Source organism: Pinus tabuliformis, chromosome 3_2 (genome assembly GCF_031772625.1).
Source record: "Pinus tabuliformis cultivar Carrire ecotype Pingquan chromosome 3_2, CPIR1, whole genome shotgun sequence".
NCBI classification, from domain to species: Eukaryota; Viridiplantae; Streptophyta; class Pinopsida; order Pinales; family Pinaceae; genus Pinus; species Pinus tabuliformis.
This window is the reverse complement of record NC_142302.1, coordinates 676,416,522-676,488,610: the sequence shown is the minus strand read 5'-3', so window position 1 is coordinate 676,488,610 and position 72,089 is coordinate 676,416,522.

Here is a 72,089-nt window from a genome sequence, read left to right as displayed (position 1 = left end):
CTTTCTGCATTTCTAGCACACCACCTTTACAGGTTTTCCTGGAGATTTAGATCTCCCTCTAGGTTTAGATCTCCCACTTGATGACTTATTTTTGTTTCTGTTCTAGGACCGTCCTTGTACAGACAAGGCATCACCATTCTGGCTCTCCATATTTTTCCGTCTCATCTCCTCCGTCAACAAGGATGAGACTATTTCATCAAACTGCAAGGCAGTTGCATTGCTAGCTATTGCAATAACCAGACTATCCCACGAATCTGGTAGTGAACACAAAAAACTGATGCACTTATCTTCATCTGAAATTTTAATATCAACATATTCTAACTGACTTACCACAGTATTAAATGCGTTCAGATGCTCTGTCACCGAGTCTCCATCTTTCATCCTCGGGTTATACAGCTTTTTTCACAGGAATAGTTTATTCACCAGAGACTTAGATTGGTACAAAGTCCCTAACTTGTCCCACAAAGCCTTCGCCGTAGATTCCCCTGATACATTCAGCAATACTAAATTTGAGACACACAATTGTATTATGCTCTTTGCCTTCTGATCCAACTTCTTCCATTCTTCATTGGACACTCCCGTTGGTTTAGTACTTAGATCTACCACGATCCATTGATCTTTATCCACCAACAGATCCTCCATCTTGAGTTTCCACAACTCAAAACTCTGACCATTAAATTTCTCGATCTCTATATTTCCATTGCTCGCCATCTTCTTTCACCACCAAAATTGATCTCGCAGATCTCCCACTGAATAGGGTCTACCACAGGCCCGAGTGAAACCCCTCAGCAACAAAGGTGTCGCCTTGAAGCCAAAACTCCTTTAATACCAAATGTAGGTTTTAACCCCGTACATAAATTAACTGCATACGAATTCTAAAACACAGAAAATAAACAAGGCAAGAGCATAACACATAAAACACATATACATAGATATTTTCACTGGATCCCAAAACCGGGACTACCATCTTGATTTTTCATTATGTTCCTTTCAATGTTATAATACATACTTATACATGCCGAAGCATCCAATACCATGGACCGAAAACCATCGCGTCCAAAAAACATGTGCGAAAATCATGCATAAAACCATAGGTGGGTCTGCCCAACCTAACATAGGGTCCAAAACCAAAATTTTCCGTAAAGCGGGGTTACGAGTATACCTCAAACCCCCTATGACCCCCCCCACTACACAATTGGTGCAATGAAGGGGGGGCTCCGCCCCCCCTCTAACCCCCCAGTTAACTACGTGGGCTAGTCGTGGAAAGAATATAACACAACCCAACATTAATGATGATTCCATTTGGTTACATCCTTTCCAATATACACTTATAGAAACCGCAACTAAATGGTGTATTGAATTACGTAGATATCCATTCCACGATTTCAGTTCCTTAGCCACTACATTCCTTATGCATTTCCTGTTACCCACCCAATATGAGACTAGAATGAAACTTTTGACCAATTTCAAACAATCAGATTCCACTCATATCTCAGATCATATTCATTAGTGGCAGCATCTTTGCCAATTGGTTAAAAAATATGTTCCCAATCAATTGTTAGTGGAATGGTTCACTAAGTATTTGTTTGCACCTATAATAGAAGATGTGGCTAAAGGTGGAGTCATGACTGAAGAGCAAGTGATTTCTCGTGCATATTATTTGGATCACATTTATACCCAATAAGGCACACTTTATGATAAGATAATGAATGCTCTGAGACCTTCAAACATTGTTCCTCAACCTCCTGGTAAAGAATCTCATGTTGTTGATGGCATGATTGGTTCTTCCAGTTCACAGTCGATGAGTAAACCATCTGGTGCTTCTCTCACCATATCTTCCCAAAACCCTCCATCCAATCCTCCTATGGCTTCTACTTTCGAGATAAATTTCATTCATTCTGATAAAGGTAAATCTCAACAACAACCAGGAAGTAAGAAGAAAGGTAAAGGCAAAAAGAAGAAAGATTCTTCACCATATGATAAACAAAAAAGTCAGTCCTCTAAACAGAAATGAAAGCCTCATTTTCCATCTTTGATTTGTAAATAGGAGAACTTTACTCGTGACTATCCTCACCACATGGAAGTTTGACACCATCTCCATCGGATTACATTTTTCCTTATATTACTACGAAATTAACCATTAAGCCTGTGAAGGGCGTTATTCATAAATCTTCTTACAGCCCTTGTGTGAGAGCTACTCTAAATTATAACGTAGTTGAAGACCTGGCTCAGTATCCATAAGCTATGTCAACTCTTGAGGTGTTGCGAAACTGTCTTGCCCAGAAGAATGCTTTGCTTTCTACTATCGGATGTGTTGATCCTTCAGATTCTAACCTTGTCATTTTCAATCATGATAACTATTCCCCTCAACTCCCATGCTCAATTATATTTTATGATCCAGGTTGTGCTTCTTGGTAAGAACATTCATCGTTCTATTGTGGACGAGGGAGTTTCCACTCGTATCATGCCTTTGTGTTATAGACATTTTTGGGCACTGCAACCCCAATCAAACATGTTCATAAACCAAGGGCTCCTAAGTCCCTAAAAGTGTTGTTCTATCCCCTAAAATAACAAGGTCAGCTGATTACATCATCTCCCAGAAGTTCTCCATTAAAAATTACTCAGAACTAATCAAAACTGGACCATCTCACCTGCTCCATGGTCAAAGTGCGATGCATCCCACCTAAATTCACATGGGAGGTGTGATGCCTACTAAAAAGCCCTTCTATGGGGTGTGATGGGCGAGAGTGGACAAATGGCAGAGATAGTTTGCAAGGTTGATGATCATGGAATCTTCCAGAAACTTCTCCTGTGACACTTGCCTCTCTGAATTCGCCCAGGGATCAGTAAGAGATCATCAATCTCCAAGTGGAATCAAGGACTATCAAAGAGAGGACGCTAATCAAATCCCAGAAGCTGACTCACCCCCCTACAATCATCTATATATGGATCCCTCATCCTAGAGATCCAGAGGCCAGAATTTTGTATCTTGTAAGGAAGTGCTGTTGGTTTCTTGTTGTAATATCATAGTGTTGGGTGATCTAAGCTTTTCATGAGGTGAAAGAAGGGCTTTCATGCTGGAGGATGAAGCTGGGTCAGAACAATTAGTTGTAATCCTCTTTGCTTATTCTTGATATTAATAAATCTATTCAAGTTTTCCTCCACATTCTTGTGTGTTTGATGATATATGCATTTGTGTGGTCAATATATATCTGGTCCTATATTGTTTATGACTGTAGATCTCTGTTCTTCAATAGTATTATGTTACTTTGATTCCACAGGTGCTCTTTGAAGCTGGGTAGCTGAGGGAGAAGCGGCAAGGATCTGGCAGAAGGGAGAGGAACCGAGCAAGGAACCAAGCGCAAGACTGAGGTTGGTATCCTTCATTCCACTCTCATCTACTTCTCATAAAGGAAAACGAAAGTAGTTTTAGTTTGTTTTTTTTCTAAGATAGCTATGAGTCTTAGTGGGACTAGCAGCTCCGAGTGGACACTAGATTTCCCGATAACAAAATGGCGACTCCACTGGGGAGCAAATAGATTGTTTGTTTGTCTATAATTGTTTTTTTTATAAACTTACAGACAAAGCCTGGAGTCAAGCCAGCTAGCCTTCGAACTGCATTTGCTATGCAAGTGCAAAGTATATCAATGTTGCTTCAGTCTATCTCTGTGTTTTGTTTAAAAACTGAACAATCGATTTGCAAACTTTCTAATTTCCCTAGTGGTGGCTCTAGTAACCTCATTAGATCAGCCCTTGTATTTTTATTTACTGTACATCATTTGCTCAGCCTAAATCCATGAACTGAGTTGCAAACTGTGACCAAGAGCCAAGTAAAGTCTCGTCCTGGTACCATCGCACCCTCTCTTCAAGGAAATCTGGATGCATCGCACTTCCCATGTGCAGTAGGTGGGATGCATCCCTGTTTCCCTGTGTTACAGGCGCGATGATAAGAAAAGAATAAGTTTGCCTCCAGGTCTTGGTTTTTTCTTCACTCTTTTTAGCTCTATTCTGGAGTTTTGCTGTCTGTGATCAGTATACCACTGTGGAAACCCATTTCATTTCCATTATTTTGCCTCCATTTTGCAAAGAACTGTGAATGTTTTTATGTATTTTCTGCCATTTTCAGTTCTCTTTTACAAAGTAGTAGCATAGTCGAATTGTCGTCTTTTGATTTGAAAGTGTCGCAAGTGTCATTTTCAGTCAAAGAAAAGAATCCTATTGTTCTTGATGGTCGATTATACAGTTACTCTTGTATTTGATTTGAATTAGTAGTTTTTAAAGTGTCGAAAGCAGTTTTCAATTCAAAATAGTAAAGTGTCGTCATTATCTTCCTTTCGTTTTTGAAGAGAAAATTGTTAGTACTGTCGCTTTGAAAAGATAATTCAGATTTGTACTTAGCATTATTCTTGTTATTCACACATTAAGAAAGCTAAAAACAAATATATGCATGTGCATTTGCATTTAGACTGCTTGTTGGTTTGATTTAGGACAGTGCATCTAGTGTGTGCTCTCTGCTCTATGTTGAAATAATACCGTCTCTCTTTCTTTAGTAGCTAGGATTTTCATTACAAAAAGAATATTAAACGATTGTTTATCATCTTAGATTGCATTTTAGGAATTGTACATCTACATCACGCGGTGAACCTGAAAGGAAAATTTCTTAAGAAAGATCAACTGTAAAATAAATTTAATGAACCTAAAAATGCTTTGGAACCTAACGCACAACATCTAGAAGTCTAGGCTAGAGACGTATTCCGGCGTCGTAAAGCCTGGTAACTGTCGCTTTCACTGTTGGTTGGGTGATTCCTCCTCTTTGAGACGACAAGTGCCAGTACGGACTTGTGCTCCCACGTACCGTCGAGTATATATTGGGAGACCACAATAGGCTATATCCTTTATCCATAGGAAGTCATATCTGCCGCCCTATCGATCGAAATTCACTGAACACAGCATTCGAGAAGATTGACTGCCGTACCGTAAAAAGTATTCTGCAGTTTTGCGATTGGTTTGGTAATCCCTCTGTCTAGATTTCCAAAGCAGTCTCTTTCGTTCCTTTTCAGACTCCTTAAAGGAAAAGGTCCATCTGAGCACTTGTCACTTCAGGCTCATTAAAAATCAAAGGTGACTAGAGTCATCTTTTGTTTTTTCTTGACTCTTAAAAATTGAAAAAACAAGTTATGTCAAAGCGTTTAAAATTTATTTTAATCGGAATAATATCACCATTCCCGCATTGGTCTTAGGTTGAGGAAAATGGAGTCCACCAACCAAGGAATTCCCCTTGGAGGAAATCCTAGTCCTTTCTCCTCTTGGGGAGACGTTGGTGCACCCCATATGGCCACATTGCCACTTCCAGGATTGACAATCGGCTTGCCCGTATGGCTCTTCTTGACCTCTGTCATTTAGAACACCGTGATTCTTGAGCAATCAAGTCAGCAACTAGATGATACTAAAGTTACCCCCCAACCTTCTACTTCATCTGATTCTCCCTCTCCTCCTTCCTCTTCGCTTGATAAAGCCGGTAAGGCCCGAAACCAAGTAACTGAGAAGAAGAAGGAGAATAAGGAGAAGAAGAAGAAGAAAAAGAAGAAGGAGCCAAAGGCGAAAGGGGGCAACCATGCATCGTCTAGCGAAAATACACACACTGCACTGTCCAGGTCTAAATCGCCATGTGTCATTTGCAAAGGAGACCACTACCACCGAGATTGTCCCTGCATCCCTCGGATCTTAAGGGACTGGTCTCCTCGTTTGCACAACCCGGTGTCATCAACCTCTGAAGATCATGTTGAGAGTACACCATCAACCAGTGAAAATGAAGTCCCTGGACAAAAAGGAAAATGTAAATTTCCTTGTAAACTATGTGAAGGCAATCATGCCCTCCACGGTTGTCCCTTCCTAGACGAAGCTAAAAGAGTTTTGGATGACCGTCCGATTTCACCGTTACAGCTTCTTCCTCGATATAAGAAACTCTTTCCAAGTCCATCACTGGTTGAAAATCCAACCGACACGCCATTGTGGTTAGTCGAAGTGTCTGTCATTGAAGATAAACCCGCGGAATCCATACCAGATGAAAGTCAAAAGGTTGAGGCGGAAGTCGACCCGGTCTTGCCTTTGGAAGGTCCGTCTTCAGATGACATAGCCACCGAAGAGAAGGAGAACGACACCGTTCAAATTCTTTTCGTAAACACCAACTCCGATGAACATGGGGGCAGTCTACCCGTTCCTTTACCGCAGGAAGGAAGTTCGTCAGAGTCATATCTGGCCGTCTATTCGGTCCCACCTCCAAGCAACCTAGTTGTTTCCTTCGATTGGAACCTACTAGGCAGACCCCGTTTACTGGCTAGTGTACCATTCTGAATCATTGCACAAATATACAGAATGGTCATGGCCGGTACCATCATAGATGAAGGGGCTTCTGTGAGTATCCTTTCCTCAACTGCTTGGAAAGCGCTTGGTTCGCCATCGCTTCTGCCTGAGATGAGAAATCTGACAGGCTTTGACAAAGGAACCAGTCGAACATTAGGGATCCTTCCCAATGTGCCCATAACATTGAGAAGGAAAATCATTCACATGAACGTAATGGTTGTCCAAGGACCTTTGGATTATAATCTACTCCTTGGGCGTGAATATATTTATTGCATGGGAGCCATTGTCTCCTCACCCTTTAGAGTAATGTGTTTTCCGCGCGAAGGAAGAGTGGTCAAACTCGTAGACCAACTGTCGTTTCCCGGATCACACATAGCAAATAGTCAAATACCATCCCTAAATGGTCTTTTCACGCAAGGAATGTCTCATCAATCTCCAGTCCGTCCACCTGATGAGCGCGAGTGATTCAGGAGGACGTGACTGAAACCCAGGGGGCATGCACCCTGGTCTGTTTCGGCAGGAAAACCTTGGGTATAGGGTAGGTTTCCGCGGAGGATATATGACTAGTCTGACACACCCGTCCATTTAGGAAAATGGGATTAGACTGGAATAAGATTCCCTCGTCAAAGTTATGTGAGTGGAGGCGACTGCGCCACTCACCTTTGTCTATTTCGGTAGACATCGCCAAGGAAGCATTTTGTTTGTGACGCGGATGGAGGGCTTTCATATGGCATGCAAGCGAAGAGCGACCATTTTTTTTTATAGTTTGGAGTTTCTCAACCCTTTAAACTCGTAGGATTGGTCGTTCCTAACTTGCATAAAGAAAGGATCCGGGGCAAAGCTTTGTAAGGTACAAGCTCCATAAAAAATGCCATCTTAGATGAGACATCCCTATTATACGACTGGAACGAGCAGTTTTAATGCGGAATTCAAGCTCGTTAAAAAATAAACATAAGCAATGAGCAAACGTTCCCCCCAAAGTTTAAGCTCATTAAAAAATGAACCAATTTCCGGTAAATAACCATTGTGAATGCATTATCATCAACTTTTGAGCCTTGGTCGTGTTCTCATCATCACCTCCACTTTGTTTTAGCCGATCGTTCACCTACATTTGATTGTTTACCCCTTTTGAGGAACAACTGCGAAGAGTGATCCTGTTAGCCATCCTTGTGACACTGCCGTGACTGGAAAATTCCAAAACTTACCTGGAATCAGCTGCTACCCAATATTATCACTCGTTCCTCAAAAAACGAGTCTCCTTTAAGCTCTTTTTCAACTGACTCATAAAATATGAAAAGATTGTCGAGCGATTGGCCTCTCCATCTCGTTAAAGCAACCAGAATTGCTAGCCTTCCTCTAGATTTTAATCTTTTTGGACCTGAGGGATTATTACACAAAAAGATCGAGCGCTTGTCTTGTTCGGCTCGTTAAAATTACCAAAAATTCATCCCTTTTGTATTATTTTATACTTTTTCGGGCTTAAGGGATTACATGACAAAAAAGGATGATTGGAGTTTCCTTTACATCCCTTTTCAGACTCTCTAAAATTGAAAAGGACCGAGTTATCTTTGTCGTTAAAATCGTTAAAACCAAATAGCGACAAACTTGTCCATACAGACAAGAACGAGTTTCACTGTCACTAGGCTCGCTAAAATATAGCGACAGTTTTTCCTGAAGGGCAAATTATAGAACAAGCATATGTTATCCTCCTCAAGCTTGACAAAAATAAAGAGGTACTGGTCAGCAATGACTGGGGAAAAATTGGGAAGAAAACTTGAAGAAACTTTATTGGTAGCAATTCCTCTCGTGCCTGTTAACAGCTTACATCATTGGCTGGTAATCAGGTGATGTCTTTCCATGTTCGACTCCAGAACATCTTTCACATGGATCGACTTGTACTCCGAGTGAAGATTGAGCGAGTTTGAAGACCCCGGATCTAGTTTCATCCATCCAGGCTGCGAAATATTCAGGAAAATAAAGACATCAAATGTACATTGTTGCTGCACAGATGATCATCCGAATCAAAGGATGATGACACTACCAGAATCATCAGTCTCCCGCACAGACGGTTGTCTGTCTTATGTACATGGAAATGAATTTATAAAGTTGAGCATGGGAATGCCCGCCTCAGCTAGATCATGAAAGATATTATGAAGATAATGTATTGTATTGTATCTTATTACAAGTCGCCTTCCAGCTCAAAAAAACTTCAGATCCTCATGATAAAGCATTTCACCCGACATCAAAAGATTAATGACCTCATGCTTTAGGGGGCAACTGTTATAGAAATTTTTGGGCACTGCAACCCCAATCAAACATGTCCATAAACCAAGGGCTCCTAAGTCCCTAAAAGTGTTGTTCCATCCCCTAAAAAACAAGGTCAGCTGATTACATCATCTCCTAGAAGTTCTCCATGAAAAATTACTCAGAACTGGTCAAAACTGGACCATCTCACCTGCTCAATGGTCAAAGTGTGATGCATCCCACCTAAATGTACACAGGAGGTGCGATGCATACTAAAAATCCCTTCTATGGGGTGCGATGGGTGACAGTGGACAAATGGCAGAGACAGTTTGCGAGGTGGATGATCATGGAATCTTCCAGAAACTTCTCCTGTGACACTTGCCTTTCTAAATTCGACTAGGGATGAGTAAGTGATCATCAATATCCAAGTGGAATCAAGGACTATCAGAGAGAGGACACTAATCAAATCCTAGAAGCTGACTCACCCCCCTGCAATCATCTATATATGGATCCCTCATCCCAGAGATCCAAAGGCTGGAATTTTGTATCTTGTAAGGAAGTGTTGTTGGTTTCTTGTTGGAATATCATAGTGTTTGGTGATCTAAGCTTTTCATGAGGTGAAAGAAGGGCTTTCATGCTGGAGGATGACGCTGGGTCAGAACAATTAGTTTTAATCCTCTTTGCTTATTCTTGATATTAGTAAAGCTATTCAAGTTTTCCTCCACATTCTTGTGTGTTTGACGATATATGCATTTGTGTGGTAAATATATATCTGGTCCTATATTGTTTATGACTGTAGATCTCTGTTCTTCGATAGTATTATGTTGCTTTGATTCCACAGGTGCTCTTTGAAGCTGGGTAGCCGAGGGAGAAGCGGCAAGGATCTATCAGAAGGGAGAGGAACCGAGCAAGGAACCAAGCGCAAGACTGAGGTTGGTGTCCTTCATTCCACTCTCATCTACTTCTCATAAAGGAAAACGAAAGTAGTTTTAGTTTGTTTGTTTCTAAGATAGCTACTAGTCATAGTGGGACTAGCAGCTCTGAGTGGACACTAGATTTCCCGATAACACTTTGTCTTGCTAGAAGGTGAGTGGTTCTTCTTAACGAAGTCAATCACCAACCACATTAAAAGATTTTGATGAATGAATGTATAAACCTTGTGGTATTTTGAACTCCTTGCACGTAGAATTAGGGGGAAAAATTGTATCCATAGAAGTTGAAGTTATTGATGGACCCCTTGATTATAATCTTGTATTAGGTCGCACATGGGTTTACACCATGGATGCTGTCGTTTCGACTTATTTTCATATGATTTCCTTTCCCCATAAAGGTGGGATTTTGGCCATCAACAAACTCACCTTCTTTGCCTTTGATTCTCATGTTACGAGAAGTTTCCCTCTTGTAAGGGAAACTCTACACCCTTATCACCATGTCGGGGTTGGACTGCTTAATGATTCCCCACTTATGGGAACCTTTTCACTTCCTCCTCCTTTGTTTCCTGGCATCTCACCTTTGGTTGCTTATATCAATATGATATCATCTTCTTCTATTCCAGTTGATCCATAGATTGTACTAGATGAAAATGACATCAATAGTTTTTGCGTCCGAATGTTGCTTATCCCATTGAGCTTGAATACGAAGCCATCTATTTGGCTTATGCGACTTGTTTTGATTCCTTCTCTTTAATAAATTGGGTCGATCATTTACTGGATTATGGCACATCTTCTGATATTTTCTCTCACACATTTCCTATTGATCAGAGCATCATAGAGATCATGATGCCACATGATTCATTGTGGGATGATCATCACCATCATTCCTCCCTAGCAGATTTCATTACGGGAAATATCAATGACCTATATCTACCCAATATCATCGAGTCTTCTATGAGTTTTGTTTCTATTCACGAAATCAATTCTAAAAAGAGTCTTTCCAATATCGAAGAGATGATACCTCTTGATATCTTCGTTAAACCAGGTATTTTTGAAAATATGCACATTGGTGCTTCTTGTTCTCCAAATGAGATGAAGACCTATAAAGCCCTATTTCAGGAATTTCAAGATGTCTTTTCCTAAACTTATGAAGAAATGCCAGGTATCAACCAAAATATAATGGTGCATGAAATTAAAATGTATCCTCATGCTAAACTAGTCCAACAGCGCCTTCATCTATTCCATCCTAAGAAGGTTGTCATGATCAAAGTTGAGGTTGAAAAAATTCTTCAAGATGGTTTCATCTACCCCATTCCTTTGACTGATTAGGTGTCAAATGTCGTTCCAGTCATGAAGAAATAGGGGATATTTTGCGTATGCATCAATTATCGAGATGTAAATCGCGCTTGTCCAAAGGACAATTACCTGACATCGTTCATCGATCAGATTGTTGATGGATGTGTTGGCTGTGAGATATATTCATTCATGGATAATTTCTACAACTATAATCAAATCAACATTATCGCAACGGATCAACCTAAAACTACATTTATTTGTTCTTGGGGTAGTTTTTCTTACTACATGCTCCCTTTTGGTTTAAATAATGTTGGGTCTATGTTTCAACAAGCCATGGATTATGCTTTCCACGATATTAAACATATCATGCAACCTTATTTGGACGATCTCCCTACTCATTCTAAACATCGGTATGATCACCCGATGCATCTTAGGGCCATTTTCCTACGGTGTAGAAATTATAATATTTGACTTAATCCTCACAAATGTATGTTTTGTGTTAGTTCCAGTTAACTTCTTGGTTTTGTGATTTGAAAACATGCAATGCGTATCGATCCTTTGAAATTTTAGGCAACCATTGATCTGCCTACACCTTCTTCCCTCATTTAGCTTCAATGACTCCAAGGGAAGGCTAACTTTCTGCAGAGGTTTGTCCCTAATTATGTTGAGTTGACCAAAGGATTCACTCGCCTACTTAAGAAAGTCGTTCACTTCTATTGGGATAACGCTTCTTAAAAGGCGTTTGATGCCATGAAAGATATAATGGTCCGAGTGTCTCTATTATACCCCTGATTACCAGCGTGACTATTTCCTGTGTCTTACTACTACCATTACTACTATAGCAATGGTATTGGTCCAGGAAGATGGTCTAGGTACTGAACATCCCATCTATTATTTGAGTCAAAATCTCAATGATACCGAAATCAAGTATACCCATGTAGAAAGTTTGCTTTAGCGGTCGTTCAAGTTGTCCAAAGGTTTTGTCATTATATATTGTCCCAGAAATTTACGGCATTTCATATTGCAACCATATGACACATATTTTGTCACATCAATTGTTGGCGGAAAATACTCTAAATGGATTATTATCCTGCAAGATTTTGATTTGGAATTCATCAAATCCAAATCAAATAAATCCTTAATTTTTGTTGAGCTAATATGTGACCTTCCCTCTACTGATTTTGAATCGATGTCTGAGGATTTCATCCCAAACGAGTCATTGTTTCTGATATTGTCATCTAATCCATGGTATGGAGACATTCTTATATATATCCAGACCCAAGAATTAAATCATCGTCAGCAACACCCTTTATCGTCGTGGTATTGATATAGTTTTCTAATGGTGCCTAACACATGACGAGAATGAGAAAGTTCTCAATGAATGCCACTTGGGGGCATGTGGTGGTTATTTATTTGGTTATGCTACCACCCAAAAATTCTATGTGTTGTTTACTTTTGGCCCACCATATTTCGCGATTGTATTCTTGCCATCCAAAAGTGTCATGCATGTCATATTTATGATGGTAAGACCTGTGCTCCAACTACTCCATTGCATTTTGTTACCATTGTTGGTCATTTTTTGAAATGGGGTATCAACTTCATGACATGCAACCCTCACTTGACTAGGGGGCATGGCTATATCATAGCAGTAGTAGATTATTTTACTAAATGGGCCGGTTCGATGCCTAAATTTAACAATACTTGCGAAACGACTGCATATTTTTTCTTCAATCATGTCGTTGGCAATTTGGTGTTCTGCAAGCCATAGTCAAAGATCATGGGAATCACTTTCGCAATCACATGATGATCGAACTCAATGCTAAGTTTGGACTCTCTCATGAAATTTCCACTCCCTACCACCCTCAGGTTAATGGGAAAGTTGAGGCCATTAACAAAGTTCTAAAAATGATGCTTCAACGTATGATAGGGGTCCATCGATCGAATTTTCATTTGATTCTTTATGCTACCTTGTGGGCATATCAAACCGTTGTGAGGATTGCTACTGGATTCATGCCTTTTTAAATTGAATTTGATATTCCATCACATTAATAAAATTGTAGTCCCCAACACCCTAATTGACTTGGGGGACACAATCAATGTCATTATTGTTGGGTAATTTAATTGTTGGTTAAATTACCTCATTAAACTATCAAACCCCGGTTTCATTTCCTTGCGAAGTGTATGTGCACTACATATGCTAGGAGGACTATTTTTGATTAAGGATTTAAATCAAAGTGAAAATTTCAACTATTCAAGACTAGCTCTTATCAAGTTATGAACATGTTCTTTTTGTAAGATCAATCTTCAAAATCAACTAAACTAGAATGCAAGAAATCAATGCATATTAATCTAAGAATTGAAATGCCTATTCTATCAAACTAAATTTGAAATTCTATTCTAATTGAGCATAATTGAAAGACTATACTAATGAGAAAAATTGAAAGTCTATGATATTTTGCAGAATTGAAAGTCTATACCATTGAACAGTTAAAGGAACTTTATTCTAAAAAACTTGAAAGGGATCATATCTATTCTACCTCTACTCTAATCAAATTGAAGTAACTGCTGCTCTACAAGCGCATATAAAATTAAATCAAGAACAAGTTCGAATTGGAAAGTACTAAAGGAAAATCCTTACAAATTACTGATGTTTACAGTCTTAATGAGAGCCAATCTAGACATGAACCACAAATGTGGGACTAAGAGAGAATTTCAAGTATGAAAACTAATAAAAGAAAATGTGTTTGATACTTTGTTCTTAATGTTGAGCACTCAAACTATTGCAAGCAAAGACAATAATGAATAAAATGTTGAAAATAGAGCGTCAAATAAAGTATGAAAAATATAAAAATTAAAATTAAAATGCCTTTTGAGCAAAGAAGTAAATGAAACAAACTATGCTATCTTAGAACTCTTCTGGGGGCCCTCCTGTTGAGCGCGAGGCATGAAAGCTTAGATAAAGAAGTTAAATCACCAACACATACATACAAGAATAGAGTATTGTTTTCAAGGGAAATTAAGTTTCAAGGAGTCACAATAATTACTGACCTAAAAAACTCCTCTATTTTCTTTGGATCAAAGAATTTTTATATTGTCTCTAACCAACAACTTCATAAGAAAATACCTTTGAGAGGAAAGTTCCTAAATCGACACTTAGGTTTCCTAATTAAAACATAAATCTATCTTTTATGATTTAAAGATTCTATTCTTCATGATTTTCTACGAGAAGAGAAAATAATGATTTTTCGCGATCAACACATCATTGTCCTCGCGTCTCGAATCTTGCTTTCTTGATTCAACGCTTGCCTAGTGATGAAATTATTTTCCTTGAAACCTTGCATGAGACTATCCAAAGTTGATTTTCACTTTGACCAACCATATTTTTTAGCTCTATAATCTTTTAGGTAAGCATGATAGGTTGATATCCTTTTACTTGACATTTGTCATTTATCCATGTCTTCTTTTCATCTTCAAAGTCTCAGGAACCTACCTAACCATGGACTTGACTACATAAATTCTAATCAACTATGGAAAAAGTACAATTCAGTGGCCATAGCAATATTTTAACCAATTTGATTAAGAAATAACAAATTATGAGTTATGAATGAATGATAACTTATATTATATTTGAGCATGACCTATATGACCTTATAGGTTGTAAATATAGCAAAAACACATATGAAATAGGTAAAAAGAAATGGAAAAAGGGTGTCAAAATGAATACAATTCGAGGATTAAACAATTACCAAGGAGACTATGCTCAAGCTTAATCTCCAAGGAGCCCTAAGGAATAACACCACAATGACACAACTTGTTGATAGATCCATAGTAGCACCAAAGGGCATCATTGAGGATGTCATGGTTTCCATTGATTCTTAGAAGTACCCTATTGATTTCCTTGTTCTCAAGTCCAAAACCAACTTCAATAGTTATCCTTTTATCCTAAGAAGACCTTGGTTGGATACTGTTGATGCCTACATCAATTTTAGAGCTAGAAATATGAAAATAAAAAATGGGCAACTAAAAAAAATAGCTTGTACTATATCCCCCTATTCAACCCTTTTTTAGCATGATTTCTTACGTGAGTAGACGAAGAAGAAGAAGAACTTGATCATTCATCACCCTACCCCATCTATACATTATAAAACACTATTGGTAGAAGGAAATTTGATGATGAAAATCTGGTTGAAAACTCTCTACAAAACAAGTATCTTGCTACCATGAATATTGTTAGTCTAAAAGATAAATCTTTAAGACTTCTTGCCTGCTCTTAAGCAAACTCATGGGAAAAATTAATCACTGCTAGTTATGATCAAAGTAATATAAAAATTATATAAATCAACCCTTTTTATTTCAACTAATTAAGAAGAAAATTTTCTTACTCTTTTGAGGAAGAGTCTTGATGCTTTTGCATGGGATTACGAGGAGATAAAGGGAGTTCACACCTACATATGTACTCATAAAATATACATTAAGGAATACCATAAACCTATTCTCCATCCTCAAAGAATAATTAATCTTGCACTAAAGGACATTTTAGAAGAGGAGTTGTAGAAATTATTAGATGTGGGTTTTATCTATCCAATTTCAAATAGTATGTGGGTGTCACCTTTAATAATTATGCCTAAGAAGAATGGGAAATGGAGATTTTTCATTGATTATAGAGAACTTAATAAGGCCACCAATAAATATCACTTTCCTTTTCTTTTTGTTGATTAAGTTTTGGATTTATTGCAGGAAAGAAGTTCTTTTCATTTCTGGATGGGTTCAATGGGTACAATTAGATCCAAGTCAGTCCTGAAGACCATGATAAGCCTACTTTCACCTACCAATGGGAGACCTTTTCCTATAGGTTCCTTCCATTTGGATTGTGCAATGCCCCTGCCATCTTCTAGAGGGAAGTATTGAGTATTTTTTCTAACCTTGTACGTGACTTAGTAGAGATGTACATGGATGACTTCACACCTTAGGGAGATTATTTTCAAGAAGTCCTCTCCAACCTCTGCAATATTTTGAAAAGATGCGGAGAGAAGAATCTCTCCTTAAGCCATGAAAAGTTATCATTTTTAATGAATGAAGGAATTTTTTTAGTGCACTTCTTCTCTAAATAAGGAATTTAGGTTGATCACAATAAATTAGCCATAATTAGTAATGTTCCTATCCTGTAATGGTAGAAAGATGTTAGGATATTCTTAAGACTCAGTGGGTACTATAGTAGATTTATTAGGGATTTCAAAAATATTTCTTCACCTTTGTTTTTTCTACTAATAAAAGATTCATATTTTTGTTGGAAAAACCTATGTCAAAAGAAATTGAAGAAATAAAGGACAAATTCACAATTGCACCAGTCCTTAGGGTCCAAAATTGGGCCTTTCCCCTCAACATTCACACAGATGCATTAGACAACGCAATGGGGGAAACATTAGGGAAATTTGAAGGAAAAATTCCTTATGCCATCTATTTCAGTAGTAAAAACTTGTCCAAGGTTGAGCTCAATTACTTAGTTACGGCAAAATAACTTTTGTTTGTTGTGCATTCTCTGAATAAATTTAGGAACTACATTACTAGATGTCATGCTTTTTTGCATATTTATCATGCAACTATTAAGTACTTGATGAATAGAACCGATGTTAATGCTCAAATATTTATATGGTTTTTGTTACTACAACAATTTGATATAACCATTGTTGATAAAAATGGGAAAGAAAATGTTGTTGTATATTTCTTGTCTAGACTAACCTTGTTTGTAGAAAATGAAGAGATGGTGGATGCCCAACTTCCTAATGAGTACCTCTTTTCCATATCGTTATTATCTCCTTGTTTTGCTGATATAGGATAATTTTTGGTTACTTGCACTTCCACCAATGGCAGCATGCCTCCGTTATATATATATATGGAGGGTCAGTGGATGGCGAGGTTTGAAAACCCACCATTCCATTACTTTTTTTTTATTTTGAAATAACCAAGTCAAAAATTGTCGACAGATTTTTGGGGTTACTTGACAAATTAAGTAGGTGACAATTTTTATAATTTCCAGTCATCATGAAATGCAAAAATGTCACTTAGCTAGCTACCGAAAATTGTAGTAGATTCCGCCAAATTTAGTGAGCCCTCCAAATTTAATTGGTGACAAAAGTACTAATCCCTTTGACTTGAACTTTGACTCACATTAACTTTCACATACGAAGTTGGATTTGAGTGTCATCTGTGCCATTGGAATCAGGATGACGAGCTCTACATTCTGGTCTTGGTTTCAACAAAATCTGAGGACTTTGATTTTTGAGCCTTTCCAAAGCCTCCTGGATCACAAGATGAGCACACTAGAACTGAAGGAGTTATAAATGTAGTTGGAATAAATCTTAAGGAAAGGATACATGTACCCAAGTGTATCACTATAGGATGCCTTAGTCTTATTTGTTAAAATAAGGATTGTGTACTGAAGTTGTACATTGAATTTCATCAGTTGAACAAGGTCATAGTGAAGAATAAGTAACCATTGCCTAAAATAGATTATTTACTTGACGAGATCAGGGGAGAAAATTTATTTTACAAGATTGATTTTAATATCATGGTGTTATAAAGTAAGGATTAAGGAAGAGGACATCTATAAAAAACCATTCCGTGGTCCATATGGGCATTATGAGTTTGTAGTAGTGCAATTCAGGTTATCTAATGTACCAGGTGCTTTTATGTGCCCCATGAATGGTATATTCCATAATTATTTGGATAGGTTTTTTATTTTGTTTTTGGATGATATCCTCATATAATCCAAATTTTACAAAGAGCATGAACAACATTTAATAATAGTGGTATAGGTACTTGGAAACCATAATTTATATGCCAAGCTGAGTTAGTTCTCATTTTCTCAAATAAAGATTCATCATTTGGGTCATGTTATTTTAGAATAAGGGATAGTAGTAAAACAAAAAAGGATTAAAGAAATTTAAGAGTGGCCAACACCTAAAAATGTGATAGATGTAAGGTATTTTATGGGTTTAGCAGATAATTACAAAAGATTTATTGAAGTGTTCCTAAGGATATCCCATCTTATTATTTCCTTGCAAAAGAAAGGTACACAATTTGAGTTGTATAATAAATGGGAATAAGCCTTGCATCATTTGAAGAGGTTGATAAAAAGTTTGCCTATATTCAAGATCACTAACTTAGATGAAGACTTTATTGTATGCATAGATGCATGTAAAGAAGTAGTTGGAGGAGTTCTCATGCAAAAAAAATAGGGTTACCTTATGAATATAAGAAGCTCAAATAGCATGAAAAGAACTATGCTACTGATGATTTGGAACTAATAACCATTATTCATGCCTTGGAAATGTGGTGGCATTATGTCATGGGAAAGAAGTTTGAATTAAGAACTGACCACAATGGATTAAAGCATTTGTTTGGATAACCACATTTAAATGCCAGACAAATTAGATGGTAGTAATTTTTTGTTGATTGTGACTCTTAAATTTAGCACATAAAAGGGAAATTAAATAGAAGGGTTGATGCACTCAGCACGATGGTGCATGTAATGCATGCTACAACCATAAACACTTGTAAATATGATGTAAGAATCAAAATTTTAGAGGATGGGAATTCATATCAGTAATACTTGGAAATAAAAAGAAACCTACAATAAGCCAAAGTGTAGCCAAAATATAGGGATTATGAAATGAAAGAAGATGGGGTTATTTTATATAAAGGCGGGATTTATGTGTTGAATTCTGAGGGGATAAAAAATTTAGTGTTGAGTGAGATGCATAAAGTGCCTTATACTAGGAACTGCAATATCAAAAGACTATATCAACAGTCAGAAAACAATACTTTTGTCTAGGTATGAAGAAATAAGTGACTAATTATAGGGTCTATGCATGGAGTTGGGTTACACTTTTTGGCAAGCGAGGGCATGTTGTGGGTGAAAAAAAGTAGCTCAATCGAGCCTTTTTAAGTGCTCGATCGAGCAATATTTAAGGCATCAATCGAGCTATTTGAGGGCTTAAAGTTTTTTGGATCAAGCATTAACACAAACATTCGATCAAACTCCTTTATAACCCAAGGTTAGGGGCTCGATCGAGAAATGGGATCGATCAAGCAATTTTTTTGAAATTTCCCGCTAATGCATCTTGGGAATGAAAATAAAAATATGGCTCGCTCAAGCCTTAAAGATCGATTGAACCATTTTTTAACCACGTTAAGTGTAACCCCTCCTCCCACATTTACACATTTTTATAATCTCTCTAAGGTAAACATGAGCTAAGTGTTATTATGATATGACCCGAACTCCAAGTTCCAGTTCATCTTAGTTATAATAATGCTAAACACTCAATACTTGAGTAAGCTCTTTACCATAACATGCCTAATACATGTTATAAATTTCATCAAACATATGATAAACGTACAAGTTACAGGTCATGAATGCATATCTGATCATAAACTCCTAAATTTCATCAAAGAATCCTCAAGAAGGCTCAATACCCTCTCAAGCTAGCTACAACAACAATTTTTAGCCCATGGATTCATCAACCATTCAATAACTTAATAATTCATGAACAAGAGCCATAGTAAGAGCAAATGAGATAAGCAAACATATAAGCAACATATAAGCAAAATAAAAACCATGGCGAATCAACCATAAGATAAACATAATAAAGAATACATGTGTTCATTAATCACAATAAGAAAATATATCATATTAAAATATGAAAAAACCAACCAAGTCAGGGACTTCCACATACCACCCAACTTTTAGATTGGATTGAACCAAATATCTCTTTCAGCCAATCACCCCCATGCTATATCCCAAGCATGAATGTGGGATCTCATGGGATAAACCAAAACATAACCAAATGGGGACTCCATAGGTTAAGCCACATCCAACCCCAATCTATTATGATCCAACCTAAACTGGTACTAATATCACAAGGCAAAAACAATCTTGGATGCCTCAGAATTCCTTCACCATACCCAAAGGAATTTTCCTGTCTCCACTCACTTGTCAAGGGCTTCCTAGAGAAAACCATCTCCAACCCTTAGGAATTTTCCTAGTACCACCTCACCTGGATCTAAAATCTTCCAACAATCCAAAGCTCAACCAAGAATGAATCTCATCACACCATGGCTACTGTGGAAATGGAAAGGCAAGGATGAAACCATTGTCAAACCAAGAAACACCCATGCCAATGACAACAATTTAACAAAATAATAAAACGCATGTGACACACATTCACACCTCAACAAGGAAATTACACATGCAACCTATTACCTGCAAAATCCTCTTTCCAAAATGATTGATCTAATCTTCTCCTTGTGCTTCATTTCTGTCCTTTGCTTTTCCTTTCTCCAAATCCAAGAGAATTCTAGAGTGCTCCAAAATCCTCTAAATGTGTAAGAGTGTGAGAGGAGAGATCCAAAACTGAACTGACAAAAGTGGTACCATCAAAAGTTGTCAATTCTCTAATGCCTTTTCATCGTTGATGTCTCCTTTTTCTTCATTTTCCTTCATTTTTTCTCTAATTTCCCTTGCATGCATATTTGTGTCTCTTCACCTTTATTTTCTCCTATTTTCCTTATTTCTCATAATTAAATTCTAATTATTACCTCTTTTCCTTTTCTAATGCCTTTTCCAATTTACATAGCGATTAATAAACCACAAGTGATGCCCACTATAATGTTTGCCTAAAATTTAACTTGGAATACGTGTCCCATGAACTTGGTCTTCTTATTTTTCCTTTAATATCCTTTAATACATGAAACTTTAGCCTGAGACTGTTACATTAAGGGCTTGGTTAAGGGTTTATTAAAACCTTGATCAAGTTATTTGATTTTTTTCCTTAAACAATCAATCGAGAATTTTAAGCACTCAATTGAGTTGCTGAGATCCTAAAAAAAAAGATTTTTAGCTCACCTTTTGTAGATTTCTTTGCAACACCATTTTGTAGCCTAGCAGACTTAGGGAAGAATTTGTCTGTAAGTGGCAGTGTTGATCATTTTGGATTCATGAAAGAATCCTCTATCCAATGGAATATGAGTTTGACACTTTTGAATTCACATGATATTTTTCATCTAATTTCTTTTAAACATAATGCTTCAAATTTTTTTGAACTATTTCAAAGGGTTGAATAAAAAATTAATAACATAAAATATACACAACGAACAAATGTCAAAAAATACCACTATCTTTGTTTACGAGTCCTCTTCAAAAGGGTACTCTTGGTTTTTCACTTTATTTAAACAATTGAAAAAAATATTATGTGAACACATGTTTTCGCAAAATGCAATTGAAATTTTACTTCACCAACTCAGAAAAATAATAAAAAATATAGCTTTGCATAAAAAAATAAATTTTTATTATGAAAAACTTAGTTTTCTCCATTTAGATCATGCTTATATATATATATATATATATATATATATATATATATATATATATATATATATATATATATATATATATATATATATATATATATATATATATATATATATATATATATATATATATATATATATATATATATATATATATATATATATATATATATATATATATATATATATATATATATATATATATATAATTACACATTTTAGACTAAGTTATGCTACACGAACACACACATACCTCTTAATATGTGCTAAAATTTGCAAAGAAAAGAATTTCATTTAATAAAAAAATGACAAATTATAAGAAACTAATTTTTTTTGCAAAAAATATCATTAGGACAACAACATAATTTTCCACAAATTCTCTTTTTACTTTGAATCAAAATTCATAATTATTTTCCCCAATTAGGGTGAGAGCTAGTGAAGTGGTCTTGGTGGGATCTGAGCCAAGGGCGGTGCAATTATGAGGTGTATAGTAAGGTGGCCAAACGATGGACCTCATTTAATTCCCCGCATATGTAAGGTGGAAATGAACATTGCAAGGTGTAATGTGAGGTGCGGGCTCTAATTATAAATCCTAGTTCATAAGTCTAGATCAGGAATTCCATTTCGGCCGATTGCTGTGGTAGAATGACTCCTCTGAGTTCCGAGGGTGGTTGTGGAAGGGTGGTTCCTACACATCTCTGTCTCCCAGTTTACAAGCATTTATTGTGGGTATGTCCTTTTTGTCAGTCCTAAATTCATACTCCCTTCTCTGGTTAACTGTCACTGCCTGAATGTTAAGATGGTTATTTCTAAGTTGAGTCGACTTGAAAGTTTCTAGGGTCCCAGGGTGTTATGTGAAACAAGAATTGTCAATTTTGATTTCTGAACCACGCACCTTGATAGTATTTTTGCATACTATGGTATTTTGTTTCTCTGATGGCTCTGCACTCTACAAATAATGTTGGGTATTTATCTAGTGTTCCGAGTTGATGGGATTTTTTCCAAATCGTTTCCTTAATCATGAATCAATTAGTTGAAGTGATATGGGGAATTCATAACCAAAATTACCATTTCTGGAAGTAACCTCGATCTCAAAATGTTACTAGGCATCGAAGGCAAATAAAGGTGGCCCGATGTGTCTAGGATGGTTCAAATCCATGAAGTATACTTGGTTTTGTGAGTCTTTAGCTTACTATTATTCTATATTATATCTCTTTATATTTTCAAGGATACACCATTCCTGGTCTTGTAAATATTTCATTTCAGGTCGTCTCTCTGTAAGTTGGTTGTCAATTCAGACGGGCTCCTGGATGATAGGTGCAGGGGCTCTCAGGTTTTGGTTTAGTGTGCTCTCGTGCGGTCTATAAGTCAACCCTATGGCATGACCCTCCTCTCGTTGTGGGAAGGGGGGCCAGACTTAGATTCGAAGCAAAGGTCGTGGGTGAGGTGTTGGGCCTTCTTAGCCTTCACAACCCAAGGCTCGAGGGTGATGTAGTAATTTTGGGAAGATTTGAGAAGTCACTCAAGTTTACCATCTTAATACGCCTCCCCCTATCGTCAACTGATCTAAGGTTAGGAAAAAAAATTTAAAACAACAAGCAGAGAACATTGACCTGGATTTGGAGGATTAGAAGTCTTTGGTCTAGGATCCAGGTCATCGTAAGTCATCATCAAGGCAGATATTCCAGTTTCAAAAGAAGATTTATTTATAATAGATTATGAAGAATATTGTGGTAAAACAAAGGGCATCCATATCTGTTGGTTCCTCCAAACTAGATACAAACTTGCAAGAAATTCATAGGGAATTTCAACTAATCCAACATAAAATTTAACTCCAAAATGTTCATCTCAACCGGATCAAGAAGCACATCCCCTCCCTCCCTCAAACAAAGTTGTCGGTCCTAGTGCAAAATATCTGGTGCCCATCGACTCCTCCGACGACTAATTGGAAGACTATCATAGCCATTTTTTGTTAAAATTTTGAGAAATTTTACATGATGGCTTTAGAGTCTTTTAGTTTCTATTCTAGTTACATATATATTAGGAAAATTAAGTATATTCATACTTATATTGCACTACTAGGCAGTCTAAGACTCTTTACATTTTGGATGGCTTACAATGCAGTTAGATGGTCAAAAAACCTGTTTTCATAGTGGGCGGGTTGAGGCCATCTAACCTTGTTGGATGTGTATGTATACCTTGCCTACTTTTTGCAATGGAATAGAAAGGAGATGCCAAGCTTACAAAAAGAAAATTGTAATGCTTTTATGAATTTTGAGGGCTTCAATTCAATAAAAGAGAAAAAAATTAAAATTTCACTGCTACATTTTTGCCAAAAGTGTAAACCATCTTCATGCATTCACCCTATATAGCTAGGTGAAAGGAATTCCAAAAGTTTAAAGCTAAGCATAAACACCTAGTGGGTTTAGTACAACCAATACCCATTCCTGAGTGGAAATAGAAATTTGCTTCCATGGATTTCATTACAAACCTACCCAGAATAGTGAAGCAACATGATTCCTTCATGGTTATAGTAGATAAACTCACTAAGGTTGTCCACTTCATTCCAGTGAAGTCAACACACAATGCAGCCAATGTTATTGATATCTACATGAAGGAAATTTCCAGGCTTCATGGTGTGCCCAATGTAATTATTTCAAGCAGAGATCCCATGTTTATGTCCAATTTTTGGGCAGGCTTGTTTGAAGGATTTCGGACTAATTTAAATTGTAGAACAACATACCATCCAGAATTAGATGGCCAAACTAAAAGAGTTAATTGGATCATTGAACACATGTTGAGGATGTATATAATGGATAAACCATCGAAATGGGAAGAATATTTGCACCTAGTGGAGTTTGCTTATGATAATGGGTATCAAACATCTTTGAATATGAGCTTGTTTGAAGCCTTATATGGAAGGAAATTCCACACACTAGTGAGCTAGGAAAGCTCAGTTGACAGGTCCATTGTGGACCTATATTTTCTTAGAGAAATGAAAGAGAAAGTGTTAAAAATTAAATAGAATTTGAAGGCTTCCTAAGATAGACAGAAAATTTATACAGACAATAACAAGTCAAATGGGGAATTCAAAATTAGCGACCATGTATGCTTGAGGGTGAATTCAGAGAAAATTTCCCTAGGATTGGGAAATTGTGCAAAGTTAACAACGAGATATTCAAAATTAGCGATTATGCATGCTTGAGGCTGAATGCAAGGAAAATTTCCCTAGGATTGGGAGATTGTGAAAAGTTAACAATGAGATATTGTGGACCATTTGAAATCCTAAAGGGGATTGGTTTGATTGCATATAGGATTTCATTACTAGCATCCATGCACATTCATAATGTTTTCCATGTTTCATTCCTTAACAAGTATGTTCTTAATGCTAACCATGTGATTTATTGGAGCATGATTTAGGTGGAGCTGGAGTGAAACTTTCAAGTCCAACCAGTGAAAATTTTACGTGAGAAAGTCAAGGTGGTCCAAAATCAATTCGTCACCTTGATAAATGTGTAGTCGACCCAATTTTGTCCTGAAGATGCTACATGGGAGCATGAGGGTCAGATTTTTTAATAAGTTGTGTTGTTGTTGTTGTTGTGTGTTCACACACACACACATTGCACTGAGGATAATGCTCAAATAAGGGTATGGGAATGTAACACCCCTATTTGACCCTTGGAATGTAAATAACATGTATATGTGGAACAGGTTGGCGAGTCTGGACACACTAAATAGGTTGTTGATCTAAGGGAAACTTTTGAGGCATGTTGTGGCCAGGTGCATGTGTGTAAATGTGTTATGGGGGTCATTGTGCCCATGTGCATGTGTTTATTATGTGTTTTTGGCTAGTATGCTCATGTACACATGTTTTATATTTTGAGGCTAGAAGACCTTGTAATATAATTTACGTAACACATGCATATTAATAAAATACAATGGTAACAAACTAAAATGCAAAACTAGAATGGGGGGCTAAGACTTTATGGATGAGTAAAATAGGATCATATGAATTAAATAATCATTAAAAGGAACCCGTGCATATAACCAAGTACCATGAGGTGGCTTGGGTGAATTCCAAGTGGCAAAAAAGAGGCATGCATAAATAAATAAGCATGTTTGGAATTGTAAGGGGATTGTGCAAAGGATATTTATGTTGCGACAAGATTATAGAATGGCTCCTATTCACTATTATGGATAGAAAGGCATGGTAACATGGTGACAATGATGAAATGAATTACTAAAATGATACCTAGAAGACTATGTGAGAAGTGGTCTCTTGGAAGCCACAAGACTACTGGTTGGAGGTTGTCAGGTTTGGTACCTAGTTGTATTAAGCTTGGAAGGGTATGTGGAAGGCTTGTGATGGTAGTTGAACTCTTGGAAGCCACAAGACTACTAGGTGAGGTTGTTGGGTTTGGTGCCTTGGTTGTGTGAGGCTTGGAAGGGTACCTAGAAGGCCTATGAGGGCAGTGGAATGTTGGGTTGTGTTATATTCTTTCCACAACTAGCCCACGTAGTAAACTGGGGGGTTATAGGGGGGCCAAAGCCCCCCCTTCATTCCGCCGATTGCGCAGCGAGGGGGTCATAGGGGGTTTGAGGGGGGCGGGTAGCCCCCCTCTACAGGGTCCGGGGCAGCGCCTCGAGGAAAATTGTTTTGGACCCTATATTAGGTTGGGCAGACCTACCTATGGTTTTATGCATTTTTTTCACACATGGTTTTGGACACGATGGTTTTCAATCCATGGTTTTGAACGCAATGGTTTTCGGTCCATGGTATTGGATTCTTCGACGTGTATAAATATGTATTGTAACATTGGAAGGAATATAGTGAAAAATCAAGCTAGTAGTCCCGATTTTGGGATCTAGGGGAAAATCTTTGTGTATATGTGATTTATGTGTTATGCTCTCGCATTGTTTATTTTTTGTGTTTTAGAATTCGTATGCAGGTAATTTTTGTACGGGGTTAAAACCTACATGGAACTCCTAGAAGCCACAACATTGTTGGTCAGAAGTTGTCAGGATTGATGCCTTGGTTGTGTGAGTCCTAGAAGGGTACCTAGAAATCATATGAGTGTAGTGGAACTCATATAAGCCACATGACTACTGGTTGGAGTCTGTCGAGCTTGGTAACTTAGTAGGTTGTTTTTGGTACTGATCTTGTACTAAGATTTGGGTGAGTTCATGCCCATGGAGTCAAAGCCCCAACTTGGGGGTGACCCACTGTTGAAATAAAATGAATAACATGGTCTATTGTTGGGTGGACCATTGAAAGTTTGTATCCAACTGTACAAATTAAAAGATAAATATTTATCTTCCATATTAATTTATAATATAACCTGTGTGTGTGAATTATATCTAAATTTCAATTGAAGGAAGATAATCATGCTAAAATATGCATGTGCCTATGTTTTGGATTTTACCATATGTTTTGATATGCATTAATCAGGCATAATTTCCTAGAGAAAATGGGAAAATTTGTAGGTTACAAGTTACCAGGGTTAAGTGATACAAATTTGGGCCTCAGGTTTGGCCATAATAAGCTGCAAAAAGGTTGGGGTATGTTACATAGACAATCCTAGTTACAACTTGAGAAACTTCTAAAGTAGCTCCCTATTGCAACTACTACATCCAATGCATGATTGTTTTTTTCATGTTTTTCCTTAGCCAATTTTTTTCCAAGAAAGAGGTTTTCTTTGGAGCTAGAGCTACACGGGAAGCATGGTCTTTATGCTTAAGTTTTTTAAATCCCCATTTTCACTTTTCATTTGGAGATTTCAAGTTTGATTTCTTTAAAATTTGAAGAGAATGATTTCTTCATAAAACAAAATCGATTCTCCTTCTTTCTCATTCCCATTGCATCACTCTCTACAAAGAATATCTATTATTTTTTGTTTAGGTTCACACAATAATTTGATGATTTATTCCTTTTCAATCATGAAAATGCAGTCCATTATCGTCTACAATGCATCACTTCTTCTTAATATGGAAGATTCAAAGTTAGTATCTATTTTATTTTTAGTTCAATCTTCCATACTTTGAGTATCAATTCTCAGGTATTCCATAGTTAAAAGATGAGTTAAAATCTAGTTTTCTTGTAAAAGCTTTGAGGTTGAAAAAAAAAATCTAATGTAAGTCCCATGGAGTATTTTGTACCAATTTTGACAATAAGTTAGATTTGATTTAAACATGTATGTTTTCTATAGAAGCCAACACCCTTCATTTCCTTTAGCGGTTTAGAAAACAGCTTGAATTGATAAAGTATTGGAGTTATTAAATACTTTGATATTCTCTACTATTGATGATACTATCAAAATCAACAAATATACCCTCACCAATATTATAACTTATTTACAATATTTGATGAGAAAATATCAATTTTCTCAAGTCAAATCACATATCCAATGAGGTGAGATATAAGAAAGGAATCAACATTCTAAATTATTTTTTATTTAAAAAAAAAATTCTATTTCAGTTTGATCTCTTTCAGTAGTCATCACATGATCAGATCACTGAAGACACTTTACGAGAAGTTTCAAATAAATATGAAGAGGTTCCACTTGCACTTCCCAAGTCCATCATTAGACCTTTTGAATCATTCATCAACAACAAACTTAGGACTAGTCTTGGCTATGAAAAGGGAGTGATGTTTCACATTCTAAATTGTTGCAAACTATACCAATTTCAAAGTGTTGGGTTCCTTCAAGAAATTTCATCTTCACCTACTCCACTTCCACATCATATTCTCAAATGTCAACATTGTCAACAAGTTGGCGACACGAAATATCAATGTTTTGGTATTCACCCTTGTGAGCATTATGGAAAGTAGATTAATCATTCAAACAGATGTTCCAGTTACAAGAACCATGTAAGAGAAAATATTCACCTTGGATGGATCACTTATTAGCAATGGCCTTCGAAAACTAAGAAGATATGCCTATCATACCATATAACTAATTCTCGAATATTGATGCATGTTGCAGTGGATAATTTTTTGACTTATCATCTTGTATTTGATAAGGTGGGAATTAATATTTAGCTACTAATTTCAACTTCATATCCACCAAGCATGAGCCATATCCACAAACAAAGCTAATGGATAGATCCTAGAGCTAGAGCCAAAGTTGTACCTAGAAATAGACTCATGGTCCATTAGGACATTTGGTTTGTGGTCATTCTTAAACTACCACTTAATAGAAGACTTGCTTCTTGTGTTAAAAACAATTTTTGGTCATCTTTAGACCGTCATTTCAATATTTTGTGATCATTTTTAAACCATCATTAGAGATCACTTCCATTTTACAGAAGATGTCAACTTCTAGCCATATTCATAATCTTTTTAGAAACTTCTTTGAGTCAAGTTCCATATTTGGTGGTTAACCTTAAACCACCACTATAAAAAGACTTTGGCTTCTACTACCCATTTGGTTTATGGTCTTACTTAACCACCATATTTAGAGAGCATATACAACCATTGGCTATTATACACTGCCATATATCAACTCTCTTCTTGGACACACATATACCCCTTCAAATAAGGGGAAATGCTAGAAATGTAATCCTTATGGATGGTGCAATATGCCATATTCACTTGATAAGCAATATGAAATGTCTCAAGAGAAGATGAATAAGCATTGAGGGTCCAAGAGACCTCTTGGAAGATGAACCCAAGGGTCATAAATACATGTATTTATATGTATACCATTCACATAATATGCATCTCATGCTTATCATTAATTGGTCTTCCATTTACAGAAGTTTAACAAATATTTTTATGAAGATTTGATATAAATTACTTTAAATATGTTTTAATTTTGAGTTGATCCATTTTACTTTCGGATTTATAAATTGCCAATAAGGGTAGATATAAAAAATCTTGAACTCTATAGAGGATTTGATCTCACATTTAATAGATCTATGATTAAGATCGAGATATGGATCAAGTTTTTGGAAGTTTAAATGGAAAGTTTTACAAAATATTTGATCACATACTTGATACATCAATGGTTAATATGGGGGTAAGGACCAAATCTCTAGAAGTGCAATTGATATATCTATGTTTAAGATGGGATAAAAATCAAATTTTTGGATATACAAACATAAAAATGTATTTTTACAATGATATTGTTTAGGTAAATAAGTAAATTAATTAATTCATTATTACATGACATTACTCTATATAAATGAGAGAAAATAAATTTCAAATATATGAATTTCTAAAATAACTTTAGGTTATAATGAAAAGGCTTTTATAACTTGGGAGAAATCGCAGAAGTTGGAACAGGTTCTCCGTTCTGTCGGTGAGGGTGCTCCCCTAGGTCGGGTCGTTGTCACCAGCGCTGCGGCAAATTGTGTCGAGGACAACATCGACACTGAGCGTGCAGAATCCATCGTTCGAAGTGCCAAGTCTGAGGCCGGGAATGTCGGCGTCGAGGCCCAACATGAAGAGTCCAGCTCCACGATGTCCGAACCCGTCTCCACGACGTCCAATTTGTCAACTTGTCGGTGTGCAAGGAGAAGCTTGTGAAAAGTTTCAATTTGGTCGCCCTGTTTCTACAAACCGAGGGGTAGGTCCATTGGTTCATTCCGACATCATTGAGCTTTATATCAGCACTCTTGGAATTCTGTACCAGATTGAGGGTATGGTTTTACATCAAAATAAATGAGTTTTCTATAATAAAATGCATTTCATGTGTGACCCACTCCCTCTTTCAAGGAGGCGACAAGTATACTCCTTAGGAGAATGGGTATAGAATTTTGCACCTTGCAATGACATACTAGTAAAGGTGGTGAGGGGCAATATGTGCGTAATTATCACGGAAGGTGCAAAAGTAGATAAAGAAGGCGACAAGTATACTCCTTAGGAGAATGGGTATAGAATTATGCACCTTGCAATGACATATTAGTAAAGGTGGTTAGGGGTAATATGTGTGCAATTATCACTGAAGGTGCAAAAGTAGATAAAGAAGGGAGTAGTCTATAATGTGACTTTGTGACTTTTTGGAAAATCTGGCCGACGAATTTTCCGAAATTCTGGCTGAGGTGACAAGTCGCTGGCCCCCGACGATCTTGTTTGTCCGTCGACCGGAAAAATGCCTCGGATGGTTCCCAACCTATGACAAGGAACAAGAACCGACCCCACCATCCTGGCTTGACAACACCATCAAAGCACTGAGTGGAAACCATACCTTCCAAACGCATGATGCCATTAAAGCACCGAGTGAGACGCAACCCCTCCGATTTGAAATTTGAATTTGAATTTTGTCCCCTCTCATAATTTGTTCTCTAGCCACATTCCATGGGTTCCACTGATTCACGATCTCTGTTAGATGCAAGAACATCGGCGATACAGGTGGTGGTGCTGCCATTTCCAACCCAGGTAGACCTCAATCAATTGTTGCATAATGAATTTAAAGGAAATAAGAGCGTTACAGAGAGGTCAAGTGTTCGAATCCTTTGTTGAAAGACCATAAAATTATTTATCGTCGATGAATATATGAATGAATAGAGGATAACAACAGGGCGTGGAAGTCTAGAAAATATTGCAAAGTGTGTTTTCTGGACAAAATATCTTCTTCACAAATATTCCCATCTGGTTTTGGATTTTTGGAGCAAAAAACCGCCAAAATTCTCCTCCTACCATCTTGGGCGTTTTGTAGCGAGCAGCGACAAGGACATCTCCGAGTATATCCACAAAAATTGCACGGCGTAAAGACCTCAAGGAATGGCGTTGTGCTTGCAGCAGGAGATGCCCCTATCCACAGGCGCTGAGATCTTCCCTTAGGCGGTTTTACCCTCCCCAGCTAGTAGTTTTGGCAGCGTGCTTTCACATCTAGCAGGCTGACCTTGATTCAGATGACATGGAAACCAGAGGGGCTATCCAAAATTGAGGTAAGGTTTAGGGTCGCTGGGCATTGAAGATTTAGTATGTATTATGAGTGATAGGAGCGTAAGATTCAACTATGATTTGGGCCAACAGTAAAATTTAGTGAAGGCCTGCCAAGGTTTGAAGTTGGAATCCTGCAAGATTTTATGCGTTGAAGCATTATAGTTTATGATGTCTGCCATTTATAGCAGATGTCAGTTAGTTAAATAAAATTTTATTTTCCAAAGTTAAAAGAGGGATGATGTACCAAAAAATGCATTAAAACGTTGTTGAAGGGTAAACGAAGTGTCACCAAAGAAAGGGACAACCCTCATCCATTTGATCTTTAGGCTATTTTCGGTCCTGCCAATTGGAGTCCAAGTATGGTCATGAGTTCGAGTCTTGCTAGGGCTAAGCTCATTCCATGTTTGGATTGTTTTTTTCTACACCCAGAAAAAGGGATTCCAGATGGATGCTAATGCAAAGAATGGCTATGTGATGGGGTACAACGTCATCTTGTAATTATTATAAATTTGATAAACTTGGGACTTTTCAGAATGCCCTATATCGTGTATGCAATATTGATTACTATGTTGTGCTTTGCATTTTAATTTAGATATATCGTGTATGCAATATTGACTACTATGTTGTGCTTTGCATCTTAACTTAGATTTCGTTTCACTTTAAAGAAAACTTTATATATTTATATTTATGTTCATGTTCATGTTCATGGGTTTGCCTCTTTGATATTTTCAATTAGACAGCATTGTGGTTTTGATATTGGTATAATAACTTAATGGTAATGATTTTTGGAACACAAAGAGGGAATGTGGAATAATCCGGGCAAGTCAATTGATGAGATGTCTTTAATCTTGTAATGGTTAAATAGATTTCTTTATTCTTGTATTTGTTAAAATTTTTATTTTTTTTAAAGAAAGGAAAAATGTTGTCCTTAATTTTTTTGGGTTTTTTTGTTATTGGTTAAAATTTTAATTTTTTTTAATGAAGGAAAAATGTTGTTCGTAATTTTTTTTTTTGGGTTTCTTTTTTTCTTAAAGCACTTTAGTTTCATTCGGATGACACATATATGAACTAAAAGCAAGATATGTTTTAAGTTGGTATAGAATAAGAGATTAAATATATGTTGGGTTTGAAAAATTAATATTTCTGTAAATTTTTGGTAAATTTAAATGACAAATGTAATAAGTGTAATTACTAATTTGATTAAGTAAAATAAGTTTTTAATTTAAATAAAAATATTATAAATTTAATGTTTTTATGAGAAAATAATACTATTTTAAGAATTCAATAATCAAAGAAATAAAAATTTATAATATTTTATAAGTAATATTAGAGATGTTAAATATTTTATAGCTTTATTTTATTTTGCAATATTAAAATGTCATAAATTGAAAATTTTAATTTTAATTTTAAATTATGAAAATTTATTTTTTAATTTAAAATGTATTTAGCTTTTTCTATATCTAAATGTAATAAAATTTTATAATGTTAATTATTTATTTATCCAAAATAATTCTTTATATATAATGATGATTCATATTTGTAACTATAATATTTTTGAATTTTATGTTTAAATTTATTTAATAAACATATAAAGACTTAATGCTTACCATAAGGGATTGAAATAGATATAGATTTATTTTATTTTTTTTCGAAGAAAATTATCTAACTTTTATTATTAATGTAAAAAGGTACATATGTTATATGCATAAGTGCATTCAATCTGTATCCCAAAGACCAAAGAGACAAAAATTGGCTCAATACATTTAGCCCTCATACAATATCAAAAACATAAATTATATACATGAAAAACATTGAATTTGGTCAATGACATTGATGGGTATCCAATGGAGGGGTTGGTTGAACCTTCCTCAAAAAAATATTTTGCATGGAGGGTGATCCTAAAGAAGGGTTATTCAACCCTTTCTCTATCCTATTAGCTTGAAGGAGGGGGAGTATGGAAAAGATTCAATTAATCCTTCCTCAATGATGGTATTCACATTGTGAGGTATGTAGTGGAAGGATAAACATATCCTTTGTCAAGAATAGATTTTACATATAGACAAATCCTAACAAAGGGTTTGTATTTCTCCAAAATAACAATATTATCTAGGGGATATAAATGAAGGATTATTCAACCTCTCCACTAGCATAGTATTTCCATTCAAGTAGGTGGGGTGTTGAAAATGTAACTATGTTTGGTCTTCATAATTTTCATTGTACTCATGTCATTATATATATCTTATGTATCTATCAAAAGAAGAAAGAAAATTATTACTTTTCAAGCATGGGTTTCATGCTCCATTTAAGTGGTCATTGAGGTCAAGCATGCATTTCATGCTCCTAATGTTTTTCAAGTCAATAAGAGATGTGTAATGAGTCAAGGGAGTCTTTGTCCTATGTATAAGACCCTATTGGGTAATTTTTAACAAGAAAGAAGAATTATTTTTGAGTCAAAATTATCAATATTGACCTCTAAGACCAAGTCGGCCCTACCAGTCTAAGTCAACCTAGAAGAGGCTACTTGAGCCCTTGAAAAGGGTAAAAATACAAGTGATTTCGACCTCATTAGCAACCCTTATCACAACAAGTTCGATCTACAATAGAAGAGTGTGAAATTCAAGGAAGAAGACAAGAAAGTCAAAGGAGAGAGAAGTTGAAGCAAGGAGGAAGGAAAATCAAAGTTTTGACCTAGTTTCTAGACTATTTTCACTCACACGTGTGAAATTTTGAGATGCTACAGGGGGCTGATGTTGAGACCTACTACAGGTCCAAAATTTAGATGTAGGGGGCTGAAATTTTGAGTTTTTAGTAGTTATAGAAGGGTTTGACCCTTATTGATTTGGTTTGACTTTGACTAGTTAGGAGGGCTTTTGTTGAAGGGATGACTTGGTGCTTGGAGGAGGTCTTGGTCTAGGGATTTTAGTCTTGTTCTAGGGATTTTGGTCTTGTATTTCTCATTTGAAGCTATTTCTATAAAAAATACAAGACCAAAAGCCCTAGAACAAGACTAAAATCCCTAGACCAAGATCTCAATAATCCATCTCAATCAAATTCAAACCTTTTAATTATTTTTTTTCTAAAAGTTCCTAAAAACCACAACTAAGGTTGAAATAGTACGCCTATCGGCCTAATTATCTCCCTAAATTCATTCGCATTTCATTTTTAAGATTCACATAAAACACACTAATGGTGGGAGTGGAAATTTCGCATAGGTGATGCTCTCTAACTTACCTTAACGTAATGTCCATCAGGTTACAACGAAATTGCTTCTCAATGAGGTGTGTCGGCCACGACTAACCAAGGCGCCAAAGTTGCGTGTTTTCGAAGAAAGTAATGAATACGTATTTTTTATATAATGTATTGCATGTGAATGAAAGCAATACGCAAATATTTTGTATTTTTGTATAATTTTATTTTATATTATGTTTTGAAATTAATTTTTTAATATTAAATTAAAAGAACAAATTAAAACATTTAAATATTAAAATATTTATATAAATTAATAATTAAATATATTTTTTTGTGTTTTTTATTCCAACCTATTTCAAATGAGATAACTATTCTGATAGATAAATAACATTTATAGAATATATAGCTGCATTGTTGCTTACATAATTTTGAAATGTATTAGTTACTGACATCCTCTCAAGCGATAACTACATTCCCCAATTCCAATTTATAAAAGGGGGAAGTCCACTGTTTACATAAGAGTTTACAGACTCCTTAAATCCGCGAACACACACATTATTTTTGGGGCCATAACATATCAATGATCCACAACGACTCTCTGCTATGCATGAAACCAATGTCATTATGCACCTAAAAGCGTCCTCGTCCTCACATTTCACATAAAACACACCAAGTACGGGAGTGGAAATTTCACATATGTCATGCTCTATCACATACGTGCACTTGATGTTACTGTCAATATGGTCACAACGGAATTGCTTTTCAATAAAACCAAGAAGAGGTGTGACTGACATGTTTAACCAAGGCACCAAAATTGCACCTTCGATGTTGGGTTTTGCACCTTCAGTAATGATTGCGCACATATTTCCCCTTACCACCTTTAGGTGTATGTCATTGCAGGGTGTCAAGTTTTCCACCCACATCCCCAAAGAGTATACTTGTCGCCTCCATGAGCAAGGAAGTGGATCACATATCAAATGCATTATGTAGGAGAACAATACATTTATCTTGTTATAAAGCCACACTCTAAGTGGTGTGTTGAACTCCAACAATGCAAATATAAAGCTCAATGATGTAGGAATCAGCCAATGTACCTTCGCCACCTTTTTGGCCTACAAAAACAAAGCAACTAAATTTAAAATTTTCAGAAGCTTCTCCTCCGACACTGACAAGTACCAATCATTATTTAGATGCACACTAGCATGCTGATTCTGAAGAACGATACAGTCGAAGACATCCGTCAAGGTCATAACACTGCTTGTGGTCACTTCCGCCTAGAATTATCTGTTACCTTTCACAAAAATCATATCTAAGGCGCGGGTGGCTTCAATCACCACAGATGAGGCATTGTTTTCGGTAGCCTAGGCGAGGGCATGGGCGCGGTCATCTACAACGCGAGCCTCTGCAGTGGAGCCTATGTTGGAAGCGACAGCGGCGCTGATTGCGTGAGTGGCAACTATGACGATGGTGAAGGTGTAGAGGTCGGCGAGGGTGGAGCAGGCGTCGCGGATGGCCCGACTGGTGTGAAGGGTGACAAGGTGAGCAGCATTGGACACAACCAATGCACGGTCGATGGTGACACGGGCGACTGCGGTTCGAGCGTTGGGAGGGCCGACGATGTCGCGCCCCTACCCTGGTGGTAATCTTTCAACCGCACGAAGGGGGTGCAGCACCACCACCCGATTTCTTTTCACCAATACTTTCAAGTGTGGACTACGCCTAACATTCCATACTTAGTTTATTTTTCACTTTCTAAGTATAAACATTCATATACACAACGGAAACATTCAATTATTCTTCTTTCATCATTATTACCATTTACACATATGCACAACAAAAATCTTTAATGGGAGGGGCAACTCCGTGAATATGAGTCTGCCCACAATGATAATAACAATCTTTCATAAAATATATAAATACAGTCTTTGTGAGGAAACCCCAACTTTCCCCTTTACAATTTTTATCAAAACTATGCAACTCGGCCTGCACTATTCAATCCACCCGAACCACTGTTCGGAGCGCCCACCCTTACCGGATCGGGTCACCCAGCTCGTCAGGCAGAGGCGTCCACCCCGGGTCCACCCTCCGCACCAACTCACCGTCCATCAGTTATACCGCCCGTCTCCATTCAACTCAACTCCGCATCATTCAGACCTCACCCACAGTGTGTTGCCCTGCCCGGCGCCCACCCACAGCTTGCCTAGCTCTCCAACGCTTCATCTGAACCTCGTGTGCCTTCACCCGGCTGCAACTCGCCATCGTGCAGCTCTGCTGCAGACCACCTATCGACCTATTCACCACAATGGAGAACACACCGCAGAACTGTTCCGCACCGCAGACCCAAAGGTCGTTTGGCCCAGCTCATCGGCATGTAATGCACCATTCACGAGTCGCCCGTCCGCACCCAACTCACTTGTTCATCTCGACTCGCCCATCAGGCGAAGTTCCGACCCTGCGCCCTGCGATACCTGTTTCTACATCCTTGGCTCTTTGGTTTGGTGCTACAGTCAAGAGCCACCTACACTTTACCTTGTTTGCTCGCTTACCTCCTTGACTCGTCCAACTCCTTTGGACTTCGCACTTGATGGTTGAACTTATGATCTCCAAAACTTGATGACTTCTCTCCCATGGCATTCGCCCATATATATGTTTCTCCATGGTTAAGTCATGGGTGGCTTGCCCTGGCCGACCTCCCAATGCAGCCAACTGCACCCCCAACTCACGTCGGCTTGCCCATGTCATCGCCCCGCCAGGTCCACATGTGTGTTATAAGTTCACCGTCGTATGTTCACACACTTAGTTGAATTTCGGTTTTTCGACCCCTAGTTGGCTCGTCACCCCTGTGCCCCGAGTGCCTTTAACTAACCACCCATCTCATCGCACTTCTCCAACTCGTCTCATTGTCACAACCAACTCGCCTGCTTACCAACTCGTCGCACGCCTGGCTCGTCACATTTAATGGAGAGCGTGCCCACCCAACTTGTCGCACGCCAACCGCTGACTTGTGGGCTTCACATACTCCCCCACTCTAAATGGTCGTCGTCCTCGACAACACCCTCATATGACATCTCAAAGTGTTGGTAGCTCCAACATCCAAAATTTCCATGCTTACCCACCTCCGCTCCGTCATCGAACAAACCATAAAGGCTCATGTCTCCATGAATCGGAAAGTCTCCTCAATCCATGATCATCAACCACCCCTGTCACAATATCCACATGCTACCCCACTATGGAAGGCTGGTCCCTCCAACTCAAGCTACATGCTCACTGCAACATATCGTGTCGACCCCATCATGTATCGTCATCGTGTGAACTGCTGCCATGATACTTCAACACAATGCTAACACATCTTAGTACATTGCTCGAGCCCCATGATCTGAACTTAGTCGGGTAGCTAATCCAACTGTTGCGCTCAAACCATGAGAATGCACATCCTCATGCCATCATCAATCATTTCTCTCAACATCCTATCACAAAATCAACTCGATCAAGAATCCATCTCCATCTCCATCAAAATGTAAGTAAGCCATGCCCAGGTCCATGAAGTAACCTCCATCTCATCTGCAACATGTTGTCCATGATGTTGGTGTCAATGTGTTGCATGTCAATCAGTCTCATTTATCCCAACATCATCATCCATATATGTGTAAGATCCATCTCCTCAAAATGAAGAGATCCTCTCATCAAACTGACTCTCGATGTGCCACATCCAGGTCCATGAAGCAACCTCCATCATATCTGTAATGTGCCATCCCTCAAGTCTACCAAAGAAACAAGTATACACCTGTCTCATCATCCATGTGTTTCCAATGGCCAGAAACCAAAAAAATCCCATGTATCAAAAGTGGTTAAGTCTCAGCTCAACCCATGCCCAAGTGTTAGATGAACAACCCATCATCGCTACAACTCCATCAAGGTATTATCATCGTTGCAACTCCATCAACTCCAAAGTGTCTCATATCAATCCTCCACATCAAGTCACTCTCTCAAGTACACCCATAAATGTGCTCAAGGGTATGCACCCCATACTACATCAAAGTCACTGACCTCTACTTCTCAATGCATCAGATCCTCCAAGTCCACTATAACATGAAGTCCCAAAAATCTACAACAATCTCATGTCATCATGAGCTCCATGAATCATCTCCAACCAACATCCTAGCAAGCATACATGTCTCAGCCCCAAAGGTCTTTGCAAGATACCTCATCTCTCCATGTAGTAGAAATGATCCCATAGAATTCTCACAAATCCAACCAAGTCCATGGCCTTGTTGTACCCAAGTGCACAACATCCCCATCAGCTCATAAGTAAAATATCTCCATGTCACATCAACAAATCCATCTGCACAACATCACTGCCTTAACACTCCTCATTGGATGCCCATAAGTGACATCTCTACAAGTGCGCCTGCATAAGACTGCCATGCTCTATCTATCCAACTCGATCTCCATGACTCAAGCTGTCCATGTTGTCCAACTCAGTAGACCCATCACAACATTGGTCATCTTCATCCAAGTCTGGAATCTGGTCTAGTGCCCATAGTCATCCAAACCATATCATCAAGTCACATAGGTCTCTTCCATCATAGCTCCCCCACTAAAGTTTCCACCAAGACTGCCTCTTGGTCTCGGCCATGAGAAGTCCACCCAAGTATCATCAAAACACCAGTGTGTGCCCTTCTCCAATCAGTCCATGATTCATGCTGGGCACTTAGCCAATTTCCCCATATGGCTAAAGCATGACCCATTCTCCACAATGACCATAACGTTCCTCCCTTGTCACAGGAATTTGCACCTTCTGCCATAAGGTCACAAACAGCCCCAACAAGCTCTGCAATAGTCAATGGTTCTTGCTTCTCCATACAAGGTCTCATCATAGACATCCATGGTAAGATCTTCCACCGCATCGACACACTGACTTTGCCCTTCCCTGCATATGGCCCATCCTCCAAAAGCTCCAATGAAACATAAGTAATAATAGGAATACTTACTTCATCATGAAGCTCCTCCATGTGGGTGTCATCATCCATCAATGTTTGCAAAATGCACGATCCTGGTTCAACTTGAGCAATTTCAAGTTCCTCCTCCATCCTTGTCATATCTACAACATCCTCATACACCACAACTTCTTCTTTTTTATCATCGCAATCTGCAACTACATCCTGCTTCATTGCCCAACCAAGTCGAAGAAGTTCGTCTTCAACATTCCTTTCCAAGACTTCAAGTTCGTCTCGAATCCATGGGTTCTCTTCTTTCATTCGCTTCAACCTATATAAAGTCAACAAGAGCCTCCCTTGGCATTCTTCCAAACCTGCCATGTCTTGTCATTCAGCTTAGCCCAAGCATAATGCTTCAACTATGCTAAACCTGTCACGAAGTGTAACACTTCACCTTGTAAGCCTGGTTCAACTGAATCAAGCTCTGATACTAATTGTCACGCCCCTACCCTAGCAGTAGTCTTTCAACTGCATGAAGGCGGGTGCGGCAGCACCACCCAATTTCTTTTCACCAATACTTTCAAGTGTGGACTATGCCTAACATCCCATACTTAGTTTATTTTTCACTTTATAAGTATAAACATTCATATACACAGTGGAAACATTCATTTAGTCTTCTTTCATCATTATTACTATTTACACATATGCACAACAGAAATCTTTAATGGGAGGGGCAACTCCCTGAATATGAGTATGCCCATAATGATAATAATGATCTTTCATAAATATATACAAATACAGACTTTGTGAGGAAACCCCAACTTTCCCCTTTACAATTTCTGTCAAAACCATGCAACTCAGCCTGCATTGTTCAGTCCACCCGAACCACCATTCAGAGCGCCCACCCTTACCGGATCAGGTCACCTAGCTCGTCAGGTAGAGGCGCCCACCCTTAGGCTGCCCTCCACACCAACTCACCGTCCATAGGTGATACTGCCTGTCGTCGTTCAAATCAACTCTGCGTTATTCAGACCTCACCCACGGCGTGTCACCTTGCTCAGCGCCTACCCATAGCTCGCCTAGCTCTCCAACGTTTCGTCCGCACCTCGTGTGCCTTCACCCTCCATAGCTCGTCGTCATGCACCTTTGTCGCAAACCGCCTGCCGACCTGTTCGCTGCACCACAAAACTATTCTGCACCGCAAACCTGTTAGTCATTCGGCCCAGCTCGTCAGCGTGCAGCGCGCCCTCCGCAGGTCGCCCGCCCGCACCCAACTCACCTATTCAGCTCGACTCGCCCGTCGAGCGGAGTGTGACCTTGCGCCCTGTGATACCTATTTCTGCGTCCTCGGCTCTTCAGTTCGGTGCTACAGTCAAGAGCTGCCTACACCTTATGTTGTTCACTCACCCACCTCTTTGACTTGTCCAACTCCTTTGGACTTCGCACTTGATGGTTGGACTTATGATCTCCAAAAATTGATGACTTCTCTCCCATGGTGTCTGCCCATATATACGTTTCTTTATGGTTAAGTCATGGGTCGTCCTACCCAAGCCGACCTCCCAATTTAGCCAACTGCACCCCAAACTCACGTTGTCTTGCCTATGTCACCACCCCACCGGGTCCACATGTGCGATATAAGTTCATTGTCATAAGTTCGCACACTTAGCCGAATTTTGGTTTTTAGACCCTTAGTTGGCTCGTCGCACCCATGCCCTGGGCGCCTTTAACTGACTGCCCCAGCTCGTCGCACTTCTCCAACTTGTCCCATCATCGCAACCGACTTGCCTGCTTACCGACTCATCACACCACTGGCTCGTCGTGTTCAACGCCAACTACCGACTCATGGACTTGACAGACGACACCGTAGCAGAGAACCTCTTCCAAGGTCTGTAGCTCCTCCTAGATTGTGCGAGTGATGTAATAGCACATTTTTTGGGTCAATGAATAACATATTCCCTTCCATTCCCTTTCTGTGGAGCAAGAAATGCATGTCGATGATCTGGAGTTTATCCAGGACAAGAAATTAAAGGTATTAAAGACTCATGTGCATGGATGTGTCTATGTTATTTTATGCAACGGATCGATAAGATTGCGAAATACACAGACACTGAGGCAGTTAGAGAAAACATAACAGATAGACATTTAAACACAACAAGTTTCATAAGGAGTTCACCCAATGCTCCTAGGCTACGTCTCCCAGTCCAACCTTTAGTGGTGGCCTCTCTATTATGTTTTTAGGCCGAGTTTTACAACAGTGAACTCAAATTGAGTCTCACTTAACAAATGTAAGTCAGTAGGATTGGAGTACATAGACTCTCCTTACTGAAACTCGACCTTGAGGGGTCACAACTGTATAATAGGCCTATGTTGAGGAGTTTGATTGAACCTCTCAAGCCTTCTTTGGAGTACACGGACTCTCTGTCTCTCTTTGGCTCTATCTGGATCGATGCTGCCTTCAGATCAAATCAGCTTCTACTCTCTATTTTCTACTATTAGCTTCCTTCAGCTAACTAGTTCTCTCTTTTTCATTGCCTTCTCTTGCTTGTCTCTGCTTCTGTCATTTCATGGCTTTAAATCCAGTCTACTCTTTGACTGTTCGTTTCCGCTTCTCGGCCTTCTGGTTTCTCTACCTCTATCCGTTCAATTTCCTCTGCTCTGCATCATCATCACTGGGTAACGCCTCACAGAGAGGTGGCTACCTGTTTCCTAATGAACTGAGTGTCAGATTCCTTGAATCATATTTGAATGGCCATTAATTCTGTTTGCTTCAAGATTTCCCGCAAATCATGACTCTCTTGCCAACTCATTGTCTAGACATCAAATCCCTTGTAATCTTGCTTTATTACTTGTCAAATCTGGTCATTTATCGAGACGCGCGTCTGCCATTGATCTAGGCCCTCCAGATCCTATGATCGTCGCTCATATCGAGCGAGTAAGTTGCATGACCTTTACCCGTCCGATGCGAGCAGTTTTCTCTCTCATCCGTCGGATGCATGTCGCTTGGTCTATGGCATCAGGCGGGACTCAGCCTAAACTGCTTACCACCTCGAAGCCTTCCGATATCCTGCCGGTTTAGGGAATCCCGCGCTACGGAATTGAAATGGTTACTTTTCCACATTTCATAGCATTTTCAGGTCCGGGCGCTTCGGGGCTTTCCTTCAGTGAGGGGAATGCCATGCGATACACGATTACTACCTTAGTTTCTCGTTTTAGCCTTCGGTTTTTCCAATTTGTGCCATCGCGCTTTACCATGGCCAACGGTCTGCGCACTCGACCGAGGGCCCTCGTTGCTCCGCTCTGGCCACAATTGCAATTGTCACGAGGATTCCTTCTGATAGCTTGATTGTTCTAAGACTTGAATCTCTTCAGCATAATTTGAAACAGTCATAAAAACTTAGAGAGTGTTTTAGGATCCAATTTAGATCACGGCCTTCCCACTGAAAAAAGCTTTTGGACCACCAAAAGTTGGTTTTTCTTTTAAGCATCAATCAAGTGAGGGTATAGCTTCCTCGCTTACTCAATTTCTATCCATTTCACACCGCTTGGTTTTGAACCTTTGAGTTCAATCCTGAGGTACTCAATATCCCCTCTACACATGGTTCTTACCTTCTTGTCCAGAACTATATCTTCCTGCAATTCATTAAGATGTTTAGGCAACAAGTCATCGATAGAAGGCAATTGACTCTGCTCTTCGGGATCTTTAATCAATGAAGGTTCAAATAGTCTCAAGTTGTCTACATTAACAACTAAGTAGATGTGCATGTAAGCTGGTAAATCAAGGCGAAAATCATTCTCACCAATTCTCTCAAGTATATTGAAAGGTCCATACCTTATTGGCTTCAGCTTCTTACCTTCACCTTGGATTCTATCTTTGCTAATATACAGCCAGACTAGATCATCAACTTCACAACTATGCTCCATCCGATGCTTATCATGCCTTGCCTTGTACTTGGCTTGGCTCTTTTCCAGCTATTCTTGTACTGCCTGGTGAATCTCCTAGATTTATTTAATGAACTTGGTTGCCTTATCCACATCACTATGTCCATCAACTACTATGTCTTTGCCAAAGACAAAATCCAAGTGCGACCTTGGCGTGAAACCAAAATAGGTCTCAAAAAGAGATCTCTGTGTAGAAGAATGTTTGGCTCGTTTGTAAGCATGTTGCACATAACATAAATGTTCATCCCAAAGCTTGGGATGCTTGCTGCATAGCCTCTGAGCAACTGGATCACTGTCTTGTTGACCACTTCTGTTTGGCCATTTGTTTGTGGATGAAAAGCTGTGCTCTTTTTCAGTCTGGTGTCCATCAATTCCCACAAGCTCGACCAAGATTTCCTAACAAATTAGGTATCTCAATCAAATATAATGAAAATGGGTAATCCAAAATGAACCCATACATGTTGAAAGAACAATTTTGCAATTTGTTCAACTATAATCTGTTTGTTACAAGGTATTAAAATACACATTTTGCTGAACCTATCCACAATAACATATAAATAGTCATGACCTTTCCTAGATTTAGGCAGTCCTCTAGCAAAGTCCATGGAAACAAGGAACTGGTAGTGGAGTGTAAAAGCCTAGTTTTCTGTTACTGAGCTTGCTTTTAGCACACATGGTACACCCTCTTACATATCTAGAAATTGTCTCATGCATTTTTGGCCAATAAAAAAATCTCTGCAACTGTGCAACTGTTTACTTACACCAAAGTGACCTGATATTAGAGAAGTGTGCACTTCTCGAATTATCTTTACTCTTTCCATTTGAGGAATGCATAACTTCCCAAAATGATACAAGAGTTGGTCCTTAACATGATAATCCAATTCTTCTACTTGTTTGCGATGACTTAAAGTTGCATATACATCCTTAAAATCTATATCTTGAGCATATTGTTCAATGTAGCTTTCATGCAGTATTGAATTATGCTTAAGGATAGTGGATGCATTTATGATTGGCCTAAACAACATCTCGACAACTTTATTGTGTATGCCCTTTTTATATCCGATGACTAGATGAAACTGTTGTAGAAAACCCATCCATATATAGTGTCTTGATTGCTGCAACTTAGTTTGGGAGTGTAAATATTGAAGTGGTTGATGATTAGTATGTATAACTGTCTCTTTGCCCATTAAATAATGTTTCCACTTTTTCACACTCTGTACTAATGCTTACAATTCTTTATCATATGTGGGATAGTTAACTACTACATAATTAAATGTCTCAGAATGATAGCATATGGGTTTACTGTGCTGCATCAACATTGCTCCCATGGCATCGTCACTGGCATCTATTTCAATTTCAAAATGTCTTTGATGATCGGGCAGTGCTAGTACTGGTGCTGTACTAATCTTTTCTTTCAAGGTGTCGAAGGCTTTCTGCTGTTTGCCTCCCCACTGAAACACCTTGTTCAATCATGTTAAAGCATGTAAGGGAGCTGCGATTAAGGAAAAGTTAGCAATAAACTTTGTCCAATACTATGCTGCTCCTAAGAAGCTTCTAACTTCGGTAGTAGATCTGGGTTTAGGCCAGTTTATAATGACTTCAACCTTAGAGGGATCTATCTTCAATTCACCACTCCCTACTATATGACCCAAATAATTCAAAGATGTTTTGTCAAATTCACATTTTGAGAGTTTAACATAAAGGTTTTCTTTTTTCAGAACATCTAGAGTCTGCTTAACATGCTTTAAATGTTCTTCCAATTTTTTACTGAATATAAGAATGTCATCCAAATATACAATGATAAAATCATCAAGAAAAGGTTTGAGTACATTATTCATTACTCTCATGAAAGTAGCAGGAGAATTAGTTAAGCCAAAAGGCATTACTAACCACTCATACAATCTCTGTTTTGTTTTGAAAGCAGTCTTCCATGCATCTTGCTCTGCAACTCTAACCTGATGGTAGCCACTATGCAAGTCCATCTTGGAAAAATAAACAACTTCTTTTAACTGATCTAATAGATCATCTATGCAAGGAAGGGGATAACGATTCTTGATCGTTATCTTATTTAGTGCTCGGTAATCAATGCACATTCTCCATGAGCCATCTTTCTTTCTCACCAAGAGATTCAGAGACTCACATGGTGATGTGCTAGGTCAGATGAACCCTTGCTGAATATAAGCTAGTGGATAGAATTATATTCCGATGTTAGGTAATGGAGCATCTTGCTGCAAATTAATATCATGTACTATTTCCTTTTTGGGTGGCAGACCTTTAGGTTCTTGAAATAGTATATTATATTCTGAAACAACTTTTTCTAAATCAGCTTGTTGTTTAGCATCACAGCCTTCAAATACATTGGTTTTATCAAGTTTCTTTTCCTTTACAACCATCAGTAAAAATTGCTTGCATGAATTTACAATTCTTTTCATCTGCCCTGAGTTTATGAGAGTATAATATTCTTGAGTTTATGAGCTCTTGCAATATATTCGATTCCATCTTTAACGAGTTGATACTTGTTCTCAGCTCTATAGAAAACAACTTTTCTATCTTACAAGTAAGGACTTCCTAAAACAATTCCACATATATCCAAAGGAATTATATCTAACTCAACCTCATCTACAAATGCTGACCCAAAAGGAAACCTAAGTTTGCATTGTCTAGTCACTTGTAGCTGTGTTTTATCACATAACAAACCTAATGGATATGGCTTTTTGTGAGGTGTGGTTAGCAATCCCAACTTCTTTACAATTGTTTCATAAATTAAGTTTACTTGTGAGCCACTATCAAACAAAGTATCAATCTTTTGATGCTCGGAAGTAACTCGAATATGAAAAAGCTCACATCTTTTCCTCTCATATTCTTCACTATCAATAGTTTGGATAGAATTACTAGTAGATGCTTTAGAAATTTTACCTTTTATAGCTGCGGCTACAATTGTTGTTTAATCTCTTGAGTCTGACCCCAAATCCTTTTGAATGGCTACAACAATCTTCTTCTTTTTTCCCTCGAACTTTTTGGGTCTCAGCTCCGGATGCAGAATCCAACAGTGTTCATCATCATGCCCATCCTTCTTGCAGTGAGTGCATGAAGGCTTGGTCTTTTGTACAGTATTGGCCTTCCTCTCTTTCCATTTCTACTCTCTTTTCCTTGTATTTGCCTGTAGTGGGTTTTGATGATCGCCCAACTTTTGGGCTCACATTCTTGCCTCTAGCCTCTAGATGTGTAGCTTGAACAGATACCTCATCTATGCTAGTGGGATTAAACATGAAAATGGTGTGCTTCAAATAGCTGTGTAGACCACCTATATACTTCAAAAAAGTTTCGAGTGAGCCTAACGAAATTCCTAGAATCAAAGCTTTTTTCCTAAATTCTTGGGTGTAGCCTTGTCTACTTTGCCCTTTTAGTTGGCAAAGAGTTTGCCAGCTCATCATGGCTTGCTTATTATAAGCTAGTGGATAGAATTGTTTTTTAATTACAGAAACAAATTCACTGCGGACATAAAGAATTTTACCATGCTTCTTCATGTCAGCTTGCGCTTTGCCTTTCCACCATACCAAGGTGGTGCCTCCAAGACGTAGGCTAGCCAACTGAATCTTACTTTTGTCTGAATCAACGCTCTACACTCTGCAATATACATCAATTTGTTTAATCCAATTATCCAACTTCTCTGCATTCAACTGTCCATCATATATCGGTAACTCAAACTTAACACCTAATTCAATCAAAGATGTTTGTTTTTTTTATTTTCAAGGCTATTAGGAGGTGTGGAAAGCTTTTCTTCTTTCCCTTTGCCTTTAGAATGGTCATGGAGAAGAGATTCTTCTGCTCCTTTATCTTGTCTAGAGCTTGATGAATCTTCATCTCTACCTTTCTTAAATTCTCTATACATTTCTTCTACTATGGCTCTCATGGTCAGGAAACTATCCATGAACTGGGAGTCTGTTTCCAAGGGACTTTCTTCTGCCATCTTCCTCTTAGGATAGACTCTTCTAATTTCAAGGTTAGCTTCAGCCAATTCTCCTCCTAATTTAAGCTTTGATCTAGTTAGCATTCAACAATAAAATCTAGCACAAGCTTGTCTAACCTTAACAACCTAAAGCTCTGATACCACTTGATCTAGAATTTATCCAGGACAAGAAATTAAAGGTATTATAGACTCATGTGCATGGATGTGTCTATGTTATTTTATGCAACGGATCGATAAGATTGCAAAATACACAGACACTGAGGTAGTTAGAGAAAACATAACAGACAGACATTTAAACACAACAAGTTTAATAAGGAGTTCACCCAATGCTCCTTAGCTACGTCCCCCGGTCCAACGTTCAGTGGTGGCCTCTCTATTATGTTTTTAAGCAGAGTTTTACAACACTGAACTCAAATTGAGTCTCACTTAACAGATGTAAGCCAGTAGGATTGGAGTACACAGACTCTCCTTACTGAAACTCAACCTTGAGGGGTCACAGTAGTATGACAGGCCTATGTCGAGGAGTTTGCTTGAACCTCTCAAGCCTTCTTTGGAGTACACGGACTTTCTGTCTCTCTCTGGCTATGTCTGGCTCGATGCTGCCTTCAGATCAACTTGGCTTCTACTCTCTGTTTTCTGCTATTAGCTTCCTTCAGCGAACTAATTCTCTCTTTTTGACTGCCTTCTCTTGCTTATCTCTTCTTCTGTCAGTTCATGGCTTTAAAGCCAGTCTGCTCTTTGACTGTTCATTTCTACTTCCCAGCCTTCTGGTTTCCCTGCCTCTGTCCGTTCGATTTCATCTACTCTGCGTCATTATCACTGGGTAACGCCTCACAGGTAGGTGGCCACATGTTTTCTAACGAATTGAGTGTCAGATTTCTTGAATCATATTTGAATGGCCATTAATTCCGTTTGCTTCAAGATTTACCACGAATCATGACTCTCTTGCCAACTCATCATCTACATCAGACATCAAATCCCTTGTAATCTTGCTTTATTACTTGTCAAATCTGGTCATTTATCGAGACGCGCCTTCGCCATTGATCTAGGCCCTCCAGATCCTACGATCGTCGCTCATATTGAGCGAGTAAGTTGTATGACATTTACCCGTCTGATGCGAGCGGTTTTCTCTCTCATCTGCCGGACGCGTGTCGTTTGGTGTATGGCATCGGGCAGGACTCAGCGAAAATTGCGTACTGCCTTGAAGCCTTCCGATATCCTGCGGTTTGGGGAATCCCACGCTACGGAACCGAAATGGTTACTTTTCAGCATTTCACAACGTTTTCGGGTCCAGGCGCTTCGGGGCTTTCCTTTACTGAGGGGGACGCCCTATGATATGCAATTACTAACTCTGTTTCTCGTTTTACCCTCCGATTTTGCCAATTTGTGCCATTGCACTTTACCTTGGGCCAACGGTCTGCGCGCTCGACCGAGGGTCCTCATTGCTCCGCTCTGGCCACAACTGCAACTGTCACAAGGATTCCTTCTAATAGCTTGATTGTTCTAAGACTTGAATCTCTTTAGCATAATTTGAAACAGTCATGAAAACTTAGAGAGTGTTTTAGGATCCAATTCGGATCAGCCGAGGTAGTGAAAATTGATGGTATCGACTTCTTGCCTAACAATGCCACTCCTCTCCGACGGAATATCTACTTGGAGCGCAAAAGAGTTCGCTCTCTTGAAAACTCGACCATGACAATGTTGCAGTGTAGAATAAGTTGAGGAGAGTGCCAATGGTTGCAACGACCACCCAATAACACTTTGTGCCGGTGCCCCAACAAGTGTCAACTTCAAGCACTGCCATAAGCCCAAGCATAGTTGCAAGGCTAATAAAACATTGTTCAAAATTAATTATGTTTCATCCCTTGACATACTTCTCCCCTAGTGACTAACGGTAGCACACTCAGTGCAATGTGCTAATGGTTCTCCTCCTCCTTCAATAGCCCAGTATGCCAATCTTTCTCCTTTTCTCAATTAACCGTAATAATTTTTCTTTTTAACCAGGGAGAACATTTTATTATTTGTCATGTTCTGTGGGCATATTCCTCTTTTAGTTTGGATTTTTTTATAGGGGTTGTGTTTAGTATGATTTTTTTGAATTTTTTAGTATTGGAATTTGGTGGAAAAAATTGAGGTGAAATTTTGATTTGTTTTATTTAAATTGGTTTTTTGAGTGTATCATATGAATTAAACACTGTCGGGAACTTTGATTGTACAAAAATTACCAATCAAATAATTTCAATAAATACTCCCTATTTTTAAAATATTCAAAAAAATATCCACTAAAAAATTTCAAAAAACTCACACTAAAAAAAAACTCGTTTTTTTATCTACGTGCCTTCCCTCCCTAGTTACAGGCCATTAAGTTCTTTAAGATATGAAATGTTGCATGTTCCATATGATATTCTCATCCATTTACTGATTGGATTGCTTTTCAATTAAAGTTTGATGTTGATACCTTAAGTTTATCTTCTGCTTTGAAGTAAGGCAAAATATAAATTCCTGGTAGGAAGCACAAAATCCTTAAAGATGGACATATAGTACAGGAAGGCCGTCTTCGACTTCTTCTGCATCTTATTGCGGGTCTGCGGTGATATCGTCACTGGTATCAACGAATTTACATGTAAACGAAGGCAGGGGTGTTTTTTTCTTAGGCATCTTCTTGTCTTCCTTTATACCTTTATCATCAGCCATCCATGAATGGTTCACGAGTTTGCGGGTGAACAAAGCAAAGCATTTCTTTTCTTTGGCATCTTCTTGTTTTCCTTAATCTTCATCGTCGAATCGCACGCTCAATTTCCTTTAGTCAAGCATCCTTTTTATTTTCTGTGCGTTGTTATTATTCTTTTATTCATGTGTTTGCCCGTGCCAGATGAGATTCAACTGGTTTTCATACGAATGAAGGCTTAATGTGCGTTGTTATTATTCTTTTATTCATGTGTTTGCCCGTGCCAGATGAGATTCAACTGGTTTTCATACGAATGAAGGCTTAATGTTCTTCGTCTTTGGTTTCACACTTCGAGTAGAAAAAGCAAAAGAGGAATTCCGCGAAGCGAAAACCAAGAGAGGATTTCCGCCGGCAAAAACGTCAGGATTTCATGCCCAACTCCCTCATTTTAGAAAATGTGTTTACCGATTTTTTATGGTTTAAATTTATACCTATTAAAATGGGTAAATCAGAATCATGGAATGTTCATGGTCAAAGTTAAACGTTCCATGGTCGAAGTTAAAGAAGCGCTAAACCAAAATCCAAAATCGATTCAAAGGGATGATTTTTGAATGGAGTTGTTTTTAGTGTGAATTTTTGGATTTTCAGTTGCTCGAATTTGAAGTGAAATCTTGATTTGTAGTAGAGTTTAGGCTTCTGTGATCCATATCAAGTTTACAAAAAAAGACCGTGTAATCTCAATAGAGATGATGGCTAGAAAATCAGTCGATGTTGGGTCCCAGCACTCTCGTCCTAATCATCGTTTATTTTTTTATTTTTATTTATTTATTTATTTTTATTTTTTTTAAATAATTATTTATTCATTTAAATTTTTTACTCATTTTTAATAATAATAATAATAAAAATAAATTAAATAACAATATAAATAAATAAATAATTAAAATAAAAATAAAAATAAAAATAATATCTTTATTTATTTATTTATTTATTTATTGTTTATTATTTATTATTATTATTATTATTATTATTTTATTTTATTTATTTTTTTATTTTATTTTATTTTATTGTTATTTCTATTATTATTATTATTATTATTATTATTATTATTTTTATTTTATTTTTATTTATTTATATATATATATATATATTTAACTTGTATTCACAATTAATTTATTCATAGGCGAGGTCCTTTACAACTAATTTCCTTTTAAATAATAGTTAACCTATAATTTTTAACTATTTTTAATAACTTTTAACTAACTATTATCACTAATTTAAATTATTTTATTTATTTATTAAGGGATTGGTCCCCTGTATAGCTTATCTCTTTTTTATTATTAAAAAAGTTTTGATCCCGGTCCAATAGTCAATATTAGCGGTTGGTCAAATTAGCCGTTGGAGGCTATGCTCGGTCTATTTAACATGCTAAGCTAGATTTGTTTCTTCAACTTGTCGTGACGATGAACCACACTGGTTGGTTCGAAACGCGTCGACAAATGATGTCTCATGTGATCTTCGCCGAAAAATATTTTTTGTAATCTTGATTTGTGTTATTTAAAATATTTTTTTTTTTCATTGTATATATAGATTCAGTGCTTTGAAAAACCCTTAAAAGCATTTAAATTGTGCATGAGTTACTTATCAAACTTGTGATTTCAATAAATTCCTGCACGATTTAAAAAAAATTAGATCAGAAAAACCCACCAAAAAAGCTTCCAAAAATTCACACTAAAACAAACCATTATATAAAATATTTATAATTTTAACTAATATATAATTTAAAAAACCTTAAAAAATACACAAAACTAATATGCAATCAAAATCCATCCACACCAGAGATAGTTTTAAAGAATTTTTAATAAACGTGGTCATCTCATTCTTCCAAAATTTGGACTTCTAGTCCTAAAATCGATCAAAATGAGAAAAACTTTTGATCATAATTATAATTTTGTCAATGCATCTGCAGTGTTCTTCAAAGTGTCCACCTTTACCAGCAACACCTTTTTTTCTTTTATCATATCCCTCACAAAATGATATTGAAAATCAATGTTCTTTGTCTTTGAATGATAAGCAGGATTCTTTGCCAAGAAAATTGTACTTTGACTGTCACAATCTATCCTTATAGCTCCCTGTACTAACCCCATATTTATATTCTAGTAATGACATTTTCTAAATCAGTTGGGGCTTGATATCAAGTAAATTAAAATCGATCAAAATCTGAAAACTTTCCATCATAATTATAATCAAATTCATATTTATATTTTAGTAATAAAATTTTTTTGGTGTAATTCAGTTGGGTCTTGATATTAAGTATGGTGTAAATTAAAAGATGAAAAATTTGATTATCCTAATATAATCTGGTTTAGGGAAAACGAAAGAGAAAGATAAAGATAGGTTTTAAACACCGAAAGTATAATTAATAGTAATATAAACGCTGTAAGGTACAACGGGATAACATGTGAAGAAGGGCATAAATAAAAACAAAGGTGACATGTTAGGTGTTTGAGTGAAAGGGAAATCTTAACCTTAATGTTGTTGCAACATGTTTTCCTTCCTCGAGACTCGTAACCTGTCTTGTTTAATTAATAAGAATTTACAAAATTCCATTTCGCTCTAACTTGTGAGATGGGTGTGTGCTTGTAGATAGAGATCACTGCAATCCTAAACATGGTCTTTGTTCTTTGTAGTAATGATTCTTATGACTTGTTACTTCAGGGCTTGAAGATCCATCCTTCCATGCCCAAAGTCCTGCATAATCTTATTATAGTTGGGTGGTACTATTCATTTTTCATGAATGAGAATTTGCGTTTTCAGATCTTATTATGATTTTGATTTTGTGTTGGAAAAGCTTCAGGCTTCAATTGTATCTCATTCCCACCTTGGCTTAGGAGGTCGGCACCACTCACTTCCAAATTTTTAACATCACAATCCATCCCATTTTTTCATACCATTTGTGTCCATGCAACTGTGATTTTGTAGATTAATCCCATGTAGCCTTCAATGCAATTTAGCTAACTTGAGTCATTCTAGATTTGATAACTTCACTGTACTCGCAGACACATATCTCGTAGAAGCACTATCTCACATCATTGTAAATTTAGTCTTTGTAGAACTTGTTGGAACAATGTTTGTGATTACAACAGGATTGTCTGTCTGATCCGTCTTTCTAGTTTGTAATCCCTCTGGAGTTTGGATGAATGCAATCAACTCTTGTTCATGCCAATATGGCCTTGAGTAACTTGTACACTTTTCTTTCTATTATAAGTACTCAACTAGTTCATGAAAGGTTGCTTGGTCAACCATGCACCATCATAGAATTTCCAAGATATGAAAGATTTTATATTAGTTAAGGGATACTTGAAGGACAAATGCATCAAGTGATTCAACTTATGTAGATGCATAAACATCTTGATGACTTGCCTTACAGTTGGATGGGAGATCACTCTCTTAGCATTATAGATCAGTCTCTTACCATTTTACTCGTAAGAATTGGGGTATGCTTTGTTGAAATAGTAAATTGTTATTTTTAATTTGCTATCACTATTAACAATATCAAATTTAAAGCAATAAACAACGTTTTGCAAGCCCCTTGAAAGCAAGGGCACTCTCTCAAGTATAAAAATATTTGTGGTTTTGTATACCTAAATTTTCATTTTTCAACAAAATCCAAACAGGATAACCAATTACAAAAAAAAGATCATTGGAACAAAATAAAAGAACTCAGAACCTACTAAATAAATATGTTAAAACTTTGTAGCTGCATATTTAAAAGGATAAATGAGAATCTTTGCAAGCCCCTTAAAAAATAAGGGCACTCTCTCAAATATAGAAATATTTGTGGTTTTGTACACCTAAATTTTCAATTTTCAACAAAAGCCAAACAAGACAACTAATTATGAAAAGAAATCATTGGAACAAAATAAAAGAACTGGAAATCCTACTAAATAAATAAATATGTTACATCTTTGTAGCTGCATATTTAAAAGTATAAACGAGCATCTTTGCAAACCCCTTGAAAACAAGGGAACTCTCTCAAATATAAAAATATTTGCAGTTTTGTATACCTAAATTTTCAATTTTCAACAAAAGCCAAACATGATAACTAATTACGAAAACAATCATTGGAACAAAATAAAAGAACTCAGAACCTGCTAAATAAATAAATATGTTACATCTTTGTAGTTGCATATTTAAAATGATAAAATAAATATGTTACATCTTTGTAGCTGCATATTTGAAAGGATAAACGAGCATTTGAAAATGTCTAGAGCATTTGAAAATTCTTCAAAAGATAACAACAATTAAAATCGCCTCCGGGGAAAATTTTATTAACTTGTCGTATGTTTAGGGCCAATGATCTTCATATTCAATCTTGCTTAAAGTGAACCAAATTTTGACATACATCATGGCCTAAAATTATGGTTTAAAACCCTATGTATAAGGAGGATACCTTTTACATATGAATTGAGAAATGTTACAGATGCATAATTGGATCTCGTCATATTTTTCCTTATTATATTGGTTCCTTTTGTTACAAAAGGAAGCTTCACTGAAATATTTTGAACTTAGTATCCGTATTACTTTTCTAATAAGATCTCCTTATAGAGTGAGTTAATATGTATAAAAAAGTAACATGTCTTATCCTTTCTTGGAAAAGAGATTCTTAGAACGCATTACTATTATGTCAGTACAATATCATACAAGCTATAACATCAACCAAAACCATGCTTGAAAGAAATTCTAGGTAGAAAGGAGCATGTTGAACTTCAACCCATTTCATGATATTTCTAACAGCCAAATGAAACATTTCTACCATGGTAGGTCATGGTAGGTCATAGGGAGTGGGATTATTCACATGATTAGAAGCCAATTTATTTTTGTCTATAGTAGATATCCTTGTAGGCTAATAAGGACTGCGTAGAAATCCAATCAACAGATTAGTGCTCATCATGTGGGGTTGATTCCATCATGGTTACTCTTTGAGTGCCTCTCAAAAATATGCAGGTACTTGAATCCAATCGAGGATATGAAAGTGGGAGCATGCCAAGCCATTTCAATCAATTAGATAACCTCCCTTTGTGGTAACTGAAACTCTAAAATTCCTTCCGTTGACTTGAATAAACCCAATGCTACCTTTGCTTTCAAGAACAATCATCACAGGATTTGGTTTCATTTCATCAAAAGATACCATATTAATTTAAAGTATCCATGATAATAAACGTATAACCAACAATTTTTCTACATCAATCATCAACAAATTTACTCATTTTATGATTTCATAATATCATTTCAGCGGGAAGCCCACAAACCAACATTACTGAAAATACAATAAAGATTACAGATGTATACTTCAGCTTGCACAAAACTATACTAATAGAAGGATCCTTTAGGAAAAATTTGCAAGTTTTTCTATGTTCAAGAGTGGAAAATGTGCCAATTAAGTCTACAATTGGATTCTAGAAATAAAAATAAGGCAGGGTTAGTAGGTGATAACATCATGGTAGTTTCCTTTTCACCCAAGTGAATGAGGCTAGAAGAATCCAATGTTTACATTTACCCTTGTTGATATTTATGTTATAAAGTAAGGAATCATTGAGAAATAGCCACAAATATTAGGGAACACCAAGCTTTTGCAAAAGTACTTATATTGATATTTTCCCAGCTTTGTTTGGATTAACTGAAATGAGTGATCCATGTTACATTTCCTATTTTTTTGTGATTGATTGCTTGTACTGGTTATTACTAGTGTACACTTTTTTTTGGGATGAAACTCAATGCTCACAATGATGACTACTCTACATTTCTTGGGACTCATTTATTGCAACTGTTGGGTATCATGTTCCCTAGATTTGTTACATTTGCAAATTTCAGTAGTACACAAGTTTTATTTCTTACATTTGCAAATTTCAGTAATACATAAGTTTTATTGATTAATTTTGTTGTTGGAGGGACTAGGGGTAGATTTTTATGTGTTGTGTTGATGCCCGAGGTTAGATGCTCCTATTTTCTTATGTGATGATGGTGGGGAATTGAGATGACACCGGATTTGGGGTTTCGGGTATTGTATGAATGTTTAATCCTTCTTCTTCAAATATTCATACACATTTTTTGTGGAAATTCCTACCAATTTAGGGAGTGGCCTCCTTATTGCATCAAGATAAGCTAGCACACCATCCATTTAGGGTGGGTACGAGCGTGGGTGTGGGTGTGGGTGTGATGTATCAAAACACTTATTGTGCATATGTGTAAAGGTAAATTGAATCTATAGGGTGCATTCGTTGCAACACAAATCTATATAAATCTATATCTGATGTTGGTGACTACAAATGGTCAGTATATCAAATATTGGATCTCAAATTAGGCAACATGGAACTTGTCAAGCTCGAGGTGCATATCACACCTTGAGTGAGATGGGTTTGTGCTAGTAGCTAGAGATCATTGTGATCCTAAAGATGGCATCTTGGCGGCTTGAAGATCCTGCATAATCTTATTACAGTTGGGTGGTTCTATGCATTTTTCATGAATGAGAATGTTCGTTTGCAGAGCTTATTATGATTTTTATTTTGTGTTGGCAAAGCTTCGAGGTCCAATTGTATCTCATTCCCACCTTAGCTTGGGAGATCAACACCACTCACTTCCAAATTTTTAACGTTGTCGTAGTCTATCCCATTTTTTCACCCCATTTATGTCCATGCAATTGTGGTTTTGTAGATTAATCCCATGCAACCTTCAATGCAATTTAGCTAAGTTGAGTCATTCGAGATCTGATATGTACTCCATCCAATCTCCTCATTGTACTCCAGACACACCTCTCATAGAAGCACTATCTCACGTCATTGCAAATTTATTCCTTGTAGAGACAATGACTAATTCCATTGATTATTGCTTGCTAGAAGAACATCTGCAATTGCTTTTGCTTTTGAATATTAGTCTGATCATACGCTCCAGGGTTTCCTATCTGATATGTCTTGCTAGTTTGTATCCCTCTAGAGTCTAGATGAATGCAACTAGCTCTTGTTCATGCCAATAAGGCTCTGAGTAAACCGTGCACCATCACAAAATTTCCAAGACCTGATGAAAGATTTTCCATTAGTTAAGAGATACTTAATAGACAAGTGCATCAAGTTATTCATTTGATGTAGATACATAGACATCACAAAATTTCCAAGACCTGATGAAAGATTTTCCAATTTTCCATTAGTTAAGAGATACTTGATAGACAAGTGCATCAAGTTATTCATTTGATGTAGATACATAGACATCACAAAATTTCCAAGACCTCATGAAAGATTTTCCATTAGTTAAGAGATACTTGATAGACAAGTGCATCAAGTTATTCATTTGATGTAGATACGTAGACATCTTGATGACTTTCCTTATAACTATTTGTAAGAAAATTATGGCTTTATTTAGGTGTGATTCTAATTTGTATTTTAATGATGGTTCCTAAGTAACAGATATATGTAAAAGTTTAATGGTAGTTTTTGTTTATGTTAATAAATAATAATAATATATATAATATATCTATCTATATATATAGATATATTGAATATGATGTGATTTTAATAATACAAATTTTGTTTTTTATATTTTTAAATGCGATATTGTATATTTTTAGATGTGATATTAACATAAAATACACTAATAAATTTAATGTTTATATAATATAATATGTTTTTTTATATTCTATACAAATAATAAAAATTATATTTTTAAAAATACACTAATAAATTTAATGTTTATAGAATATAATATATATTTTTTAATATTCCATAAAAATAATAAAAAATATATTGATTGATAATTTAAAAAATTAAATATAAAATTAATGTAAAATTAAATCTTTTTCGCTTGAAATAAATCTTTATACTCAAATATTCATATGATATCACATAAGGATTAAATTTTCTAAAAGTTGGTTTGGAGACTATTGAACACAATTATCTAAAGTTTGGTTTGGAGACTATTGAACACAATTATCTAGATCTCTCTTCGAATTGCACACATATTCCTGGATAAATGTTAACTTTGAGTCGTGACATGATTTTTCAAACAAGGTCAAAAGTAAAGTGTTACTGTCCTAAAGTCAATCCATGGAATAGTCCATGTTAATGAAAGTGAGGATTTTGCAGTGGATTGTCTTCACTTGTATGTGGTTGGATGGGGAATAATTAGGTACAAATGAATTGTGTTGCTCAGCTTTTGTAAGGGTACTTTATGAATTGATGTTTGTTTATTTTTTATATTTTAGGTACAAATGAATTGTGTAGATCAAGAGCTTTTGTAAGGGTATTTTATGAATGGATAGTGTGTTTATTTTTTATATTTTGATGTAAATTTAAAGTTATCGGTTAGATAATAGATTTTTTTTTAAATTTTATTTAAATTATTTTATTATAAATTTTATGAGATATAAAATAATTGATAAATAGGTGTTTTGTTGTTGTATTTTTTGTATAATGATTATTGGTCTTAAATTTTGGTGTGTGTTTTCTTTCTAACTTTGACTCGAAAGTTATAGTTATAGTGAAAGTGTTGAGAAGTATAAGACTAATCTAAATATTGATTTTTTTAATCACAAAATAAAAAAATAAATAAAATAAAATTATCATAAAATTATTTATAAAGAATTTTTAAAAATGCTGGCCATGTCCCTAATATTTCAAATCCATTATAACCTCCACCACCCTATAAATCACTGCTTGGACATCTGCCTAAAGCCTAGGTTGTATGAAAATTGGAAACAGATATTAGTTTCAGAAACCTCCACCACCCTATAAATCACTGCTTCGACATCTGCCTAAAGCCTAGGTTGTACGAAAATTGGAAACAGATATTAGTTTCAGAAATGAGAATTTCAGAAAAAGCTTTAATAAATAAAATGTAATATACATATATAATATATAATTTTTTTTAATAAATATATGTAAATTGATTTTATTTTTTATATAACATATTTTCTTGTAATAAATATCACGGACATCATGTGCTTGGCGTGAAAATGCAATATTTTTCAGAAATGAGAAAGTCATGTAAATATAAACTTTAAAAGAAAAATTTAATAAATAAAAAATTATATATATATATATATTTTATTTTCTAAATAACACATTTTTTTAATAAATAAGAAACGACATGTCTACAAGGTATCCATAAATGATCATTGATTACATTGTGCAAAATAAAAAAATTTCATGCTAAAAATCCAAAAGGTCCGTCAATTTACGCTAACAAGGCAGCCTATTCATTCACAGGCCCCCGCATTCACTCGCCACAGCCCGAAACGTTCAACAAGAATTAATGGTTTGTTCTAAAGAATCTGGAAGAAGGGTTCGCTGGTCCGCAGCTCCAACAAGATCAATAACGCTGGCTGTACCCACAAAGATTCATGAAAGAAGAGGTTTGGGCATCACAAAGGTTGGGGATTATAGCGTTTCAACTTTCTATTAATACAACTTCAATTGTTTTTGAGTGCCATTCCTTACCGTTACAGCGACTAGGGAGTTAGTAACAGCCTGGATCTGCCGCTTGATGGAGGCACATGGCGGTCTTGCAGTTTTTCTAGCTGATTGAGGTTCTCGGCAGTTTTGCAAATTCTTTAAGAGGTATCGATCCGACGGCATAATATATTGTTATCATCTAACATAGAGAATGGACCGCAAACAACCTTACACGATGGCAGCGGGGGAGTTGTTCCCATAGATAAGGCCTTAGGGCGTAAATATTATGTAAATTAAAAAATAAAAAATTTAATCACCCTGATATAACCTGGTTTAGAGAAAAAGACTAAAACAAATCCTAAACCCAAAAAGTATAATTAACCTAATTTACATAGAGAAAAGGACAAGAACAAGTATTAATCCCCAGAGATAATCACCAAAATCAACCATGTATCTCTCACTACAAAGCCAACCTCATTGTTGAGTTTTTTTATTACAAAAAAGAAATTTCAAATATATTATACGTATAAAACATTATATATAATTAACCAGAATCACAGAGGTGCATGCATGCGTCCGTGCGTGAGTGGATGGATGGAGCGTGCATTAATATTATATAACGAAGGTGGGTGATTGATTGATTGATAGATAGATAAAATGAATGAATAAATATGCACATACATTAATTTTGATACCTCACCATATATACATATATATTTACACGATTAGTATATCAACTTTGTTATAATTTACCTAGAAATTAATTAATTTATTGTAATATATATATGTATTTACATGATTAATATATCAACTTTGTTAATAAATTTAAGAAACTAACTAATTTATATATATATATATATATATATATATATATATATTTATTTATTTATTTATGAGAAGTGTTGAGAATATCTTTTTTATGCTAATTAGTTAATAAGTTATGAAGATAATTACGAATATTATATAAAACAATCGTATGAATTAGAAAAAATTAACCCAGGTTAAATTTTTGGAAGTGCAAATTAAAATATTGAAGAAAAAGTTTGTGTAGTATAAAAGTGAAAGATTGCAATAATAAAAACCATTTAAAATGTAGGAATATATATATATATATATATATATATATATATATTATCCCTATTTTTATTTTAGCCATAGATTTATCAATTGTACTTAAATTTCATACCAATTCCAATGTTAATAATTGATTATTAAGTATTCTTGTCTTGTAGTACTAATATTGTCCTTTGGAAATATTTTAGCTATATTTATAGCATTGGTGATTCTGTGAAGTACTACTAAGAATAGAAACTCATTGTAAAGTTGTAACACAATTTGAAGATGAAGGAGTTGTGTCACACAAGGTTAGTAACAAATAGACAATGAAAAAACTTATGATGGATTGTTAGAAATGAGCACTCTTTATGCATTAACTATTGAAACTATAAAGGTAGCTTAGCATCGCAAGTGGGTCAAGTAACTTTATCATGTGGGTTAGAAGTTGGTAGAGCACAGTGTGGGTGTGGCAGAATTTAAGGATTAAGGAGTCCTTGTGGAAGAAAGAAGTAGCATGAAGTAACGATTTGGTGGTAGTGGTTAGGTAAATGATATGCCAAGGAAATTGGATTTCAACGTTAACCACATGTAAAGGAGAACTTCATTAATTTTCACATCCAATTATCTTTAAGCTAAGAATAATGCATAGACATATCGTGGTGCTTTAGGTCTTCTTGAAGGGGTATTGTTCAACAATTGAATCACTTGGTGTAGCGAAGGGACTTGGCTTTTGTAGAACTAGTCTTCAGTTCATTTTCTTATAAATTTAGTCCTTCATGTCAAGTGATATGTCCATTCAAAATTTTATGAAATGTCCTTGTGTTGTAGGTCAATGATTAGAACACTTGTGTAGCAAGTTCCTAGGAATGTGATCTTCAGATATAGTTCAATCAAGGGCTCTACCATTACATGATAGCACACTTGTATGCATATCTTGGTGACATGCCCATTTCATGAAGGTTTGTTTTTGGAAATCACTTGTTCATGCATTGACTTTCTTGATCCTTCTTTGACCCAGAAAAAAAAAAAATCCTCCAACACAAGGTGATATTATTGAAGAAAAGAGCTACAAAAACTTTATTCCTCTAGTATCAAAATGATTGCAAGTAATATTTCTAAAAATATATCTCTTAAATGATTCATAATAAAATTTTCATTATTATCAGCTTAAGAGTGGTGGCCAACCTACACTACCCAACCATAATTTGATTAAATGTTTTCAATATGATGTCTAATTAGTGTAATTCCATAACCAATTTAAATTACATTCATAATCGTATCTCAAGTATAAACAACTTTTAGGATTGACCTGAAATGATGTATCAAAAAAGATGAGAAACACTAGTTTATAAATAACTTGAATTATTGCAATATAGAAATTAGTTTACATCTTTTGGGAATGAATTAAAGTCACCTTAAGGTTTATATGATGTTATATGATGTTTCTATATAATGACTTATCATTTGAATTTTCATGAGATAGCTCATTATGAGTTTCTAGTACATGTTTACGGCGAGGTTTAAAGGAAATTATTTCCTCATAATTGATTAATGCTTTAATGTTATTATAATGCAAAATGAATGATTTTAATATGTTTCAGTTACATAAGAGTATTTTTTTTCTATTTGGTTCATAGACCTCGAGTGAGCTGTAAATTACCGTGGATATTCCATTGGAAAGTATGTCACAACATACCTAATAAAATTATATTTTAAATATGAAATTATACACTATTGTTGTTTTGTTAGATTTTTTAATATGTATATTTATTGTTAATAATACATGCATGTGAATTAAAATTATGTAGAAAATAGAAAAAACAAAATAAAATCTCACACACATATTTGACACTTGATATTCTCTAGGAAACACTTTTGATGAGCCTTGGTATTGCACCAAGTATGTTGCAACTCCCAAGGGCTTCTCATCTCAGATTATCAAGCCACAGTTCATACAAACTTAGAGGTGGCATTCCTATATGCATAACTGATTAGGTTCTACTCATCTCACCCTTAATCATGAGATCAGATCAAGGTGTTCAGAGACCACTCCTTCAAACAACTACAATTAGAATTTCTTATGAAAGCATATCATGATTGTAAGGAAACGAACATGATCTAACTACAAAAAATGAAAATTCCATTCATTAAATGTAAATGCTAATTGAAATTGCATGAAAGAAAGAGGCTAGTCTAGTTGCAGAAGTAACCTATGTTATTCTATTTGCACACTTAATCAAATCAACATCCTACTTGCATGAATCATTTATCTATTTGTAACTTGTTCAAAATTGAGGGATTAAATTTCAACACAATTATGAAAAAAATGTTAATCCTAATTCTACTTGTACTCTTATGGTTACAGTCAGGAAAGAATGGTGTTGGAGTGGTCTTAGAGTCTTCCTTAATCATAGAACCAGAGCTTGGAGGCCATTATTCAACTTCAATATGCGAGGGTCAAATTTGGGAGAAAATATGGTTGAAGAAAACAACGCTACAAGAAGTGATACAAGAGGCCATGTATTACTACATAAGGCCTTGTTTTGCTACAAGTGGGGGTCCAAGATCTTTATGAGGATAGGTTTGGTGTCTCGAAGGTGAAGGAAGGTGGAGGTATAAGAAGGTGAATGAAGGGTATGGGAGCCCTTTAGCCAAGATTAGTACCCGTCGGAGGCCTATCTTGCACCAAAATTTATGCCCATGTTGTCCTTCATTTTCCCTAGCAGAATGGTCTTAGTGGGAGAGTTGGAAGCAATGTGAAGTGTCCAGGAGAGAGATGGAATAGTCTAGGTGGAGCTAGAAGAGTGTGCCCTCCTTTGAAAGCCAACAACGATCCCTGCATGTTATCAAACTCATGCATCAATTGATCGATATTACAACAAGATAAATTAACATGGAAATAATGAGTTGCATTTTATTAAAATCTACTCTACCCTACTATTGTTGCTGCAAAAACACCCTCAAATGTTTTGGCCTCCACCAAATTTCAGTGTACCTTGGTCTTGTATAGTGTCATTGCAAACATTGAAATCAATTCCATGTGTTTTTTCTAAGTGTTTTGGTACCTTTTGCGAGAAAGACAAAATGTCATATTTTCATATGTTAGTTGTCATACAATGTGTTTAAGCTTGTTTTGGTGGTTTCAAGGGGTTATATTTGTGGAAATGAGTTGATATAACCATGTAAGCATCTGTCACACTCATCCCCAAAGTTTTAATCATTGTCGCACAAGTGTCCTCATGGTTGTCGCAAAGTGTATTTTTAGTGTCGCACTTGTCATAAGTTGTCACAAAGTTGTCGCACTAAGGGAAATGTGTTGCTCATGTGTTCTGAATTATCTATGTTGTTAGTTGTCAAGTGTTATAAGTGTGTGATCATAGACAAGTCATATCACTGTTCACACTAGTTTAGTAACCCCACAGTTAGCCAATTTTCAGAAATTTCCCAACAACTGAGCCTCATCCGACCTTCCTCAAATGCACATTGCACATTTCTTTCCCTCAAGCTACAACCCTGCTCCTTCACACTGTACAATGTGTAGTTCCTACCTCCCAAGAGTGTACATTATGCATTTCTAGTACTCAAGCCCAAATCTTGGCCTTAGAAATGCACAATCCATCCATCCAGCTAGGCACCAACTGTGCATTACATAGTCTCTGAGCTCAAGATCAAACCAGGTATTCTCTACCTCCCATAACTATGCAGTTGGCCGAAACATTGGAAAACCCCTTAGCTCAACCCACTGAGTTCCAAAATTGTGCAACATGTCTTCCCACTCTAGCCTGAACTATGCATTATGCAGTCTCAGGGCTCAAGTTTCACCCTTGACTACCCGAGCTACACAATTACGCAGTCACTGAGCCTCTCCCTCAGCCTGCAACTTGATTTTGGCTTAGTCAGTGTAACAGCATGCACCATCTTATATTAGGGTTTTTATTAGACTGATATCGTCTCGTCAGGAGTGACTTGGAGATGCAAGTACTCTATGTTACAGGTAAAGTCACCCTAGGGTCTTGGGTTGAGAACCCCAACAGAGAGGAGGGCTTACAGCATAAAGAGGCATGCAAATAGGCAGTCCTAATACTTAAATTATTGAAGTAGGAAGAAGAGGTATTATCTGGAGGTCCTACGTTTGAGTTCATTCCCATAGGGTCCAAACCCTCTGCTTCTTCCAATGCTTTAGAACCTACAACTCATTCAAGAAAAATATATACAACAACAGTAATAGAAATCATGTTCATGATATACATGTTAGGTCATATAAGCATGTAAACAAATAAGCATTAACATAAGATTCATAAGCAAATCATAGCATATATTAATGCATTAAGACCTTAAATATCAGGAACAAAGCAACACCTCTTTACTGATGTAAAATAAAGAAAGTACGGAATAACTACAACCTGAGTCGTCCATCAGCTTCAAGTGAAACCATCCTCTGTATCCATCCTGCACAGGCCTCAACAATTCTCCTCCATAGGTATACACAAGGATGTCATAAAGGGATGAAGGATTTCTCAAGTAGGAAACAAAGGTTTCCTATGGCTTGGGAGTGCAGAAGGAAAAGGGATTTATTCAAACTTGATCAGGGATGTAATCAACTATAATATCAATATCCAATATTTTCTCCTCTCTTAGGCCTTCCCATGGAGGTCTATTTATACTTATCCAAATTAGTTTTTCAGTTGGGAAACAATTGGGCCATGGGCTACAATAGGTGAGTAACAGGTAAAACCTGTAAAATCCACCTGAATTTAAGGAGATTATATATTTTTTAATGTTTTAAAACATATGCGTGGGTTGGGTATAGATTGACCTGAGTGTACATGCTTTTTATACAAGGAAAAACAACATATGGGATTTAAAACATTGTTTTGTAGAATTTAGACTAAGTCTAGAAGGGAAGGGTTGTCCTAGGCCATAACACAGAGCATCAAATCTACCAAGGGTGGTAAATGGTGCTATAATAGTTGCCCCCTAATATATGAGGTCAAAAGGGGAACATGATGACTGAAATGTATTAAGTGTATAAAAGGAATCATGCCAAGACCTGAGAGGAGTTCACCAGATTTCAACGTGCAAAGCCAGTGTAAGAGATCAGAAAGAAAGATATTGTCTGAGGCTGGCATACCCATGCTCAAAGATAATAAATCATGTCCACATATCAGACACAAAAGAGGATCCAATATGTATAAAATTATAAAAGGAATGAAAATATATAGTGGATCATCCGATCATATCCATAGAAGTACATGTCTCAATATCACATATAAAGAACTAATCAATGATCCTGAAGTAGAAAGTTGATCACTGAAGTCATAAAGTTGATTCAAAAAGTACCAAGTCAAATAGTGGAACCAATGGTACTACACGCAACTCGGTTGCCAACATATAGAATGTCGTTATAACGAATTGCAACATATAAGGTGGATGGTACCACTGGCAGAAACAAGAGGGATTGGCAAGTCAACCAACAAATGTTGATGCAAACCCAAGGTCTTCATCGACCGTTGTGGTACATTTCTACACAATCAAAATAAATGATTTGAAGTTGACCATGTGAGAAATCGTTTGATTACCGGTCATTGATGTACATCATTAACAAACACGAGACTACTCACTGATAATGATGATGAGAGCCAAGGTACCCAGTACAATCTAATAAGCACGAATAAAATAGCTGAAGTCAAACACTTGTAAGAATCTATCAATTAGGAGACAATGATGTTTTCCCACTGTCAATAGCAAAGGAGTCTTCCACTGATGACTGCAAACCCTAAGGTACTGTCAAATGGACTCTAAACCTTGTTCCCAGATCAATGAGTTGAAGTCGATGGGAAAAGATCTACTGGAAGGAAGGCATTAAGGCATCCTTCATCAATCCAGTGCGAGTGTAACCTATAGGCCAATAATGCAGAAGGAATCAGATGAAGAAAGATGTAGTAACCCAACCAAATCATGTTTCCGTCGTAGACAAGATGTAGCTAGCATATGATAGAAACCCTCTGAACCAACCAATAATGAAAGATGACACCGAGGCAAGGAATCCACCAATAGGGTCAAATGGAAACCAAGGTACTGCATGAATCCCAATGTGTGATAATGAAAACTGACATCGAACACAAGGGAAACCACTCAGTCAAATACCCATGATATTGATCGATGTTGAGCACAAGGTCACCTATCAATAATGAAAATAGGATCAAGGTGCGGCTCTAGGTATACTCTTAGATCAATTTGTCGTAGTCGATAAGAGCAAGACCCGCCAACAAGAAGTCAATGGAGACCTTCTCAAACCAACATGAGAAAAATACCAAATAAGTGATGTGATAGTGAACATGACTCTGAAAACCAGGGATGGCCGACTGAAAATGAGTCAAGAGACACTGCCAAAATTCCGATTCAGGTTTACTTCCCTTGAACAAAAGCACGACTCAAATTTGACAATATGGAAACATATGATAACTTTGTATAAGTTTTTCATGCAAGAGGCAGAAACAAATTCTCCATATGATTGGAAGAGATAACCAACTAGAGGAGTACTGACTCAATAACAAGGTCAAGGCTCTCCTAATTCAAACTAAAGTCCATCCCAATGGAGGAGAGACTTAATTTTGATTTCTTTGTTCAAGCGCGACACAAATGACTCTAGCTGCCATCAATCATGGAAGTAATGTCTCATTCCCACTCTTTTTTGGAATATGTAATTTTCTTTATCTTTTTCATATTTAGAAAGCTTGAAAAGAAAATAACACCGATGATACAGTGGAAAGAACAAGTGTCCAAATACAGGTGCCCTAGTTCCTGGTGTTATACCCCTATACTAATAGGTGTCATATATCATGATTGACTTGGTTTAGTTTTGAAATATGTTCATACCTTTACTTGTTGCAAAGGTTTTCCATATTTCTGAAAAATAAAAAAAATAAAAAATGTAAAGAGGGTATACCCTAAAAGAAAATCAAAGGGTAAAAAGAACAAAGAAAAGGTCGAAAGAATGAGATAAAATGAACCCCAACAAAAAGAAAAGACCAGGAAAGTGTGCAAGACCAAATGCCACTACTATTTTACTTTGTACAATAAATATTGTGTGCAACTTGTTACTTATGCCACAATCCATGGTAACCAAATAGCTTAATCTTTGTTATTCCATGTTTTCAATTTCATGTTTTAGATATAGAGAATAAAGATCTAACCAAATAGTTTAATATTGACAGATAAGTAGATAGGTAGAGTGAATAAAAGGAGCTCAATAGTTTAATCTGAGCCCTTGGATGTAATAAGTGTAGATTTAGATAGATTGCTATATGAAAAAGAAAAAGAGTGTGATAAGGGTTTGCCAGTCTAAGTGCACCCTAATAAAGAAGTGAAAATGCTAGGATAAAGTAGATAGGGTAAGTAGATGATGGTTGCAGAATAAATGTGTGGTGAATGGTTAAGTTTAATGCTTAAATCTGTTACTTTCATCACTTGGACAAAGCATAACTCACATTGAGGGCAAATCAAGAAGCCAAGTCAAATTTAATAATTTCCCTATCCATTTTCCCCCTAAGTTTTACTAATTTCCCCTAAGTACTAAAGGCACTTACAAAGTTAGAGGGGCTGAGAGCATTTCTATGACTTTTGGAGGGATCGGACCCTTGGCCCAACAAATGGAAATGCTTAAAAGTACTTAAATCCATTCATCAACATTTATCCCTCCATAAAATCATCCATTCCCTGGACAAAGCTTATAGTCATATATCACCTTTTCCTTTACTATCAGCCTGACAAGTTTCCTTTCTCTGTGCATAAACTTGATACAAAAGGTAGCCTTGGGTCAGTCATTTTTTGGACCTCCATTTTCCACTACTCATCCTCTTCTCCTTATTCATACATAGACTTCATTGATCAATTCGTCCATCCTGTAACCACCATGCTGACAGGAGTTTCTCCTCCTAGAATCAGTGATGACATCAAAAGAATCCTTCAGTTGTCAAAGCAGTATAGGATAGGTGATTGATATTTATACCAGAATCACACAGAGATCAGAGTCTATGGGTGTGAACTACCTCCATTCAGGTTGCCCAAGTATGTCCCCATGAGATTATTTGCCCTGGAGTACTATAGGAAACTAATCAACTCTGATCAAATCCATTTCATGAAAGCTAAGAAGAAAGCCCAGCTGAGGATCAAAGACCACTTAGGCCCATTTGTGTGCAATAACAGAAAAGCAGGGTAAGAAGCAAAGGAAATCATAGAGAGGAAGATGCATTTAAATAAAGTCTTTGCTTGGGCTTATGACCCTAATGGTTTCATCAGTGATAGGAGGACAAAACATAAGTTATCACCTTACATCCATCACAAAATCCCTGAAATAGAACAGTATGCCAATATGAATGAATGGAGAGAAGGGACATGGATAGAGGAAGACAGTGATAAAGTTGAAGTTGAGAATGTGATGAAAGATTTGGAAAAGAGACTTGACCTAGAATCTTTTGTACAGGTGCCAGCTGAAACTTCTCAAAAGCCAACATAGGAAACTAGTGTTCCTACATCAGGACAAACAAGACAGCCACAAGCATTAGAACAACCAGAGGTATAAGAGCAACCTGAAATCTCTGAAGAAAGAGATCCACCACAGCCACACCTAGCTCCTACAGACATGGGAAATCCTCCAATTGTGTAGACTCCTCTGAATGAGGAAAATATTTTGGAAAGAGATAGGGAAGTAGCTACCCCTTCTAGCAGACCTACAGATCAAACCTTTGCTAAGAGGCAAAGGTTGAATCCTTATTCAGAGGAGGAGTTCATAGATGAAACTATAGAAAGCATGAGAAAGGAAGGAACAAATAGTTTGCACACATTCCCAACAGGTGGGACACCCTCAAGTTCATAGAGGCAAGAACTAGAAAGACAACAGAGTATAGAAGTTTCATCTCTCAGGTCTTCTTCTGAGAAAGTTATAGATATAAAGAGGAAGTTTAAAGAAATCAAGGCAAAGAATGAGCAACTGAAGGCCGAAGCCTATGCTCAGTACTTAAAGATGGCCCCTTCAAACCAAAACAAATTGATGTTAGCCTTTGACATCAAAGAGGGCAAAATACAAATGAGTTTCCTAAACCCCACGGTGCTACAACCAAAATCCTTGGCAGATTATCTCAAAACTGATTTTGAAGTCATGGCTAAAGTCATCCACCCTATTGATCAGATTGAATTACACAAGAAAACAGGTGAGATGGTCTACTCAACATTGACCAACAAAGCAATGATGGCTCATAGATTGCAAAATTCATTGAGCAACACTACAGCCCAATTGCAACTGGAGAAAGCCTCCTCATAGGCAAAAGATAACAGGATAAAATCATTGGAGGAGTTAGTAATTGAGTTGGGTCATGACCCAAAAGATGTTAAGGTAGTAGAAGGCTTAATTAAGAAAAAGAATGAAGATATAGCTGCACTTAGAAAACAGTTGAAACTGCCACCACTCCTTCACCCTCAGACTGCTAAAGTAATAGAGAATAAAAATGAAGAAGAACTTATGGACTTAGTCCTTAAGTTAAATGAGAAATTTAAGGAAACATAGCATGAATTGGAGAAAGCAGTGTAGTCAAGGAAGAGTGAGTCGACCACACAACCTCAAACTTTAGTGCCAATAGTTTCAACAACAGTTCCTTCCACACTGGCAACTGTTTTAGCACCAAACATTCCTTTGGCAACAATTGCACCCATAGAGACAATAGGTACATCATAGGCAAGTACATCAACACAGAGCACAGAGGACTTAATTAAGTCCATGGAGGAGATGAAAGTCCAAGTCACAGAACTGCAAAAAGTGAAAGAGAAATTCACTACTTTGGAGCAAAAGTATGATATATCCAAAATCAATTATGCAGAGGAGATGAGAAAAAACAAAGGCTTGGCCCAAGAGATCAAAGCACTGGAGAAAGACCTTACATTTGAAAAGCCTTTGACAGATATTAGAAAGATATTGTGGACCAATATCATTGATTCCATCAATGATATTTGGTCATCCATTCAAATTATTTTTGAACAAATTGATTTGGTTAAGCCTGCTCTTGAAGAAGTTCGGAAGACCAGAGAGGAATTAGGTAGAAAACCTAAGGAAGCAATTAGATTAATCAATTTTCTGAACAGTAAAAGCAGGCATCAGTTAGAACAATTAAATATTGAGGATATGACTGCTACCATCCTCAAACTGAAGAAATTGCTGACCAAAAGAAATTTAATGCAAGGCCTAGAACGAAGATGTCAAAGCATGCAGGAAGATATAGATGAGTTCATGAAGAAATTTGACATCTTAAGAATGAAAGGACTCCCAAGCCCTTTAGTCATCAATGATAGGTTAATGGTTCAGATTGATTACATTGATAAATTACATCAGTAGGTTGACAGTCAAGCTAGTTCATCTTTAGCCAAGGCATTACCAACAGGGAAAGTACTGTACGATGGGTTAGAGAACCTCTTTTTCATTTAACATGAAGTAAAACACTTATTCCTAGTACAACCGAATTTTGTGAAATATACAGAAGCAGATGAAATTTACAGGAAGCTGACAAAAACAAGAATACCAAAGGATGATTGGTGGTCCAGCATGACTGACATCCTATAAATTACCATGGTAAACAGTGAGGTAAATAGAAATATTTACCACAGTAAATTTTGGTAAAAAGGATGAATACTGGTGAACAGGTAAAGAGTATCAGTTACAGGTGAAAGAGTATCAGTTAAAAAGATCAAATCAGATGTCCAGCATAGAGTTACTAAGACAACAGCAAGATGTAGATTCATAGAGCATGCCTCCAGCTCCTTCAACAAAAATAGGGACAACAAAAATCAGTTCATTATCTGTCACTATATTCGAGACCATCTGTCTCTATATTTGTGTAAATAGATATTTTATTTTCCTAGAATAAATCTCATTTAGTTATGAGATATTTTGATGTAAATTTTGTATAAATACTTCTTTATTCGAAGTATTAGGTGTGGATTCTACAACATTTCTATAGACATTTTCTTCTAGAATTGAAGTGCTATTGTACCAACATTTGTATGGCTTGCTGGATCAAGGAATAAAGCTAAGATAGTTTACATGATACTTGTGTCAAACAGAAATCAAATAAGTATTCTATATCTCTTGTTTATTATTGTTTTTCCTTTGTTTATTAATAATCATATGTGTTTTCATGAAATTTGAATGATAAATGAAATAATGATATTTCAGAAGTTGCTTTGCTGCAATCTGTTTTAAAAGGTTTATCTTTCTTAATGTTTTCTTCTAGACTATCATAGTTAGGGAATTCTTAAATGGTACCTTGCTTTCATAGTTTATCACAGTGACCCATTTAAAAAAGAATACTTAATTGCTCCTTGTTAATGAGTACCCTCTATTCTGCATATTAAACCCAGTTAAAGGATTCTTCATTGCCCTTTCTCCCTGTTTAAGACCATTTCATCCATCCATTTGAACTTGACATTTGCCTTTTGTTTTGCTACCTTGCCCTATGAGTTATCCCTTTAGTGATTGATCTGATCCAGTTAAGCCATTTCTTTGATAGACTCCATAGCCCAATGGCTTGAAGGCCTTTCTCTGTCCATTTGTTCCCAGAATTCCACCACTCTCAAACAAAACAACCCTGAACATTAATAACTAGCCTAATATCACACCGAAAAGAAGGTAAATTATAAAGAGAGAGCCCTCTTTGAGTACAGATTGGCTAGATTCTGTACTTAAAAGATTGGTTTGTGGTTACCTCAGACCCCTTTCCTTCTTCCCATAACTTCTAAGGAAAATCTGA